General features: G+C 40.2%; 3 protein-coding genes across 4 annotated transcripts; 1 reads left to right on the top strand and 2 right to left on the bottom strand.

Moving 5' to 3' along the window:
- Window positions 1-13,168: 13,168 nt before the first annotated feature.
- Window positions 13,169-17,518, bottom strand: LOC134577501 (phospholipase A2 inhibitor gamma subunit B-like). Its single transcript, XM_063436265.1, has 4 exons — window positions 17,407-17,518; window positions 15,061-15,219; window positions 14,255-14,398; window positions 13,169-13,448 (listed from the first exon to the last, which is right to left on the bottom strand). The coding sequence occupies exons 2-4, from the start codon at window positions 15,122-15,124 to the stop codon at window positions 13,219-13,221; spliced, it is 438 nt and encodes a 145-aa protein (XP_063292335.1). The 5' UTR covers window positions 15,125-15,219; window positions 17,407-17,518; the 3' UTR covers window positions 13,169-13,218.
- Window positions 17,519-17,701: 183 nt separating this feature from the next.
- Window positions 17,702-49,811, bottom strand: LOC134576766 (phospholipase A2 inhibitor and Ly6/PLAUR domain-containing protein-like). Its single transcript, XM_063435472.1, has 7 exons — window positions 49,686-49,811; window positions 30,436-30,552; window positions 29,070-29,228; window positions 21,103-21,228; window positions 18,895-19,053; window positions 18,502-18,645; window positions 17,702-17,961 (listed from the first exon to the last, which is right to left on the bottom strand). Exons 1-7 carry the CDS (start codon window positions 49,732-49,734, stop codon window positions 17,702-17,704), a joined length of 1,014 nt encoding a protein of 337 aa, XP_063291542.1. The 5' UTR covers window positions 49,735-49,811.
- Window positions 49,812-55,546: 5,735 nt separating this feature from the next.
- LOC134577332 (phospholipase A2 inhibitor gamma subunit B-like) lies at window positions 55,547-69,750 on the top strand. 2 transcript variants are annotated; one of them, XM_063436037.1, is made up of 5 exons: window positions 55,547-55,641; window positions 56,229-56,348; window positions 59,490-59,639; window positions 67,046-67,192; window positions 69,399-69,750. In XM_063436037.1, the coding sequence occupies exons 1-5, from the start codon at window positions 55,590-55,592 to the stop codon at window positions 69,536-69,538; spliced, it is 609 nt and encodes a 202-aa protein (XP_063292107.1). In that variant the 5' UTR covers window positions 55,547-55,589; the 3' UTR covers window positions 69,539-69,750. The 2 variants fall into 2 exon arrangements, with proteins under 2 accessions (XP_063292107.1, XP_063292108.1); XM_063436038.1 differs by lacking the exon at window positions 56,229-56,348 and having other exon boundaries at window positions 55,551-55,641.
- Window positions 69,751-72,089: the final 2,339 nt, after the last annotated feature.

Genomic DNA, 72,089 nt, shown 5'->3' with positions numbered 1-72,089 from the left:
ACTGCATATACTCCCTCCAGACACCCTGTGTTACTGCAGATACTCCCTCCAGACACTCTGTGTTACTGCATATACTCCCTCCAGACACCTTGTGTTACTGCAGATACTCCCTCCAGACACTCTGTGTTACTGCAGATACTCCCTCCAGACACTCTGTGTTACTGCAGATACTCCCTCCAGACACCCTGAGTTACTGCAGATTCTCCCTCCAGACACCCTGTGTTACTGCAGATACTCCCTCCAGACACCCTGTGTTGCTGCAGATACTCCCTCCAGACACTCTGTATTACTGCAGATACTCCCTCCAGACACTCTGTGTTACTGCATATACTCCCTCCAGACACCTTGTGTTACTGCAGATACTCCCTCCAGACACTCTGTGTTACTGCAGATACTCCCTCCAGACACCCTGAGTTACTGCAGATACTCCCTCCAGACACCCGGTGTTACTGCATATACTCCCTCCAGACACCCTGAGTTACTGCAGATACTCCCTCCAGACACCCTGTGTTACTGCAGATACTCCCTCCAGACACCCTGTGTTGCTGCAGATACTCCCTCCAGACACTCTGTATTACTGCAGATACTCCTCCCAGACACTGACTCAGAGCAGAATAGGGACTGTTCCCCCTACATAGGGTCACTTGGCAGATATGGATTGACACCTATCCTAAGGATCCCTGATACACACTGACACAGAGCAGAATATGGACTGTTCCCCCTACATAGGGTCGCTTGGCAGATATGGATTGACACCTACCCTAAGGATACCTGATACACACTGACACAGAGCAGAATAGGGACTGTTCCTCCTACATAGGGTCACTTGGCAGATATGGATTGACACCTATCCTAAGGATCCCTGATACACACTGACACAGAGCAGAATAGGGACTGTTCCCCCTACATACGTGTCAATCCATATCTGCCAAGTAACCCTATGTAGGTGGAACAGTCCCTATTCTGCTCTGTGTCAGTGTGTATCAGGGATCCTTAGGATAGGTGTCAATCCATGTCTGCCAAGTGACCCTATGTAGGAGGAACAGTCCCTATTCTGCTCTGTGTCAGTGTGTATCAGGGATCCTTAGGATATGTGTCAATCCATATCTGCCAAGTGACCCTATGTAGGGGGAACAGTCCCTATTCTGCTCTGTGTCAGTGTGTATCAGGGATCCTTAAGATAGGTGTCAATCCATATCTGCCAAGTGACCCTATGTAGGGGGAACAGTCCCTATTCTGCTCTGTGTCAGTGTGTATCAGGGATCCTTAGGTTAGGTGTCAATCCATATCTGCCAAGTGACCCTATGTAGGGGGAACAGTCCCTATTCTGCTCTGTGTTAGTGTGTATCAGGGTCTCTGAGGACAGGTGTCAATCCATATGTCAAGGTGTCAATATGTCATATGTCAGGTGTCAATCCATATCCATTGTGATTTAGGAATGTTAGGTGAATAATGCCTTTTATGGATTAAAACCAGACTCCCCATCAACTGTGTAATTTTCCATGGGAGTTTTGCCATGGATCCCCCTCCGGCATGCCACAGTCCAGGTGTTAGTCCCCTTGAAACAACTTTTCCATCACTATTGTGTTGCCAGAAAGAGTCCCTGTGGGTTTTAAAATTCGCCTGCCCATTGAAGTCAATGGCGGTTCGCCGGTTCGCGAACATATGCGGAAGTTCGCGTTCGCGAACCGAAAATGTTATGTTCGTGACATTACTATTTAGAACACATGCTCAAAATTGCACAGCATATTAAATGTGTGGTCTTGCCAGTGATTTATAAAGAGGCAAAATTATATTTTCATCCCTATAAATATTTCCCCTATTTATACATGACAATATCTTACTGGCCTTAGCAACTGACGATTGACATTGCACATTGTTGCATAGTTTATTGTCGTTAACAATTCCCAAATCCTACTCGTGTGTTGTTATCCCTAATTCACTAGCACTTAGGGTGTAAGTTGCTTGTGCATTCTTTATCCCAAAGTGTATAACTTTGCATTTTTCTACATTACATTTATTCTGCTGGCTGTGCCAGGATTGAACTGGACTGTGACATCAGTTGCTAAATGGTACACACCCAATTCAATATACATTGCACACATGTGAATAATAGGTGTAGGGATTGTTTGAAGATGAATTGCTCAGTATGGATTTGTAGAGTTCATATATAACTGCTCCCTACCTCCACTATAGCTCACAGAGAGTTGAAATATCTTAGTATCCTGAGCTAAGTCCAGTGGTGCAAGGTGATTCGTTTACGTGATCTATTGAAAGCTGCTAAACAGGAGCATCCTGCTCTCAGTGATTACTGGCTCTCTGTGATTCAGGCACTATAATTACTTGTGAGTTGTAGTGGAGGTGGGAAGCAGCTCCCGGCAGACATCAGGTAAGATGGGTTTATACAGGTTTGACATATCATATAGAGGAGCACCAGGGCACTCTTGGCACTATAACTACTGGAGCGTGTTCTGTTGGTTATGGTGTCTAAGGTGTTCTTTTAATGTGCACATTTTTGCACTAATATAATGTTGTGTTTGTACCCATAGCTATAAACGTGTCTCTTATCTCCCCTCTGGTATTTTCTGTTTGTTAAAACAGATAAGAAAATAACACAAAAAAAGGTAGTTGTGGGCAGATATGACTTGTATATACATATAACTTTGAAATACAATATAAATACTTAAAGTATTTAAAGGTGATACAATGAACTCTAGTTAATATATAACTAGAGTTAATTAATGTGTGTTTTATGTATTTCCAACGTGAAATCAGTAATTTTTGAAAACAATATGGCTTTAGTATTAAAGGTTTTTGCAATCACAGTACATTAAATAGTTCAGCTATTTCCCAGAATTCCCTGATGCATATATTATTTTATCCAACTCCATAGTACTATTTTTCTAAATTTTTAAAAGATGAAAGACAGGGCGTCACATAATCACAAGATAACATGACTTTAACGCTTTGACATTGAAATGCTAGTGAGTTTGAAAGCAGCCAGATAGCATTACAACAACCTTGTATGATATCAGGGGAGACATATCAAAGTGGAATAAAAGTGTGAATCGCCAATGGAATGTGCCAGATGGTTCCACTGGCTTCCTTGGTTCCATTTTAATATTTTAGATCACTTTTTAGAACGGAACACTTTGATAAATCACCCTAGTATGTCCTAAAACAATCATTGCACACACAAAAAAAAAGGATACCAAAGAAAGACTTGGTGTTTAAACAAAAAGTTGCCTTTGCCGTTCCTATTATGCTTTGCCAGAGCAAAGCATGGTGGGAATGAGAGAGAAGCAGTTCCCCAAAAGAGATCTGCAGTAATAATAGTGGTGCATTAATAATTAAGTATCTAAGCACTAACAAAGTAAACGTCACATTTAAAGGTTTTACTAATATATTAACCAGTTGTGACTAGTGGAGGCTAAAGTAAATATGTATATAGAGAGAGGAAGCTGTATAACAGTGAAGTCAATTTAATGGGACAGTAATGCTGTTTAGAGATTTTGGAGACATGATAGATGTTATAATAAACAACAAGACATAATAATTGATTTTATAAGTGTCTCCAGAACCCTAAAATGGCAGTATGATCCCACTAGCACATGGTTCACCTTTATGTATCACCAATATATATTATTAGAGCTCTTTGGTGAGGTCATTCTACCGTACTTGCAATGCAGGTTAATATAGCTGCAATATCAGTGAACGTAGAAGATACTGATGAGCATTCTGATTGCTGTATCAAGCGTGTCTAGGTACACATTCTCGCATGCCAATCTTAGATTCTTATCAGGAGTTCTGTGCATCTCTGTGAGAGTTGTTCTGTGAGCATCGCTGATTCGATACAGACAATAGTAAATGTAATGTTGGTGTAACATTTTGCCAACACTGAAAACATACAACAACAGAGTCTAATAATTTAGGTCCCGTAGGATTACAATAGATACATAACCTAAATACCATAGAGCGATAAAAAGTTATTTGTGCTTGGCATGGAGAAGGGGGGCAACACCAACAGTTTTAAAAAAATATATATATATTTTTTTTATATAGTTCAACATAATTTAATTGAAAGCCATTATTTATGTTTTTGCAGGTGAATTCCTTCATTACTAGCATCATCCTACTTTAAATTAAGTCCTTTCTACTGGGCACTGTACTAACTAGGGTTAAGTCTATTAGAACTAGGATCCTGAAGTGTAACTGCCATTGTATACTCAATTTAGACTTTTATTCAAGAATGTTAATTTCATTTATACTCCATACTAGCAAATGTATAGGGTTTTGATTAATGCACTGTATAAATATAGTCCCTTCCCTACCTGTTTATTCAGCTCCGATTTGTCCATGCCAGCAACATAGATGTCTAAGCCAGGATTGAGTGACAGGGAAGAGCAGAAGAGTGGTTCTCCTGCTTTCCTGTTAAAGTACAACTGTTATGGTGTAGTAATACCCACTGACTTGAGAGAATGGTGGCACCGGAGTGAAGGTAAGTAAAACAATAAGGAAGCTAATAATTAATTATGTATCTTTATGTTCAATAATATATGTACTGCCTTGGGTGCTGTTATAACTAGTTAAAGGGACACTCCAGGCACCCAGACCACTTCTGCTCATTGGAGTGGTCTGGGTGCCAACTCCCACTACCCTTAACCCTGCAAGTGTAATTATTGCAGTTTTTCATAAACTGCAATATTTACATTGCAGGGTTAACTCCACCTCTAGTGGCTGTCTATTAGACAGCCACTAGAGGTCACTTCCTGTGTGAGGACCTCCAGCGTCGCTCAAAACCCCATAGGAAAGCATTGAAATTATTTTTCAATGCTTTCCTATGGGGAGACGTAATGCGCATGCGCGGCATTTCCGCGCATGCGCATTAGTTCTCCTCGGCCGGTGAGCGAGATTAGTCTCGCCCACCAGCCGACGTAATCACTAGGAGGAGCGTCGCGGAGGCGGAGACAGCGGCGAGGGACATCGCCGCTGTCCCAGGTAAGTGACTGAAGGGGTTTTTACCCCTTCAGTAACCGGGGATTGGTGGGTGGGAGGGAGAGGGACCCTCCAGTGCCAGAAAAACGGATCGTTTTTCTGGCACTGGAGTTTCCCTTTAACATTAATGTCTGAACTAAATTGAACTAAAACCTACCGAACAATTCAATTTTTTTTAGTTACTGTTATCTGCACTTGATTGGTCCATTAGAGCCATATCGGACTGAGATAACAAAATATGATTTGTGCTCTAGAATATATTTTTGTTCTGTGAACATATCAAAATGAACACAACTAAACTGTGTAAATTGTTCAGTGACGAGTAATGGGAGATTTTAAGAATTCATCTACTTTCCTTACAAAATATACTTACATTTACAATTTCCAAATCTAACCCTGCTACAAATATCAGGAAAAGAAAACTTTCTAATTATCTGCTGCTATACTATAATTAATTTAGTATTGCTAATGGTAGCATACAGCACATTATTTAACAATAAATAAATAACAGTAACAATATAGGGCACAACATCTGTATGATAAAAAAAAATGTTTTAAATCACATTGTAAATCAAATAAAAACACAACAGAAGCATATTATCTCAGTCCAAACAATGGAACAGTTTATTGTTGTTTTACTCAGATCAAATACAGAGTAGTAAGGGAAATAATAATTAAAACAATAAAACTGTATAAATGACAAACAAAACAATCAAATACACTATTTTATTGTAAATTTCTCAAAAATAACCCATTTTTATTTGGAAAAAAAAAAACCACGGCAGCAATGAAAATGGAGACATGCCTGAGTTATTGACATTTTCTATGTTCCAATCAGATTCTTCTTGCCAGTAAAAAACAGCTTAGAAATGAAATCCGGGGCCAAAGACACACTGAATTTATAGACTGAGTTCCAAGACTCTTTAAAATTTGTAGGATCTACTAACCCTTATTGGCTGAAGACTAGACCCAGTACAAGATGTTGTAAGAATCCAAAAGACAAGTTTACCTTGCTATCCAATATTAAAAGTTTGTCTAGTAATTGATTACTCCAACCCCTATGACCAGGATTGCTTTTAGAAGTGCTCATCTTGAAATGCTACTTATACACAATAATCTGCACTTTTGTTCCGAGGTCCAGTTGCAGCCCTGGCACATATGACTTAGGCAGTCCGGAACTCTGTTCTAGACTGCCTCATGTAAATTTTGTACAAAAACTAAATCTTCTCTCAGCACGCACTGCACGTTGGCTACACAATAATCACTTGTCAGCATGCCTACAATGTGAAGACTTCTCTCTGTCCCTCTTTTACATTACAATATTAAATTTAGCCCTCCTCTTGATATACATTTGAAACTTGAGATCTCCCCTCGTGCCACCTTCTCTTCATGTAACCCTCCCTCCCCAGGGATTAAAAAAGCTGAGTGGATTGTGGAGAACCTGCCCCAAAGTTAATTCACTGTCAGTTTTAATCTATTTTCAGAGGTTTTTAACTAAAAAAAAGGCACAGGAACCAAGTGACAAATGAACAATTGGAAAATATAAGCCCTGCAAAAATAATAATAAAAAAAAGGGCTTGATTAAACATTTAAACATGGAGTTGTCTTTCATCACATCCTGATAACTAAAAATTACACATACAAATAAAGTGTTCTGTGTGATAAGGCGCTTAAATAGAAATAGAGGTGCTCTCAAGTATAGCAGCTTCCACACATAAATAGGAACTCCCCAATCCTACTATAATTAGTACAAAAAGAAAACACTATTATACAACCAAATGACCAAATAGTAACAACTTACTCCCAAAAGTTTGGGGACATTGAGGTTATAGAGACTACTGTAGGGAAAAATAAAAGGTACATAGTTAAGTACAGTAATGTTCAATGGGAATATTAACTCCTCATGAAAAGCACTCACGTGGTTTAGAGCCTAATGAGGATTGGCTCTAATCACTTGCGCTCTTGTGTACTCTGGGTGACACACACCCTATGAATCCATATTCAGTGTTGACCTCAATAACATGGAGAGAAAAAATAGAGAGAAACAGGGAAACTTGACCTGGTGCGGAAATCTTCAATAAGATATGGTACAATAATAAAGATACAGGTTGCTGCTCACCTTATTGAGCGCCTGTAACCTGGCTCTAAGTGTACATGTGTATGAGTCTTTGTTTAGGGTGACACTGCCCTTCTTTTAACAAGATAGATGTTCCACCAGACAGTGTATTCCAAATAAAAAATAACATTTATTATATTCTCAATTGAGAAAGTCAAACGGAATCGGCGAAACGCGTTTTGGACGACTATACCAGCACTTTGTATGTACTAATTGATTTTCATTTTTGAATATAATAAATGTTATTTTTTATTTGGAATACACTGTCTGGTGCATATTATATATATATATATATGCACCAGATAGTAAATAATAAATATATATATATAATGTCCAAGTACTTGCACTCCTGTAATGATAAAGTAAAGCCCGGTGCTTGTCTAGCAAATAAAATAGAACAAAATAGTAGAAAATAGCACTCTAAGGACTTCAAAAAATATGGTGAAAAAAATAACTTCGCTTTTATTCAGCAACTGCCACAAAGTATCAACGTTTCAGTTCTTGTGCAGAACTTTCATCAGTTCTGCACAAGAACTGAAACGTTGATACTGTGTGGCAGTTGCTGAATAAAAGCTAAGTTATTTTTTTCACCATATTTTTTTAAGTCCTTGGAGTGCTATTTTCTACTATTTTGTTTTATATATATATATATATTATTTACTGTGGATAATGATTGTCAAGGGGTTTAAACATCCTCCTATAATTCTTTTTTGCGCTATAGTATTGCACTCACATCTACATGTTCTGGAAGATTTCAGCGTAGAGTAGCAATTTAACTAATGGCTAAATAAATAGATTCATAAATTCTACATCTATTCCATTTCCTTGGATTAGAGAACTTGGAGTATTGGAACCATTTGGTAAGAACCAGAATTGTGACTTGACATGTTTTCTTTACATTTTTTATACATTTGAATAATTCCTTTTTGAATATAGTTATTAATTTATTTGTCTTCTTTTTTGATTAGGATGTTACAGGGAAATCAGAATTGTAATAAATAGTTCAACACTTCCCCAGTGCAAGTGAAAACACACATAAATGTGAAAAAAAAAGTAAATTACCCATCAATATAAAAACAAGAGACCAAAATAGTGTGTTACGTTTAAACCACTTAAATTAAAGGACCACTATAGTGCCAGGAAAACAAACTTCTTTTCCTGGCACTATAGTATTAATAGCCCCCCCCCCCCCACCCTCATGGCCCCCCTCCCGCCGGGCTGAAGGGAGAGGACGGGGTTAAACACTTACCTTTCTCCAGCGCTGGGCTCCCTCGGCGCTGGGGACTCTCCTCCTCCTTCAGACGTCATCGGCTTGCCGCGTGTGCATTCAGTCAGTCCATAGGAAATCATTCTCAATGCTTTCCTATGGACGTTGGCGTCTTCTCACTGTGAAACTCACAGTGAGAAGTGCGGAAGTGCCTCTAGCGGCTGTCAATGAGACAGTCACTAGAGGCTGGATTAACCCATATGTAAACATAGCTGTTTCTCTGAAACTGCTATGTTTACAGCAGGCAGGGTTAACCCTAGATGGACCTGGCACCTAGACCACTTCATTGAGCTGAAGTGGTCTGGGTGCCTATTGTAGTCCTTTACGATAAATTCAAGGTTAAACTCACAAATCCAAATATGGAAAAAGGCTCATGAAATAGTATCCTTTTCTTCCAGTCTGTACTGTTGGATAATATCTTCATACATGTATGGAAAAAGAATTAAAAAAAATAGCCATAGTGCAACACTGTAAAGTAAAATAAATTCACTGCTTTATTAAGTTAAACTTATAAGATGTAAGAGTTAAAAAGGTCCATCATCATCACTTGTAGATCTTTTAGAAGGTGCATTGTGCAGCAAAAAAGAATTTGTCCAAGTGTGATAGACAGGGGATATAGTAAATAAAATACAATATAATAATGTAGCGCTTTAAAAGGTCCTACGCATTGCATCTTAATAAGACTTCCTTAAGAGGAATCCAAATACATGCAGGATACAATAAACACTACAACCCACTCCCTTATAAAACCCATAGAGTCTCTCATGCGACTTCTCTCTTCCAATCCTGAATTTAGGTGTCCAGCTGTTACAATTTTCCTACTTTGATTTTGTTCCAAGGATGATTTCGGCTCCATTTCCGGGTTTGTGGCACGTCGTGTAACGCACGTGCGTTCCACCGACGTCATTACCTGAACCTGATTTCCACCTTGTGGAACGCTCCTGCATTCCACCGATGGTTGCCGCCTATAATATAAATTAACTATTGTTCTTATTGCACAAATGAAATAAAATGATAATTTAATGTAGATTAGGAGAAAAAGAGCAATATCTAAGTATAATTAATAATTTATACATAACAAAAAAGTTGTTAAAATGTTTCCCATAATATGTGTTAATTTATATTATTTATTGAGTGCTTTCTATTTATACTTTGTATATACTCTTTCCCCATATACATTCCCTGGAGCCCTTAAGGACTATTTACAAAAGAAGTAACAGGAAAGAGGAGACAAGCTATGAGTGACCTTAGTGGATCAAAATATCATTAAAATGTAACTTTTAATAGTACGAAAAATATAAAAGATTTTTTTATATTTTTCGTACTATTAAAAGTTAAATTGTAATGATATTTTGATCCACTAAGGGCACTCATAGCTTGTCTACTCTTTCCTGTTACTACCTTGGTAGTCCATTGTGGGTTAACCCCATCTTTTGAGTGTCTTTCCTGTAGCTTCCACCTTTTTTTCTTTTCTTCTATTTACAAAAGAAGATTTCATCCTAATATTAAAGACTATATAGAGGAGTCCACCGCTCAAAATACAGAAATTTTCCTCGGACTGATGGGGGACGTCGGTGGAACGCATGTGTGTTCCACGATGTGACGCAAACCCGGCAATTGAGTCAAAATCATCCTTGGAACAAAATCAAAGCAGGAAAATTGATTGTAACACCTGGACACCTAAAGGTACCTGTGGCACTCACTCCCCCCCCCCCTGCTCACCCAGTCTCCACTCCTTCAAAAAATCATTAAAAACCCACTTCTTCATAAAAAGTGTATCAATTAAACTAGCTCCCGACTGATTCCTCTCTTGCAACTGTCATTAGTCTAATACTATCCTTACATTTTGTATCACATTACCCCACTCCTTCTAGCATGTAAGCTCATTGAGCAGGGCCCTCAACCCCTCTGTTCCTGTGTGTCCAACTTGTCTGGTTACAACTACATGTCTGTTCGTCCACCCATTGTAAAGCGCTGCGGAATTTGATGGCGCTATATAAATAATAGCATGATAAGTCACATGAGAGATTGTTTTAGTGTTTATTGTATGCTGCATGTATTTTGATGCCCCTGAGGAAGTCTTATTATTAAGACGAAACACGTAGGGCCATTTATAGTGCTACATTATTATATTGTATTTTATTTACTATATCCCCAGTCTATCACACTTGGACAAATTCATTTTTTGCTGCACGGTGCACCTTCTACAAGATCTACAAGTGGTGATGGGCCTTTTTAACTCTTGTAAGTTTAACTTAATAAAGCAGTGAATTAATTTTAATTTTACTTTACAGTGTTGCACTATGGCTATTTTTATTCCTTGTCCGTACATGTATGAAGATATTATCCAACAGTACAGACTGGAAGAAAAGGATACTATTCGATGAGCCTTTTTCCATATTTGGATTAACTTTTAATTTATCTTAGTTTAAGTGGTTTAAACATATCACACTATTTTGGTTTCTTGTTTTTATATTGCTGTAGATCTACCTGTATATTTTATACAGGGGAAATCAGAATGCCTGAATCCTGTGGCTTATCCGTGCATGCAGTTTTTTTTTCTTCTTTATCCTTACTTAAAATTATCTTTATGCCCAATTTACAAACAAAAGCTATAATTAAAAGTAATAATATAAAGAAGATATTAATTTCCCAAATGATCTACCTCTAATTTACTGGTGTTTAAACATTTCTTATTAAAATAAATATACCGTATATACTCGAGTATAAGCCGAGTTTTTCAGCCCATTTTTTGGGCTGAAAAACCCCAACTCGGCTTATACTCGAGTCACTGTCTGTATTATGGCAATTTGCATTGCCATAATACAGACCGGGGGAGAGGGGGGCTGGCAGAGCTGTAACTTACCTGTTCTGCAGCTCCTGTCAGCTCTCTCCTCCTCTGCGCCGTCCGTTCAGCACCTCGGTCAGCTCCCAGTGTAAGTCTCGCGAGAGCCGCGGCTCTCGCGAGACTTACACTGTGAGCTGACAGAGGGAGCTGCACGGACGGCGCGGAGGAGGAGAGAGCTGACAGGAGCTGCAGAACAGGTAAGTTACAGCTCTGCCAGCCCCCCTCTCCCCCCCACTGAACTGCCACTGGACCACCAGGGAAGGAGCCCCCCTCCCTGCCATATATCAAGCAGGGAGGGGGGACGAAAAAAAAATAAATATATAAATAAAATAAAAAATAATAATAATAAAAAAAAATTAATAACAAAAAAAAGGGGGATAAGGACCACTATGGGAGGGAGGGGGGGGGATAAGGACCACTATTGGAGGGAGGGGGGTATAAGGACCACTATGGGAGGGAGGGGGGGTATAAGGACCACTATGGGAGGGGGTGGGATAAGGACCACTATGGGAGGGAGGGGGGTATAAGGACCACTATGGGAGGGAGGGGGGGGGTATATGGACCACTATGGGAGGGATGGGGGGGGATAAGGAACACTATGGGAGGGAGAAGGGGGATAAGGACCACTATGAGAGGGAGGGGTGGGATAAGGACCACTATGGGAGGGGAGGGGGAAGTAAGGACCACTAGGGGAGGGGAGGGTAAGGACCACTAGGGGAGGGGAGGGTAAGGACCACTGGGGGGGGGGTGAAGGAACACGGGGGTGGGGAGGTAAGGACCACTGAGGGAGGAGGAGGGGAAGTCAGGACATATGGGGGGGGGGAGGGGGCGGCAAAAATTTTTTTGCCTACGGCGGCAAATATCCTTGCACCGGCCCTGCACACACTGCATTCACACACTGCATTCATACACACACACACTGCATTCATGCACACACACACTGCACTCATACACACACTGCACTCATACACACACGCTGCACTCATACACACACGCTGCACTCATACACACACACATACGCACACACTGCATTCATTATACACACACTGTAAATAAATATTCAATTAATATATTTTTTTTAGGATCTAATTTTATTTAGAAATTTACCAGTAGCTGCTGCATTTCCCACCCTAGTCTTATACTCGAGTCAATAAGTTTTCCCAGTTTTTTTGGATAAAATTAGGGGCCTCGGCTTATATTCGGGTCGGCTTATACTCGAGTATATACGGTAATCTGAATAGGATAACTATTAACATTTAAAATCTGTCTATGTTGAAGGGTTCAAGCATTTTCCATTTAAGTCTTTGTTTAATATGTGATTGCAATAAACACTTTAATTCTCATTTTTGGATATTGATAACTTGTATTTATACAGATATATTATGCGCTTTCCATTGACTTGGATAAATTGTACTGGGTGATGCTCTTCAGCACATTGCACTTTGTTATTGTTGTTCACATAACTATGGAAGCTGTCACTTTGTAAGTGCTTGATACGCCTCTTACTTGATCATGTGATTAATTAAGATGGTATAAATTAAGTATGGTTTGGGGAGGAGTTTACATTGCTTGAAAAAGACCCAACGGTTGTTGATTTGCCAATAAAGGGATATCATTTTTTTTTCCATAATAAGGAGTGCTTGGCAATCATCTCTTTTTTTGATATTTATCCAGGAAGGCAGAGCCAAAGTCATTGAACCCTTAAATAAAATCGAGTGCACTTTCATAAAATTGTTATTTGACACAGACACAAAGATGCAGGTGTGATCCATTTATGAATATTGTAAATCAGATCTAGTGCTATATTAAATATAATTAATTATTATGCATATTCTACTACAATAACAATGATAAAAAAAATGGTTAACATTAAAAAATAGAAGTTTTGTTCATATTTATCCTGGATTTGTCCTGTATCATTTTTAAACTAGTAGTTTTTTAAAATCTTTGTCTTCTTTCCAGTTTTATCATCGGTCAGAATAGTGCTACCATTTAATAGTAGATCTGTTGTATCAGAAAACCTATCAGTAGAACAAAAATGCTAACATGAGTCATTTTATTTCCATTGTTGTGATGACCGGTAATGTTAGTAGTCTTGACGCTACCGCATGATGTATATATTCCTGTCTCCCCACTAGTATTTGATGTAGAAATAGAAATATAGTTAGAACAGAAGTTTTCAGTTGAACAACCAAATGCAGAGAATTGCAAGCTTGTTTGCCCTGGAAGAAATACAAACAGTTAATTTTAGAGTAGCATTATGTTTAAGAACACAAACCCGTATTCTAAATTCTATAGCCGTAACGCTATATATGCAGACTTGTTTCAGGTCCCCCCTCCCCCATTTCTACTTAAAAACTAAAACATTTACTCCAGCACTGAGATTCCCTTGTAGGAGGGAGATGATAGCCAATCGAATGTTTCTTATAGAGGAGCACCGGAAATTGATGCACAAGCACAGCGAATGCCATGTGAGCATCCAAATTCCTTTTTCAATGCTTTCCTAGTAGATGTAACATCATGGTAGAAAGTTTTACACAGTCAGTGCCGTGGACGCACCTCTAGTGCCAGTTGAGCAAACCTGCAATGTTTTGCATTGCAGGGTTAAATGGACAGGGTCACTTCACCCATATCACTTTATTTTGATGAAGTGGTCCGGGTGCTATAGTATTCCTTTAAATTTATCACATCTTGATATTATACTAAACATATTACTGTTGTAAATGTACAGTCAGAATGTTATAGCAATGCATAAAAGAAAAAAAATCTGAATATTTGAATTTGTTGTTAATATACTGTATATATTTGTATTCTAGTTATGCTTGTGATTCCTCCATACACATCTGTATATGAGCAGTAGGAGGTCCCCTTGGGATGGTTGCTGTCAAAAATTCTTGAAAAACCTTTTGCACTAAAGGGAAGTTGGCAGTTTGTATGTGCACCCTGTGGCAGCTGTCTGGCTTAAATGAGAAAAAGAATGTATGTAGCAATGATTGACCGCTTATGATTTTCAGAAATTACACATTACCTCCAGTAGTTTTTTTCACTGAATATGAAATACATTCATTCTCCTCTCCTGTGCATTGGGTGATGCCCTCTGGGTGGCATGTCAGCGTTTGTGAAAAACAAGCAGGGCACATTTTCCCATTTGGAACTGAAGTGTTTGTTAAAACTTAAAAATAAAGAAGAACATCAAAATAAAAGAAAAATAAAGTTATTACTGTTGCTTACATCGATCAAACTTTTTGTATGACAGCAGTGACATTTTATTTCCCAAATGAAACCTATTTTTTTTTTTTTTTTTAAAAGCTGAAAAATCTAAAGTTCAGAACTAAGTTAGACCTCGATTTAATATTCGAGAAAAAGCTTTATCAAATGTTCTAATATTTTTGGATTAACCTTTAACATGATTGGATATTGAAAAAAATATTGTATTATTTTTATTTTTTTATATATATATAGATATATATTTTTTTAAATGATATATTGTTGGGTATTACATTTTTTTAAAGGTTTATCCAAAAATATTAAGTCATTTGTAAAGCTTATCCAAAATTATTAAACTGAGGCCTTAGTATTGGAAGTATTTTCATTATTTTATCTGTTTTGATATAAACATAGGTTGACAAACAGTTTACTAGAAGAGAGATTATAGTAATTCTGAATGGAAAGCTAGGGCATATGGTCAATCCTATATATTTCCATGGTATTGCTTATCAGTCCTCCTGAATCATACCCTATCACCATGGTGGTCAGTCAACATATGGTTTCAATTACAAATTCATTTCTTCTATGCTGATTATTAAGTGTGCCTTGTTTTTTCTGAAGACTTACTTTTAGGTTGGTTAGGGGTACAATTGTCACCCTGGCAGCAGCTGATGGCAATTTCTTCCAACATAAACTGGTTGCTTAATCTCTTCCAGCTCTGAGCACATTCTGATGAGTATCCACATCCTCGTACTACCACGTTTGTTGCCACTCCATATTTTAGAACTGAAATCATTAAAATCATCCAAAAATAAGTACCTTTACACATTGACTGACAATCACTTTATTTATATTTTAGTGGAATGGTGCATAAACAATACTAAAGCGGCACTGTCACGCCAAAATATCTCCTATCATTTCCTCTTCCTCTCAGATTCGGTTCTCCTTTTCTTCTGATCTAGTTTTCTTTAAAACACAAGATATGTAGGGACTACATTGTAGTATATATTTTTTCCTAAATTTGACTCTTTGATCAAAAGACAAACTTCAAAAGACAAGTCAGCTTCATTTCCTGAGTCAGAGAAAGCTCTCCCACAATACTCACACTCCTCCGTGAGCTCGCAATGTTTCATTTGCCATTTTCGAACCCTGTCATTTAGACTAGAGCGCTGGTGAATTGACCACATTTTGTCCTAACAGAATGTGAACAGTTTGTCCTTTCACTTTAGGATAAAGTTTGGGCATTTATTCATGACATTACAGGCGGGTGGGGTCTTAAATGACACAATGGGGGGTAATTTTGTACTTGGGACCCCCACCTGCCTGTAATGAAAAAAAAAAGGGGGGGGGACACACATTGTCTCACCCCAGCCTCCACCTATTAGCGGTGGATGGGGCTCCTAAGTGATAATGGGGGAAGTTACGGTCTACCCCCCCATCCACCACTTATTAACAATGGGTGGGGCCCTAAAGGACTAAAGGGGGGACCTATTGCCCTTCCAGTCCACACACATTAGTGGCAGGTGAAGACCCTAAGTGATAAAGGGGGCTCCCATCCCAACCCCCACGCATCTGTTGTCCCCCACCCATTGGCGTTGGATTGGGGGCTAATAGTAAATATAAAGCCTTCCTACTCCTCTCAGCCCAACAATAGTGAACAGGCTAGTGGCGGAGCAATAAACTAAATACCTGAAAATGTTAAAAAAAAAAAAAAGGATACTTACAATTAGAAGTCTTTTTTCTAAAATCTTTAAGCCCCCAAAAAGGGTCAAATAAAAATCCATAAAGCCTGTCAAACTAATAAAGTCAAAAAAATACCCGCTCACAATAGAAAAAAAACACCCCACCCAAAATAAAATAATCCATCTTCACCCAGTGAGGGCTCCATGCAGACTGAGCTCTGCAGGACGGGGAAAGGCTTCAGAGACATCTATAATATTAATAGACACTGCCTCCCCCACCAACACCCACTCCCTGGTGTGGAATCACTAATTTCACCCTAACACAGTGGGGGAACTAAAGTAGAGAGGTGCAAGACATACTTACACAAACATACACACTGACAGACATACCGATACATACACCGACAAACATACTGACATATTTTCACTGACAGGCACATTGATAGACAGACATAAGGAGACACACAGACAGACATACAGAGACACACAGACACAAACCCTGTCAGACGAGCTGACACACATACATTGGCAGACATAATGACACACATATACTGAAACACACACACAGACATACTGACACACACAGAAACGTCCACTGACAGACATACTGACAAACACACACAATTTAAACTTTTAGACCTACCTCCCATATCCAACGTTGAGGGGGGTCTTCCCTGGTGTCCAGAGTGGTGGATGAGGCTGTTGTGAGTTAGGGACTGGCTCTCCCGGCCCAGCTCCACAAGAGGTGGAGTTAACCCTCAGAGGTAATTATTTCAGTTTCTCAAAGACTGCAATAATTACCACTGTAGGGTTAAGGGACATGGGGCATTGTACCCAGACTACTTCAATGAGATAAAGTGGTTGGTATCAATGTCCCTTTAATGCACTTGAGAATGAAATAGATATATTGTTGCTTTATGTACTATTTTGTTCTATGTTATTCCTGTAGACAATTCTAGAAATGTGGTTCTTCGATTAGACTAACTGTCTCAAAATTGTTCCATAGTCCAGTTAGATTCCAATTAGTATATATGAGATTGCTTACAATCAACAGGTATTTATTTCAGGAGTCTGACAGGGCAAGGGGACAGCTTCCTTAAAGAGCTTTCAAAAAGGTCAGTGAGATACTTTTTAAAATCCAAATTTCTGAAATTGTATTTTAATAACTACTTTAAGATATGTTTTTTCTACTTTTAGATAAACATTTTAGTTTCATGATTATGTACGTAATGTACTTGTTTTCATAACATAGTAAATCCGTCACTCTTAGAACTCTATCTATTGAACATACATTTGGTCTTTGTGTAGATGGATGCACAGCTGTCGGAGTATGATGGGCAGCTGATTGTAGGTCCATTGCAAGTATCACCACTTGTGTTGGTACAGCTTACACAGGAGAATGAATGTCCTACAGCAGAAGAATAAGAGGATTATGGAAAGCATAATTCCTAAAATATTTACACTTTAATTATCTGTGAGGACATTTTAAGAGTCAGTCCACAAAGCTATGTGGTGCCAAGTTACAGTATAAAGTGTCCATGATATTTATTTAAAAAAAAAAAAAGGTAACATACTAATACTACAGTTTACTTTTTCTCAATATTTCTATTATCTGATTCAGTATGTTTGGTCATGTCAAGCTTACCGGTGGTGCTAACAGTTTTTTTCAGTTTGTGGTCTTGGCTAACTGTTGTGCTACCAATGACTGAACTTGTAGTGTCATTCTTGCATGAAATACTCGTTATTGTCCTCTCTCCAGTGCTACTCGCTGTAGCATTGCCACTGTAATTTGTACACAAGTTTTCGGTTGCGCAACCAGACATAGAAATCATTGATGTCATGTGCTCTGGGAAAAAAGTAAAAAAAAAATAGATATATTTTTTATCATATATATGGACAAAACTCAGAGGATTGTGTATAATGAAAGACATATTTCCAAACAAGTGTTGGAATGTTCTTTGGTATTTTAAAAATGTAATTTTATTGTGTATTATGGACCAACATATTGTAGTTAATTTGAGGTAATGATGCACATGTAGGGGTAATACAATATAATATTACGTTAAAGGAACGCCACAGGCACACTCTACTTGTAATGGTGCTAGGAGTTTCCTGGGGCTCCATGCTTGCTAATGGTTTTACCCCTTACCTGGGGCTTGCCAGGTCTAAACACTCACATTTAAACCAATAAGCTGATGCTTTTAGCCAGTGAGCTTTTGATGCATGGCAGGGTCTTACATTTCTCCATAGAAGCAATAAATAAGTCAAGTCAAACCAAGACTGAAAACATAACCATAGGGTTTAACGCCTTACACAGGAAAGCTTCAAGGCACCATAACGACTACAGTGGGGCCATTACATTTACCGTTATGTGAATGTTTGTTACCTCCAGAGAAGGAGCGGCTCAAAAATGAAACACATTTATTCTCATCTCCCATGCACTGGGTGGTGTCCTCTGGTTCACATTTGGACGTTAGTGAAAAACAGTTTGGACATGTTAGTCCATTTGGAGCTAAAATCTTTGTTGAAACTAAAACAAAGCAAAAGGATGAAATAAGTCATTACAAGGATTAAATGCCCTGAAAAGTTGTCAATTTTAGTATGCCATGATGAGGTTTATATGCTTTATCTAGAAGAGGGCATCATGCTAGACTAGTAATTGTTTAGAATGCCCACTTAAATTGGCTGTTTAGATTGAAGTGAAGTGTTTCAAATTATACAATATCTGATGTATTGGCTTGTTAATTACAATGTGTGCACACTCCTTTTAAATACATACATTTTGGTTGGCTGGGGGTACAATTGTCACCCTGGCAGCAGTTGATAAAAATGTCTTCTGACATAAACTGGTTACTTAAACTCTTCCAGCTCTGGGAACATTCCAGTGAGTACCCACATCCTCTTACTACCACGTTTGTTGTCACTTCATATTTTAGAACTGGAATGAGAAATACATTTTAATATCATCCAAAAGTTCACAAAAACAGGCAGTACATGTACACATCGACTGACAATCCTACAATGGATATTTCAGTGGAATGGCACGAAAGCAATGGGGCTCAACATGTCTCACCTGCAGGTCCTCAGTAAAATTTTGTCAAAACATTGTTCAGCTGCACAGCCAGTTGATGGATTAAAGAGATGATATGAATTAATGCCATGAATGAATGAATGCCCATAGAAAAATCGAACTCTTTACCAAGTGAAACATAAAACTCTTTAATATGTAGCCCTATCTTTTTCATGGGACCAAAAGTAATTGGACAATTGATTCAAAAGCTGTTATAAGGACAGGTGTGGGCTATTCCTCTGTTATTTCTTCATCAATTAAGCAGGTTTGGAATAGATTGTGGGTGTGGCATTTGCATTTAGAAGCTGTTCCTGTGAACCCACAACATTCGGTCAAAGGAACTCTCAATGCAAGTAAAGCAGGCCATCCTTGCACTGTAAAATAATCCATCATTGAGATAGCAGAAACATTAGGAGTGGCCAAATCAACAGTTTAGTACATTCAGAGAATTAACTGGTGAGCTCTACTACACACAAAGGCCTGGATATCCATGGAAAACAGTGGTAGATGATTGTAGGATCCTCTCCATGGTAAAGAAAAGCCCTTTCACAAAATCCAGCCAAGTGCCGGGCACTCTCCCGGAGGTAGGAATATCAGTATCCAGGTCTACCATAATGAGAAGACTTCACGAGAGCAAACACAGAGGGTTCACCACAAGGTGCAAACCATTCATAAGCCTCAAGAATAGAAAGGCCAGATTGACAAAAAACAATATCTTAAGTGTATAGGGATATATTGTCTGCTCAGATTCTGTCAAATTCAGCCATGGCCTGCAAAGGATTCTAGCGAAACTATTAACATTTTATTTATGAATGTTTAATTTTTCCGATTGCATTTAATAAGGAGACTGTGTATAAAATGTTTACTTGTCACACTTACTGGGGAGGGGGCGGGGGGTTGATTCTTTCTGCCAAGGCTAACATTTCACTTGTCAATAGCTAGTGGGAAATTGTGGTTTCTTTATTTTATTCGTGCCTAGGTTAGATAAGCAGGAGTGCACTGCCAGAACAGCGGGTGCAAGCATATCATTTGACATTAAAACAAAAACTGGGTGCTTTAAATAGGATGTAAGGTGTTAAAAATTGCTTCACACTCTGGTGTAATTCCCAAATACTACCGACAGAAAATAGTGTGCAATAATGAGTGGAGCAAAGAGTAACATCAAATAAAAAGAGGAAGAGGAAATAGAAAAATTAGAGATAAAGTAGAATCCAATACAGACTTTAAATTGGTATGCAGGTTACTCCAAGCGATGTAGTTATATGCAGGAAAGACAAAAAATATATACAATGATAGTGCAGATTGTTAACACTAACAGGAGACTGTATTTCTTTTCAGCAGAACTTATTGTCACTTGTGCAATGTTTCTGTAATGAAATACTTTATATATATATATATGCAAAAATGACATGGGTTTATTGTCTGCTACATGCAGTAAAAAGTAACATCAATACACTACAAATTTTAAAAATAATATAGACACTAAAATAACAAAAGGGAAAGGAAAGGGTGGTTGGCCCCTTACTTAATCCGGTGGTGAGTTCAAACCGCTTATGCTGTAACTCACAGTTTTCGCTTTGAACAATAGGGTGGCAGGCACGCCACCCGGGAAACAATCTGCAGCGTGCCTGCCACCCTATTGTTCAAAGCGAAAACTGTGAGTATCTTGATAGTACTTGATAGTATCCTGTTTTCCTAGAACTGATTGACATTGATAATTTTCTTTTATTCCTTAACTTTAATAATACATTTTCCTAATCATTATGTTATATTAGGGAAATGAGGTCATAATTCTGTAGAAAAATAAAAACATAATTTCACCAGATTAAGTATTTCTAACTTTTCTCCTCTTGATTTGACAACATGTTGTTTTAAATACTGATCATAACATTTTCTATTTTAAAATCTGAACATTACCTTTGGTCCTGGTGTAGATAGATGCACAGCTGTCAGCTTCAGATGGGCAGATAATAGATGGTCCAATGCACGTATCACCAGTCGTGTTTCTACAACTGATACATGAGAGAGAATTTTGAGCAGCACCTGAATGAGACAGTTAGAATTTGGCAATGATTAATCCTAAAACGTACAACTTTATCCAAATATTTCCCAAACCTGGTGAACTGAGTAGGAAAAGCAAATGTATATGATACAGTATGATTTACGATTGTTATATTTTACAGGCAAGACAGAAGATTTTTTTATTTTTTTTTTATTTGCATTTTATAATGTCAACAGTACATACATAATATCACATAGTATGAGTGAATAACATTGCAGTATAATGCTTCGCAACATTCCTTTTGCGATTCATACATCATATTTATATGTTGACACGATTTTATATTACAACATGAACAATAACTAAAAGGGGATGGGATAAGGGGGGTAGGAGGGTCAGAGGAAAGAGGGGTAATGAGGGAAGGATATTATGATCGTGGTTATTGCGGATCTAGAGCAGTTATATAACTTGTGTGGAGGATTACAGGGCTTATCCTTTCCCCTGTAGGTGGGGTTTACATTACGATGTCCCTTAACTTCCCTGCAGAGGTATCCGCCCTTTCAGTACCTCCTATTCTGGTCTTATTAGGTAGCACAAATCTCCTCTTTTTTACTTATTGTGTACACTTCCCATGTTTCCCAGGCATTCACTATTGCTTGATTTGGTGGTGCGTTTTTACGCGCCATTATTTCATATTGTTTTGTCATTTGTAATGCTGCAAGGCTTTGAGTCGCAGATGGTGATTTCGTGTTTCGCCATTGCCTGCTAATTGTCTGTAGGGCTGCCACTATAATGTGATATATGAGATATAATTGGGATTTTGTGATGTCTGTGGGGAAGAGCTGTAATAAATATACCTCAGGTGTTAGGGGTAGGCAGATGCCTGTACTGTCTTGTATGATTTTATGTATGTCTTTCCAATATGTGTCTAATTTTGGACATGACCACCATATATGTAGCATGGATCCTTTGTGCGTCATGCATCGCCAGCAGGTGTCTGGGATACCTGGATTCCCCTTGTTGAGTCTGGTTGGAACCATGTACCATCTATACATAATTTTGCGTGTTATTTCTGCATGGGAGGCACACAAGGAGAGATTCCTATGTCCCCTGAGTATTCGGGCCCATTGATCTCGAGTGATAGGTGTCTTTAGTTCCCGGTCCCATGCTTTTATGAATGTATGTTCATGAGAGTCACTCATGGAGTTATAGATTGTGTATATTAAGGATATTAGTTTTTTCCTTGGTTTTAGGTTGAGACAGATGGATTCTATCTCTGTTAGTTGCAGACCTGATTTTGGATGGTATGAACATATTGTTTGTGCCTTGTACCATGACGCTAATTGCATGTAAGAAAAAAGAGCTATGGAGGGCAGCCCGAAGTTTTTTTGGAGCTCTAGAAATGGTCTCAGTGCTGAGCCTTGGCTTATTTGGTAGAGAGTAGTGACGCCATGGTTGTGCCACATCTGAACCGGGAATCCCGGTATTGCTATGGATAGTATCGCTAGTGGTGTCACTAGGGATGTGTTCCCTTTTAATATATATGCCTCCCCGAATTTATCCCAAATTTGTAGCGTGAGTTTGGTGGATGGGAGCATAGTCTTATACCTAGGTCTGAGCTTTCTGGACATCCAAGCTAACGTAGATACTTTGAAGTTATTGGTGTAATATGCTTCTATATGGACCCATTGCGGGGGATTTGGCGTACCAGTGGCCGCCACCAGCGAACTTAATATGGCCGCTTTGTAGTAATTAGTTACATTCGGTAGCCCCATGCCCCCTTTCCCCAATGGCTGATGTAGGGTGTTCTTCGCTATCCTAGGTTTAGCCTTATTCCATATGAACAAGGATATCATTCTTTGTACTTCATCTAGATAATGTTTTGGTAGTGCCAGCGGGATGTTTCGAAAAAGGTATTGCAGTCGTGGGAGAAGAAGCATCTTTACAGTGGCTATTCTGCCCATCCACGAGATATACTTCCCCCTCCAACTGTGTATCTGATTTTTCAGTTCCGTCAAAAGTGGCACATAGTTGGCCCTATAGATTCCCGTTATTGTTTTAGTTAGAGCTATCCCTAAGAATTTAATCTTATCTTTGCACCAGTCGAATTTAAATTTCTCTTTGAGGTCCTTCAACTGAGGTGGGGGTATATCGATGCTCATCACCTGTGTTTTATTAATGTTCAATTTATAGTACGAGCATTGCCCATATTGATGTATCAAATTTTGTAAAGCCGTTAGGGAAGTGTGTGGGCTTTGTAGGGTTAGGAGGATGTCATCCGCAAATAGTGTTATCTTATATTCTTCATTGTTTACTTTAATTCCTTGTATCAGGGGGTCATCCCTGATTAGGTGAGTGAGCGGTTCTAGGGCGAGTATATATAATATTGGTGACAGGGGGCAACCCTGCCTAGACCCATTTGAAATTTCAAAAGTATCCGAGAAAAAGCCCCCATTTACCACTTTTGCAGAGGGGCAGGAGTATAATGCTTCCACCAATGATTTGAACCGTGGGGGGAATCCAAATCTCCCTAGGACCGCGCGGAGGAAGGGCCAGTGAAGCCGGTCGAAAGCCTTTTCTGCGTCTAACGACACAACCACACTCGGCTCACCCCCTCCCCGCAATCCACCCAACAGGTCCAGCACCTTTCTTACTCCATCCGCCCCCTGTCTACCCCTCACAAATCCCACCTGGTCTGCATGTACCAGGGTGGGAACTATCGGCGCCAGTCTGTTAGCAAAAACTTTGGCCAAGATTTTTGTGTCTGTATCTAGGAGCGAGATTGGGCGCAAGTTTTGACACTTATTTGGGGGTTTCCCTGGTTTGGGAAGTGTAGCCACATGCGCCACCAGCATCTCCCTTGGCATGACCCCTGTAGTGGTGATGTTATTGTATAATGTCGTCAGGTGTGGTGCCAATATAGTAGCGAATGTCTTATAATAAAAATTCGTAAAGCCGTCCGGGCCTGGAGATTTGCCAGACGGTAGTGATTTGATAGTGTTTAGTATTTCTTGGGTCGTTATAGGTGTTTGTAGTTGTTCTATTTGTATCTGAGTAAGTTCTGGTAATCGTGTGCGATCCAGAAGTGTTTGGATTGCTATGTCTGTGGGCTGATGGGTCTGATCGTCCCGTTTGAGATTGTACAGCTTATAGTAAAATTTTGCCATCTCATTGTTAATGTCTTGGGGATTATATATTTTTGTTCCTTTATTTGTTTGTATATATGGTATTTTAGATTGGGATTGTTTTCTCCTTAATAATGTCGCTAAAAGCTTCCCTGCTTTATTGCCCTGGGAGTATTGCCTCATTTTTAAACGTTGCATAGCGTAAGAAGATTTGGCTATGTGCATGTCATTTAACCTCTTAGTGGCTGACTCGATTAGAGAGAGATGGGCAGGGTCAGGATGTACTGTGTGTGCTGCTGTGGCATCCCTGATTGTTCTTAATAGCTTTATATATTCCACAGTGGATTTCCCCTTTAAATGTGCTGCCCTGCTAATCAGTAGACCCCGTATGGCTGCCTTGTGTGCCTGCCATAAAGAGCTAGGGGATAAATCTGGTGTATCATTGGTATGAAAGTAGTTTTCTAACTCCTGTGAGATGTGCGTCTGGAATGTGGAGTCATTCAGTAGGGAGTCATTTAGGCGCCACGGCGCCCGTCCTCTATGTGGGAAGGAGCTTTGTATCTCGATTGTGACTGGAGCGTGGTCAGACCACACAATGTCCCCGATTCGACATTTGTTTGTCCTCGCCATCAATGTTCCTGATACTAGAATATTGTCTATTCTTGAGAATGATTTATGTACTTGTGAATAGTACGTAAACTCTCTGTCCTTAGGGTGTAGTGTGCGCCAAGCATCATACAGATTGTGTTCTATTAATAGACTATTTAGGGCTTTACTTTGTGTTTTAGTCGCTAAGTGTCGCGGGGAGATGCCAGGGAGCGACGTGTCCACCTGCGAGTTTAATACATGATTGAGGTCACCACATACAATGACATCGCCCGTGGTCGTGGTGGGTAATTTATTCAAGACTTTCTGTAAAAATTGTTTTTGGTTTTTATTTGGGCAATACACCCCCACCAGGATATATTCACTGTTGTTAATTATACAGTGAAGTGCTATGTATCTCCCCTGCGTATCCTTTTGTATGCGCAATAATTCAAATGTTAGTGAGTGATGGATTAGGAAAGTCACCCCCTTGGATTTGGAAGTATTTGTTGTGTGGAACTGAGTCGGGAAGTCTCTACGGCCAAAGTTGGGGACTCTGTTTGTTACGAAATGAGTCTCTTGGACACATAGGATATCAATCTTATCTTTTTTCGCTTCCTCTATTAGTATGCGTCTTTTATGCGGGTGATTCAGCCCTCTTGCATTATGGGAGCGTATTGTGATAGACATGGGTGCGGGCTAAATTTTTTAATTGGAATCCTTGTTTCTTATAATGGGAGTTGAGCTGTAGCATAATGTACTGGTAAATTATATAGAGGGCAAACAGATCATTGTCTAGACCTCTTTGTTGTGAGTAAGGAGGGGGAAGGGAAAAACATAACCGGGAAATTTGAACTTGGGGATAGTGATCGTGAATACAATTCCCTCCTTTGAGGGCGTGGTGTGGATAGTCCACACCTCGGGGTCGGGGAATCCTCAGTTCTCCCGTGTTGTGGCTGTCGAACTCTATGAGATACTGTTAACTTCAATTAAAGGCTAAAAAAAAATAATCTAAACGTTCGTATGCGTAATCTATTACAGTGTACTGACATATGTTACCCGGGGCCAAGTATCTATGCTGTGGAGTTTCATTCCCTCGTTCCTGTGCGGTCACCGTCTCCCGCACTCGCATCATTCCCACCTATTGAGGGCGCTCGACCTCTGCCCGGCCCACGACCAGTATGCACGGCACAATCACCGTGCATAGGGGTGGTGCTAGCCTGCTTCGTCAGTCGCGCGCTTCTCAATCCGCCATTTTTTGGCTTTCTCGGATTCCGTTCCCCCTTCACTCTACATTTACATAAGTACACATTACCCAGACATACACATTATATACATCATTTTTCCTATCTACGTCCTCTCCCGTGCCTCTAATAGGCACATGTTTGTGCTGCATGAAACCTGAACCTTATCGACAATGACTATTTCCTTGTGGAGTCTCCACTATGACAATTAAACAATTAAGCATTTTGGGTGCGCATCAATATTACATGCATTCCAGTTATTTTGCAGTCTCTTTTGATAGTCCACATGTATTATGTATTACTGTATTCAGGCTGTGAAAGTACTTTGCGGTCCATATATTGGTCAACCGCTTCCGTGGTGTGATATTCTAAGTGTAAGATAGGTGTTACTACATGAAGGTTTATAAACAACTTAAGCATGAATGCGGAGTTTGTATAGTGTGATGCGGCATGATAAGCTATTTTGTGGTGCATGAGTAATACTTGTGGTCCCTGCTAATGGGTTTCTAGGTGAGTCTTTTGCGAACTGTGCTCCATTCCCTTGTTATTTTCTTTGCTAGATGCGGTGCCGACTCTGTCGAGTTGAAAGGTATGTCCCATTCTTCCAAAAGTTTGAGGCCTTCCTCCGGAGTGTGGACGGCTTTGTATGCACCTCCGCGCTGGATCAGCATCTTAGTCGGATAACCCCACCTGTATTTGGTTCCATGCTGCCTCAGTGCTTCTGCGACTTGGTGGAATGCCCGCCGTTTTTTCAGCGTTGCCGCGGATAAATCGTTGAATAATTTCACTGTGGGAAAATCTTCGTGCGGACGATTCTTATTTCTACTCGCCATGAGAACCAGCTCTTTAACGTGGAAGAAATGGGCCCGGAGCAGCACATCTCGTGGTGTAGAGTCAGGTAAGTAGGCCGGCTTGGGGACTCTATGTATCCTGTCGATCAGCATCATGTCTGTTGGGATGTCTGGTGCATAGGCCCTCATCAGGCCTCTCGCGTAAGCTTGGAGGTCTGCTTGTTGTACCGACTCCGGTACTCCTCTCAGTCGGATATTATTCCGTCTCGCTCTGTCTTCCGCATCTGCCATTTGTGTCTCCAGATGCTCTATTTTCTCCTCCAGGTGCTGGACGTGGTCCGCCATGTTATTATGTGCAGATGCAAATTCCCCCATTTTATCCTCCATTTTGGATGTGCGAGCTCCCAATTCGTGCATCTCCTTCCTCATAGCCTCTGCTGTTTGCTGCCATGAGGTGATTAGTTTATTTGACAGTGTGTCTAAGGCATGCTCCAGGAAGCTTTTGGTGATATGTTCCGCTTGTCCGCCCTCAGCCGCGGAAGGCTCGTGTCAGAGTCTCCTCCGCCATCTTGGGCCTCTGGCCGCGAGGTCTGTGGCGGCGTCTGGCTTTTGTTGCCAAAGAAATTCATTTTATCGGTTTTCGCCGCTAATTTTTTCGTCCTATGCGTGGACATTCTCGTTTGTGTTGTGTAGGGCGTTCAGTTGTGTCGTTGAAGACGCTTATTTGTGCCTTTAAATGCTTATTTAGTAGAGTTCAGTGCCGGAGCAAGTCCTTATGCGGCCATCTTGCTCGGTGGTCAGCCACGCCCCCCATCCAAGACAGAAGATTTTGAGAAAAAGCCTCATGACTTCTCTGATGCTGCATCAACCCTCCAGAGCAGACTTCCACTTATGCTGTCACTGTTTCTCCTAGTCTTCCTCCTTTAACCCCTTAAAGACCAAATTTCGGGAATAAAAGGGAATCATGACATGTCACGCATGCCATGTGTCCTTAAGGGGTTAAACACTCCCTAAAAATAAATGGCTTCATGGCACTTTAAATATATAAATTTAATTCCACCCTTCCATCCCTGCCTCCTGTTTCTCAACCCTCCTATCCATCTGGCTTGTACTTTCCCATGGGAAGAGGTTCCTCAACTCCTCAGGAGGAGGAGTTGAGGAACATCTTACTTACATATCAAAAGTATTTAATAAAATAAAATGAACTGGGCTATCTAACTACTGTAGATATCATCTGAATATTTATGGAGTTCTAATGACCAGCAGTAAGCAATATATGCAAAACAATATACAAATAGATAAAATCTCACAGACAGATGTACAGAGAGAGGGGATGAGAAAAACTATGTAATGTATAAATTATATGTTAACATTTTTAACATATAACCTTATGAGATGCTTCTCTTTTTGTTTTTCTCACCCCCCTCTCTCTGTACATCTGTGTGTGTGTGATATTTTATATCTTTGTATAGTGTTTTGTATATATTGCTGGTCATTAGAACTCCGTAGAAATTCAGAGGATATCTACAGCAGTAGTTAGCTAATAAACCATTGGAAAGTGAAATGTAGTTCTGTATTGCTGTCGTGTAGTCTTTGTGACTTAGAGGATCTTGCATAAAGTCTAGGAGATTTATTTCATACAGGTTAGATACTGGGCATAAACCTTTAGTCATGTTAAACATGTATAGAGTTTTGAGATACCAAATATTAAATAATTAGATTAATGTTATTTAAAAGTTACTAAAATGCTCCTCTAATGAAAAGTGCAAATTTTAGCCCGGACACAAAGTAAAGGTAAGTTTGACAATAGTAGATAAATCTAAAAGGTCAAACATTTTGTTCATCCCCCACCCCCCAATTATTAGAACGTAGCATAAAAGTTGTCCTGCCTACGTTGCTCTAAAGTTTGGGAGTAAAGCCTGTAAACATCAATCTACCTATAGAGGTATAAGTAGACCGAGAGACTGAAAAAGGCAATAGCAGAGACATATATTTCTTTTGATGGTGAAAACCAGAGATGGAACAAAGAGGGCAGAAGCGTGGCTTTATGGGCTAAATGTGGTTTTCTATAGCTTTTATAAGTGGTCCATAACATCATGCTAATTAGTATGTTTGCCCTTTCTCCCAAAATACATACCTTTGGGTTGGCTAGGGGTACAATTGTCACCCTGGCAGCAGCTGGTAAAAATTTCTTCAAACATAATCTGGGTGGTGACATTCCTTGTGGGCTGCGCACATTCCTCCGAGTACCCACATCCCCTTACTAAGGAGTTTACGGTGATTCCATATTTTAGAACTAAAAAAAAAAAAAAAAAAAAATTAAACTTGTCTTGAGAGGAATTGTTGTGTACCTTATTGGATTCATTTTTCCAGCAAATATTTATTAAAAAAAAAATGTTTTTATTTACAGACTTAATGAATACTCTGTATCGTTTACATGGTAGTTGACATGATCATCAGTTAATGTATTGATTATCAACTTAAACACAACCTTGTACTTAAAGCTTAATGTAGTGGTTTTGGTGTTTATAGACTGTCCCTGCATGATTTTTAATGTAAACATTGCCATTTCAAAGAAAAATTCAAGTTTACATTGGTGCCTAGTAACACTTCTCGTGGCAGACGGCCACTAGAGGTGCTTCCTACTGCAGCACTGTTGCTCAGCATCTCCATGCTCTGCTGCACGTTCCCCATAGAGATGCATTTATTTAATGTGTCTCTATGAGGAAGTGCTGATTGGTGTAGCACAGCGTTTTGGCGCACAATAGCCTTCCAATGCTTTTCTGTCATCAACATTGATGATCCCAACCATTGAGGTGGAGATAGGCGCAGCTATCTGCAGAGAGACCTATGCAGTGTGGGAGCAAATGTGAGTAAAATCACCTTTTTTAATGAGATCACGGGAGGAGGGGGCAATAAACATAAAAAAGGCACTTCAGAAATATAATGTCAGGAATACGTTTGCATTCCTAATACTATAGTTTACCTTTTAATAAAATTTGATTAAAGAAGGTTACTTAAACCACTTGAGAATGAAATAAAAATATTGTTGCTTTATGAACTGTTTTGTTCTATTTTATCTTTGTTAACAATTCTATAAGTGTGGTTCTTCCATGAGTCTCTTGTCCAAAATTGTGCCATAGTCCAGTTAAATTCCAACTAGCATATATGAGATTGCTTACAATCAACAGGGATTCATTTCAGGAGTCTGACTGGGCAAGGTGACAGCTTCCTTAACCCCTTAAGGACCAAACCCCTGGAATAAAAGGGAATCATGACATGTCACACATGTCATGTGTCCTTAAGGGGTTAAAGAGCTCTCAAAAAGGTCAGTGAGATACAATTTCAGAAATGTAGATTTTAAAAAGTATTTTCATAACTATTTTAATATGTTTTTTTCTATTTTTAGCTAAACATTTTTGTTTAATGATTGCGTCGATAGCTTACTTGTTTTCAGAACATAGTAAATCTGTCACCCTTAGAACTCTATCTATTCAACATACGTTTGGTCTTTGTGTAGATTGATGAACAGCTGTCAGAGTATGATGGGCAGATGATTGTAGATCCATTGCAAGTATCACCACTTGTGTTGGTACAGCTTATACAGGAAAAGGAATGTCCTACAACAGAATAATAGAATGATTTTACCAGGCATAATTAGCAAGATATTTACACTTAAATCCTGTGTGAGCCATTTTCAAGAGGTAGTCTTCAAAGTTATAGGATGGCAAGGTTAGTCATCACTGTTCTAGCCATATAAAGTGTCCAAGATATTTATTTAAAATAATTGGTAGCGTGTAAATACTACAGGTTATTTTTTTCTCAATATTATCTGCTTCAGTATTTATTCTAGAATGTCTATCTATGTATCAATCTAATGTACATTTTACAAGAGGTATATTTTTGAAGATAATATATATATATATATATATATATATATATATATATATATAAAAAACAAGGGGTTGGTTGCACTCACCGGAACATGCTTAAATTAGGTGCTGCTGGGGGCTAATACATACAGTAAAAAATGAAAATCCAGCGCACTCCCTATCTACTAAACAGCAACTTTGGTGTTGATTTTGTAAGTTTTATTAAAAACACCTAATCTAGGCAACAAATAATGGGGATTTAGTTACATAATATGATCATACATTGCATAAGCCTGCCACAACGTCAATGTACCCCGTCTTTGGCAGGTCCTACTGTAACTGCCAACTGTCTGCTAAATGAGCTACTCACTTGGGGAACCCCTCTATATCTTGTACCTCCTCGGGACAACTACCACGCAGACATTTGTTGCCGAAAATGGCTGAGAAACCTGTGGTAGCTGCTGCATCCATCCAAATGCCAGGGGAGTGTATAGATACCTGTGGGAGAAACATGCTTCTCCCGTTCCGGTTCGAGAGAAACATGTCATCATGGAAAGTGGGTAGTAGGATTAAGATTCTGGAGATGAATGCTCTACCCTGTGTGATGATTCTCATTGCGAAGTTTAGTAAGCCTAACAGAGATTGTAATTCTTTCCGGTTACATGAACCGGTATGTCTGTAATCATTGATGTCGTGAAGGATGCTCATGATTTTTCCCTAAAGGAAGACTGGCTTCCATGACCACCAAATTTAGTCGTATCCTTAAGAAATTAATAACGGTGTTGGGACCCTCTGTTTTCTTAGGTGAGACCAGTACCCCTAGCGAATTGAAAACCTGACTGCTTTAACAAAACTACATGAGGAGGAGGAATTGCTTTCAATGAATAAGAAATTGTCTAGATAATGGATGACGGTATGGTACCTACACGTATTCAGGAGGCGCCAACACAGGGTTTTTGCAAAAGTGTCAAAAATTCTTGGGCTTCTCTTCGACCCGAACGTGAGCCTAGTGAAAAAACAATATAGGCCTCTCCATTTGATGCCATGCAAGTGCCGCAATGATGGATGTATGGGTAATAATTTAAAGGTATTGAAAATGTTGGTTTTGCTAAGCCATGCCCCAGTGCCAGCCGCCATGATAGCATCTATGGCATTGTCAATTGTGGTGTATTGCAGTGAGAACTCCTCTGAAGGTATCAGTGAGTTAAGGCTTGGGACTACCAAGGAGTGTGGTGTCGAGAGATGTATATAATCAGTCTCTGCTTAGCCGAATTTTTCCCAGTGACCAGGCCAATAGGATTAGTCCTTAGGTTGGAAAAAAGCAGCACTTTGAGAGGCCCTAATATAAACGCCTGATCCAGTTCTTGTTGTAATAACACCTCTACTGACTCGATGTTAGTCATAGCTGACTGTAGGTTATTACACTCCAAAATTCCAGCTGGCAAGTGAATAAGGCCCGTGTGGTAACCCTGAGTGAAAACGATTATCAAAAACTCAACCAGGTGCTGTGAACGGTGAGTGGATAGCAGATGAGACAGAACACCAACATTAACTGAGGTCAAATAAATATTTGTATGCATTTTATTTTGGCACATGGCTTTCGCATAAGCCCCGAAACAGTGAGAGCAAACATGCAACAGATTACAGGCACTATAACCACATGAAACATCATTAAAATGTTTGCACATTTGTGACTTACCTAGGGATACAATTGGTGGCCCAGTTTATCCTTGCCCTGCTTCTCGACCCCAGTAGTACCTGGGATGGCCGTGTTAGAGGTGGGGTCAGGTGAAATGGGACAGAAGTTAGCCGAATGTGCGGTTGATGCGCAAATTGCACAAGCTGGGGTTCTTAGCCCAGCTAAGTGTCTAAGGAATAGCTCTGTGGGTGTCCAGTTGGCTCTAATCTGACCTGACATTGTACTGGGCCAGAGCTGCAGTAGCAGCGGCTTGAGAGGCACTGTCTAAGCGTTGGCGCGAGGAGTTTCGTGGCCACCAAAACATTGTGGTGGAGTGTTGACCTCTCAGTGACTGTTAAACAGAAGATATACAGGGCATGACAAGTGAGGCCCTAACTTTGATTTGGCTGGTGGGTGTATTACCTCCTATGTAGATGATGAGAGTTGGCTTCGCAGGACCACTGAGACTAAGGCAAAGAGTGCCCGAATCGAATTACCTAATGGCCACCTAATTACCTATCAGCCAGTAAACCTAATCGTTAAATAGGCTAATGGAGCAGGAGTCTTGTACCTGGTGTTCTTGAAGGATCCCAACAATATATATATATTGTTATGCAGAAGGAACAAGCGGATATGACGTATAATACCATAAGCTACCCACCTATAAATTAGGTTGAGGCTTTAAACGAGCCAAGTGTATCTCTAACAGGTACCTTGTAATCTGCAAAACATAACATAAGATATGAGACCGTGGATTGACGAGAGCCAAAGCAGATACCATCCTTTGGGACCTGGTTGCAACAAATCATCCGGTTAGGCATGATGCCCCCTGATTACGATAGTAACGGTGTAATGGACCGCAACCAAAACATTATATATATATATATATATTTGTGGTCAAGGCATAAAGCCGTAGAGTTAGTAACTTAAAACAATAAGATATGAAAAGTCAGTTGTGGTGTGCCATAACTGACGATGTAGTAGGCCTGAAATAAAAGAGGGCCTACCTCAAGAATTGATTTAAAGGAGGAGAGGTGGGTTGGACAAATCTCAAGACCTGAGCCGGTAGCAGGTGAAGGGCTGGAGCTCCTTAAGAAGGGGACCCAAGCCCCTCCCACAACTTCAGGCCCTGCCTTCCATTTGTGGTCAAGGCATAAAGCCGTAGAGTTAATAACTTAAAACAATAAGATATGAAAAGTCAGTTGTGGTGTGCCATAACTGACGATGTAGTAGGCCTGAAATAAAAGAGGGCAAAAAGATGAAACCAGTTTATTCAGCCTACAATACTTTATAAGATTATCACACAATCATATTCTTGTATGCTAGGCGTACTTCCTGAACTGGCTGGGGGATGTATCGTGTATAAGCTGTGGACTTCCAGCGGCCCATGATCTTAATGATATGTGCAGGGATATTCTTTCTTGAAGCGGTAGTCGCGGCTCCTATGCAAAAGGAATGACCAGAATATTTGGCCGGGTTTAGCCCCAAACGTACTAACAATGTTCTTACGTAAAGCATGAACTTACTGATGGTCAGTGTTTTACCGTACAAGGCTAGTAGTGGTTGATGTGGTGTCATTGGTATGGATGGAAGGTACTGGTCGAAGACTACCACGGGACACCATTTATTGTCAGTAGGGTAGCAGGGTATAGTGACCGTCTGTCCCTTCATACTAGTTTTCGTATGGTGTAGGAGCAGTGAATAGTGGTCGTGTGTTTTGACTAGGTCAGCTCTTGAGAGGAAGTTTGGGGTGTTATAATTAGTAGTGGTAAATTATTTTGGCCGAAGGAACCCATAGAATGCCAAGTATATGGCTGTTTTGATGACCTGATTTGTGCGAGTCTCAAACGGTGAAGTGTCTAAAAGATTTGATAGTGACTGGAATAGAATGTCATGTATGGGTAATGGGTAATCTGGAAGGTGTAGGTGCCGGGGTGGAGTCCTTGATACCCTTCAGTACAGACTTTACTTGATAAGAGGAGAGGAACTGTTGTTTATCAGGCCATGTAGTGAGGATGTGGTGTTGAATACCCGTGATGTATAATTTAATAGTGTTAAAGGATAGTTTTAAGTGAAGGTGGCAAAAAGAAATAAACGCAATCATAGTACTCATGGCAAATTTGTCAGCAATTTTGTGTTCCATCACAAATTTATTAAACAACAGAAAAGCCCTATCATAAACCTTTTTAGTGTTTACAGAAAGTCCTAATTGTGAGAGATGATATCCGTGAGCGAGTAATCTGTTTAGTCCAATATCATCTCCTGCCACTGTGGTACTGGATTGGGTATTAAGGCCGCTGTGGGTAGAGCCGCCCGGAACTCCTGAAAACGAGATCGGGATAAATGGTCAGCGGCAACATTTAGAATCTCAGGAACATGTACGCAATTCGGGAAAAAACTGGATTTCGCCGCTTGCCATGTGAGGTTCCTAACAAACCACATGATGGTCAGGGAAGCGGAATATGGCATGTTGCCATGTTGTCAGAGAAGCACCGCACCGACTTCCCTGACCAGATAGCTCCCCATTTCACCGCTGCTGCAACAATGGGATAAAGTTCAAACAAAGCAGACGTTTCCTTGAACTCTGGTATCTCCGCAATTTCCTTTGGCCAGTTGCCCCACATCCATTCATTGCCAAAAATTGCAGTGAAACTGGAAGTGGCTGCAGCATCTGTCCAAATAGAGACAGACTCATCCGATAACACTGGTATGAACAAGCTCTTCCCATTCCAGTGTTGTAAAAACTCCCTCCACATGCGTAAGTCAGCGGTGGCATGCACATCTAACCTTATACGGGAGGAGTCGGTCTGAAACCTAGGGAATAGACTGAGTAGTCGGGATATAAAAGCCCGTCCTTGAGGAATAATTTTCATTGCAAAATTAAGAGAACCTAACAGGGATTGCAACTCTTTTTTGCTGCAGGACTGTTCGGTTAAGTAAAAGTCAATGGCAGCCAGTATGCGATCAATCTTTTCCCTGGGGAGGCTAGCCTGCATGTGTACTGAATCCAGCACAACCCCCTGGAAATTGATGACCGTGTCGGGACCTTCTGTCTTAGCCGGTGAAATCGGGACTCCTAGCTGTGTAAAAAGCCGTGTTGTAGCCTGGAGGCTACTGGGAGGTAAGAGGTTGCTTTCTATGAAAAGAAAGTCATCCAGATAATGAATAATGGTGGGGCATCTACAGGTGTTAAGTAATATCCATGGCGTGGAGTTTGCCCCGCTGTGACAATAACCAGAAAAAGACAGAATGGGAGTGACAGGTGAGGCCCTCTCTATGCAACCGTGCGAGGCGGCTAACTATGATTTGGCCCGAGGGGATGTCGTACCTCCGTTTGAGGATGGGTGTTGGCCTCGTGGGACCACTAACGTAAGGCGTAGAAGGCCAAGAAGAACGTACCTAGAGGCTCCTATGCTTCAGTGCCAGTGTATAACTAGCTTATGAAAATAGACGGGGAAGGGATTCGTGTGGAATCGAGGCAAAGGGACGTACCTGTTTGAGCTGAGTATTTAGCCGGGTAAGGTAATATAGGTGAACTGTAGGTCCTACAAGATTAAATAGTGAGTTTACAATTAAAATAAATTTAATAACTATTAAGTGGGTTATCGATATGTACCTTAAACTCCCTCCTGTACCCAAGATACCTACCAGGTAGATATATCCCAAATTGGAACCTGGAACCAAACCCCAAAAGGTTGCGTGGATGGCCTAGCCTATAAATGTAGAAGTAACACGTAAGAATACCGGTTATGCAAAACCTCACGTGGCTAGTTGAAACATGAAATTGACATGTGAAACTGTACGAGTTGTAAGAATTTAATGTGTCACATAACAATAAAAAAAAAATGCCTCATCTTGATTACTTGTGGTATGTAGAACACGGAATGCCTTATGCCAGACCTGCAAGTAATTTGGCTGAATGCAAGTGTAGAGTCATTATAGCTGCTATATATATAAAAAAAATGATATATATGTAACACACCATGTTAATTCCCCAACAAACGTAATAATATAGAATGACCACAAGGGGCCGATATAACACAGCTAAAGTGCACAGAGAAATAACTAATGCAGTTTAAATGAATGAATAATGAGTGTCTTGTCTCAAATAATCCCAATTTATATAGCCAGTTTATAAGTACGTAACAATAGCGCAATGAATTAAACAAAATCCTGAATTGAAACGGATTTGCCCAGCGTATGTGCAAGAATTCCCGCCAAAATATTCGAAAATGTGACGTAACGGAAAGCCCCGTAATTGGATAGTGGTATCCCAAGATGACGTGGCTCGACCGCGACCGCCGCCCGACGGCAGCCGTGACTTACGGTTTGCTGAAAAACGACACCAGCCGCCGGTTGCTTATGACGATAAGCCGAAATGCGGGGACGCCGGGGAGACCGGAAATATCTTGCAAGATGAAACGGAGCAACAGGACCAGGTAAGTGAATCCTCGGTGTTCAGCTTGTGGCAGAGGGGATTTGCACGGACCGGAAGTTCGGTTATGCAAATCTCAAGACCTGAGCCGGTAGCAGGTGAAGGGCTGGAGCTCCTTAAGAAGGGGACCCAAGCCCCTCCCACAACGTCAGGCCCTGCCTTCCATATATATATATATATATATATATATATATATATATATATAGGGAAAGTAACATAGAATACAAATATAACACTGAAAATAATTAAGGAACCAACTATTAACAGCCCCTGCTGGGAAGTAAAGTAGCATTCCTTAAACTACCTTAAAGGGACACTATAGTCACCTGAACAACTTTAGCTTAATGAAGCAGTTTTGGTGTATAGAACATGCCCCTGCATCCTCACTGCTCAATCCTCTGCCATTTAGGAGTTAAATCCCTTTGTTTATGAACCCTAGTCACACCTCCCTGCATGTGACTTGCACAGCCTTCCATAAACACTTCCTGTAAAGAGAGTCCTATTTAGGCTTTCTTTATTGCAAGTTCTGTTTAATTAAGATTTTCTTATCCCCTGCTATGTTAATAGCTTGCTAGACCCTGCAAGAGCCTCCTGTATGTGATTAAAGTTCAATTTAGAGATTGAAATACAATTATTTTAGGTAAATTACATCTGTTTGAAAGTGAAACCAGTTTTTGTTTTTTTTCATGCAGGCTCTGTCAATCATAGCCAGGGGAGGTGTGGCTAGGGCTGCATAAACAGAAACAAAGTGATTTAACTCCTATATGACAGTGAATTGAGCAGTGAAATTGCAGGGGAATGATCTATACACTAAAACTGCTTTATTTAGCTAAAGTAATTTAGGTGACTATAGTGTTCCTTTAAACTTGCCATCTAAAAGAAAATAGCCTTAGGGAATATTATCTAACAGCCAATTATAAATAACATGTTCCCTTATTTAACATACCAGTGTCTCTATACCCCTTGAATAGTAAGCACATAGATACCCAATGCCATATTAGTTGGCGACCACTAGAGGGCCACAAGCCAAACTGCCCAAACCTTTTGTGTGGACCGGGAACCATGGCAACGTGTTGAGAGTAATCTGTCATGCGTTTGTGAGAAAAGGTGCAAACCTATTTGAATCGTGTTAACCTAGGCGAGATTTGAGTCTCAAAAAGAACCAAACCCCCCCAGAACCCTCTACAATAATAATAAGTGAAGGACATGAACGTTCTATATGGCAATAGAGCCTTCACGTCCATCTACCCACCATGACATGTGCGTCTGCAGCCGTTCGACTAACGACCCATTTGTATGAAATGAGCCGAACAGGGGAGGCAGCGTTAGATGGTAGGAACCAGGAGACCACCGCGCAGAACGTTGAAAATGAATGAAACAGGGGAAAGAAAATATTCAAACCATGAGGATGCCAATGGTGGGTGCTGGCGCGACTGGACTAACATAATTTTTTTAATGACAAGCTTTCGAGAGAGCCTTTCTCAAGTCTAAAGCATTTCTGAGCAAGATGACACATATAATTCAAAGGTGAGTTGTGATACAGAGGTTAAAGCATCATGAGTGCAGATAAGACACAGGTTTAATAGAAAATAGGCACCATTCTTGCAGAGAGTCGTAAATATCTTGTGTGAAGATCACAGAGTGAGGGGGGAGAGAGAAAAAAAACAAGCAAACAGTGCAGAAGATGGTGTTAGAAGGGTGGAGTGAAAAAATAAATAAATAATTACTTATATTAAGAATGCATGATTTCACTTCCAAGAGTTACAGGATATGCATGAAGGCCTATATCCAGCATGCACAGACCCACACTCACACACATGTGCATATACATATACACAAGTAGTGTATATGTACAAGTATACACAAGTACATACACACTATACACAAGTACATACAACAATATGCATATAAATACAACCAAATGCTCAAATATATGTACATGCACACCTACACATACAGCCACACACAAACACCAATACATGTACCTATATATATACATATACCATATATATATATACATATAAATGTGAATAGGTGTATGTGTATGTGTACACAACAAGAGTTGGGGTGAGGAAAAAAGTGTGGATGAAAACCCCTTCCACTTGAAGTAAGTGGTTTGTTAATACATTGCTACACAAATACACACACCAGTCAATCCATAAGACTTGCTTTTCCTACAGAAATCTCCCTTTAACTGTGGGAGTTGTGTTGCAAAGCTGTTGTATACAGCAGACACATATTTCAAGGAATCCAAGTAGAAAGTGAAATTATGAGTCAAAAATGTGGTTCTTTGATCAGTTCATTTGCATACACCTACCCAGAATCCCTTGCAGTAGTGAGAGTACTGTTAAAGGGAGATTTATGTGGGAAAATCAAGTCTTATGGCTTGACTGGTGTGTGTATTTGTGTAGCAATGTATTGAATATATCTATCTATCTATCGCTATATCTATCTATCTATAGATAGATATATATATATATATATATATATATATATATATATATATATATATCTATAGATAGATAGATAGATCATTCTAGCATTCCCTCAATATGTAATGTTAAATACTTGTGTTTTTCTATGTACTCAATTATTTTTCAATAAGTATATTTTACAATAATGTATATCTGTTTGTTTTCTTAGTTGTTACTTACTTTACAATGTGTAAATCTCTACAAGTTAAATGTGCCCATAATAGGATTGAAGAAAACCTGTCATAATAAATTTGTATTTTGTTATTAATAAGCCCAGATATAGTCTCTACTCTGAATTCAATCTCTGAACAATCCCAACATGCAAAACTAGGTTAGTCAAAGAAATCAGTCTAGTAGAATAACTCAGGTCCTTAGAGGTGGTTTGATGCACAATGGCAGAAACAGAATAGATGAGGACATATCTAGCTCAATGGATTGTAGAGGGTCAAAAATACAAGTGGGCGAATACAGATATCAACAAACCTAAAGTCAATAACCAAGAGAACCATAAATGTAAGAAATGCATTCTCAGGTAGCTGGAGACCACAACAGGGCACAGGTCTAGGTTTCATTAGGAGAAGATAAGGGTCAATCGGCCCTTATCATTAGAGTGGTGTCAGAACTTATGCAAATACTGTTGTGGAAATACTGCATCATTTTGAACATAATAGAGATTTAAGATGGGCTGATCCACGTTAATCCTAATGCCAAAATGACACATGGCATCATATTGTGTTCTTTCCTAGATGGAGCCCGTAACACAACCAATATCATAGAATAAAACAGGATGTCTTATGGAATTTTCTGGTCAAAGTCTTTGAACATGCAAAAAACTGTGTTTAAGGATATCAGTATAGCGAACAAACATCAACAAGCACCTTTCATTACTTTGTGTAACATCAGAGAATAAAAATGTACATTATGTTACTAGGAAATTTACGATCAAAAGTAATTTCACTAAATATTACTTTACCATCCTAGACTTCACTTTTCTAATCTAGGGATTAATTCCCCACTGTCTCTGACCTAACTAGTACCATCTAAGAATTTAACTTTATTGTATAAAACACAATAATGCAAATAAACTAATATTGTATTTTATGCATTAAAGTGGAAATTACTTACATGCTGTTTTGTGGATGTGGCTGATGAGGGTCTGGCTCACTGTTTCTAGGGGAATTGCAGAAAAAGGATTATTAAGTGGATTAAGTGGATGCAATTTTTTTAATATTTTTTTTTATTTTGTTTTATTTATTTACACATTGTTCATTGTTTCCATAATTGAAACAAATGTATTTCACCCAAGACACTGATTTGACTTGAGTCAGGAAACAAGAGAAAAACATGTAGACAATATTGAAAGAAATAATGCATTGGAAAACCATTATGGAAACCATACCAAAACAGTTCAGATTAGTTTTGTTAATAGGCAGGTTAAATATTAAACACTCTATGCCACTGTTTATTGTTCACAACTTCACACCTAGAATATTTACTCATGTTGCCTGATAGATTACACAATCTGTTTACAATTTTGGGTGTCGAATGCTGTAACATATCTTATCACTGAAGACTTACCTTTCCAAACATTTCTGTTTCTTAAGACAATCCAGAGTGGGTAGATTTAATTTATTAAATGTGTTAAACTGTAGTTTGATGTTATAATTTATGGTTTTACTTGTCAAACATTTAGCCATTTCACTTCAGAAAAAAAAATCTGAAATTTTATTAAAGACACGGAGGCTCCTATTATTGCATATCTCTTTCTTTATTTCCTCAGCAGCAAAGATAGAGGAATATAAATATTATCAAAAATGAAAGAAAAAACTGTACAGGCATAACGAGTAGCCAATCACATAACAGAGGAAGTAGCTATATAAGTCCTGTGTCTCCCACAATCCCCCTCTTTCTTTGCTGCTTCCTCAGACAGCTAAGTATTTTACTTGAGCTCTCCTACTCATTGCATTTTGTTTACTTGTGATTCATGTTTTGCTTATGCTTTGTTTCATTATTGTCGTTATTATTTATTGTTGATTACTATCTAGTACCTACATCGTTGGTGTATTTGGGGGTTTCCCCTAGGGGCTTTGCCCGCCGCCGCGGGCTGTTTTCCCCTCCTACCGCCCCTGTTGCCGCTTCTCGGCGCTATCTCAGCCGCGTGGCCCTTTCTCTGTGAACGCGACTGAGTGTGCTCGTTTTCCCCTCTCGCGGGCTGCCCACGCGGGTAGGTGCACGCGCCCCTTCCCCCGCCTGGAGCCGGTCCACGGGCACACCCTGACACGTGCGGCGGCCATTTTGGGTGATCATTCGTTTCACCCTGCTGTGCCGTGCGGTCGGTCCCTTTGCTACGGGTCCCCTTGCTACACCAACGATCAGGTTTAGCCTTTTTTCTGTTCTGCTGGGTTAATCAACCCATTTCTAGTATTCAGTTTGCTTCTCTTACCTCATTATGCAGGATAGCAAGGATGGGCCTACTGTCCCCTCCGGGGATTTTCCATTAGATAATCCTGAGGGCGCTATGGCCTCTCAGGAGCTCCAGGCCTTGTTGGAAGCTACTATGGCTTCCTCCCTTGAAAAGGCTATTGCCTCCGCTATGGGGACTGTCTCATCCTCTTTTGCCCAGTCACTTCAGTCTGTGCTCTTGCCTTCTATGGCTGCCCCTAACCCCCCGGGTGTGGGGTCCCCTTCCCCTGCCCTAACTGTGCCGGGTGCCCGTAAGGCGAAGGCAAAGGCTAGACATATCGGGTCCCACTCCTCGATGCAGGCTTTGCCTGTCATGATTGACACGCCTCTGGCGGTCGCAGATAGCGCGCATCCCACGCGCACAAGAGCCCCTGGCCGGGCTAAAAAGGCTAGATTGTGGAAACGGGCTAGAGCCCTGGATGATGGGTCGGATACCGACCGGAGTGTGGACAATGATTCCGATGTTATGGAATATGACTCCTATGGGGAGGACGAGTCTGGCGTGGATCAACCCCTTACGGGTGTAACCCCTTCTGGGTCCTCTGCCGTTCCCCGTAGAAAAGTGCCAGACCCCGCTGGGGATAATGAACAAGGGCTTTTAGACCCACAGGGGAACCCCCTGTTTGACCCGGACGACCTGCGTCACCCGCGGTCTGCCGAATGGGTCCCTCCGGACCATATCGCCCAGTATGTGGCTAAGAGGATCCGCACGCCTCTGTCAAAGGAGGGCCGCAATAAATTGCGTGCCGAATGCCCACGACCTTCCCTCCCTGGCGCTGCCTGTAAGACCCCTGACGTGGACCCTCAAATTGCCCAATTCCTTAATAAATCTGGGTGGAAGCCTAAAAAGGGTCTTGATCACTCACTGAAAGGGTGCCAGGATAAAATTCTGGATACGCTGGGCCCCCTGTCTAAGCTGTACGAGCTCCTTGAGGCAGCCCGTAATGGCGACTCGGTTCTAGATATGGATGTGGCCATCGGGTGGGTCCAGCGAGCTATATGCCTTGTGGGAAATGCCAACACGGCTATGTCTTCCGAGAGACGCAAGGCTATTCTTTTGAAAATAGACCCTAAGCTGGCTGCTATGACCGTAGCTGAACCTGACTCAGCCGATGAGGGGATGTTGTTCGGCACATCCTTTGTGAAGGACATGGGGTCCTATGTAAAAACCTTTACGGCTATTGACAAGGCGCAAGCTAATATGAAGCGCGTCTTCGCGCCCAAGGTTTTCGGTGGGGCCGGGCGTAGCAGGAACCGTCCTCCCGGCCGTGGTTTCCGAGGCTCATTCCGTGCCAACAGAGGTTCCTTTTTCCCCTCTCGAGGGTTCCAAGACCCGAAAACGCCTCCTTTCTTCCCGGCTAGAGGGAGATCGTGGGGCTCTAGATACCCCCGTGGTGGGTCGTCGGGCAGACGCCCTTATGGTGAGTACCCCTTCTTCCCTTCTCGATCAGGTTCGGGTGGCGGGGAGGCTAGCCTTATTTTACCCAAGGTGGGCAGTTATTACCTCAGATGCTTGGGTTCTGCAATGCGTAAAGGGTTACCAACTAGATTTTGTTTCCCTGCCTGTCCAAACGTATACCCCCAGGGAATTGTCCCTCCCACAGGAGCAGGACGCGATGATCTCTGCGGAAGTCGCGGAGATGTTCTCAAAGGGCGCCATCGAGGAATTGCCGTTCGCCACTCCAGGCTTTACGAGCAATCTCTTCCTTGTACCCAAGAAAGGGGGCGGTGTCCGCCCAGTGATAAACCTTCGCCCTCCTACGCTACCAACATTTCCAGATGGAAGGCATCCATTGTCTCAGAGACCTTCTGAGACAGTCGGATTGGATGGCCAAATTGGACCTGAAGGATGCGTACTTCACGGTTCCAATAGCGATAGAATCCAGGGACTACTTGCACTTCACCTGGCACGGACGGCGTTGGCGTTTTACATGCCTTCCGTTCGGCCTCTCCTCGGCTCCTTGGTGTTTCACCAAGGTTATGAAGCCGGTGGTGTCGTTCCTCCGTACCCGAGGGGTTCGACTAATTATTTACCTGGACGACATCCTAATCATGTCCCAGTCGTTGGAATGCCTGAAGTTGCATTTAAATTGGACGATCAACCTCTTACAGAACCTAGGTTTGCTGGTAAACTGGGACAAGTCGGTCCTGACACCCGCCCAGTCTATGGAGTTTTTGGGGTTCCAGGTGGATTCCGTACGGCAGTTCCTGTACTTGCCAGAATCCAAGATAAAAGCCATCCAGAAGGAGCTCCGTCGAGCTCTTCGCGCTTCGGACTTGTCAGTCCGGCAGTTGGCGAGGATCATCGGCCTGCTGGCCTCCTCCATTCAGGCTATATTCCCAGGCCCCTTACATTACCGGGCTCTCCAGCGGCTCAAGGGGTCACACCTACGTTCGGGTCGATCGTACGAATCCCGACTTTGTCTGGACGAGGAGTCCAGAGACGAGCTGGTATGGTGGTTGGCACACATGGAAGCCTGGAACGGAAAAGCAATTTTCGGTTCCGTTCCGGACGTGGTCATAGAATCAGATGCCAGCTTGCACGGCTGGGGGGCTCGTTGTGGCGACATTTCCACGGGGGGCAGATGGTCCGACGCAGAGAAGTCGTTACACATCAACTGCCTAGAACTTCTGGCGGGGGCCTTTGCGATTCGCAGCCTTACCCCTGGAAGGGCGAACTGTTGTGTTCTCCTCAAATTGGACAACGTATCGGCAGTCCGATACATAAATCACTTGGGCGGAACCAAGTCCAAAATGTTGGCTCTGCTGGCGAAGGACTTTTGGCAATTCTGCCTTCTAAACAACGTTTCGGTGACGGCGGAACATATTCCGGGTCTGGACAATTCAGGTGCGGATTGGAACTCCAGACATTTGAGAGACTCGGGAGACTGGCGTTTGCACGCCTCGGTCTTCCAAAGCTTAAACAGGCTGTGGGGTCGGTTCGAGATGGACCTGTTCGCATCTCGGCTGAACACTCAGTTGCCGAAGTTCTACAGTTGGAGACCGGACCCGGCGGCAGTGGCGACGGATGCCTTTCTTCAAGAATGGCCTCCAGGCCACCTGTATGCCTTTCCCCCATTCAACATGATCGCTCGTACGATCTCGAAGCTGGTTCGTCACGACTGTTGTCTGGCCCTGATCACCCCTCTGTGGAGATCACGTCCGTGGTTCCCTCGTTTGATGGAGTTGTCCATAGACTTCCCTCGTCTGTTACCGAACTTCCAGGACCTTCTTCTGGATCCGGATGGGAACTCGCACGAATTGGTGCTCCAGCACCAGTTGCCCCTAGTAGCATGGTTCCTTTCAGGGGACGCTGGCTTGTCCCTGACGTTCCACAGTCGACTCTCTTGCTACTCGATAACGCCTGGGCTCCGGGCACGCGATCAGCTTACCGAGCTGCATGGAAGTCTTGGTCTGATTGGTGCATGGAACGGGCAGTGGATCCCATATCTGCCCCTCTCCATTTGATCCTGGGGTTTCTTACAGCCCTGTTCGACTCAGGCAAGGCGTACAGGACTATCAATGTTTTTCGATCGGCCATATCGGCCGGTCATGGTGGTTTGGAAGGTGTACCCATCGGCAAACATCCTTTTGTATGCCGTCTTCTCAAGGGTATTCGCTTCGTCCGTCCGCCTAGGTCGCGGTTTTCGACATTTTGGGACGTCAACATTGTGTTGCGGTTCCTGTCGGATTGGTACCCTAACCAGGACTTGACTCTTAAACAACTATCCTCCAAGATGGTTATGCTGTTTTGCCTGGTCTCTTGTAAGAGAGTCTCCGATGTTAGGGCTCTTGACTGGGGTGCCTTTGAGTTTACGCCGGATGGCGTTACTTTCACCATATCTAGGAGAACTAAGTCGGCGTCCAAATCCTTCGTATATCCTAGATTCCCGTTGTGTCCGGCGCTCTGCCCGGTGGATTGTTTGAAGGCCTATCTAGAGGCTACACGTACGGTGCGCTCATCTGAACGCCATCCCCTATTCATTTCGTTTAAGGCTCCTCATCGCCCAGTATCGACTCCGACGCTGGCGCGTTGGATTCGTTGGCTTTTATCCCTAGCGGGTATAGACACGTCTGTCTTTACGCCTCATTCTGTAAGGGGTGCTATGGCTTCGAAGGCATCCACTGTTGGTTGCCGCCTGGAGGACATCATGCGCGCAGCGGACTGGTCCCGGGAGTCGACCTTCAGAGACTTCTATTTCAGACCAATTGAACACGTCGCATCTCAGGTGATAGCACAGCTTTGAACTTGCATAATAGGAGCCTCCGTGTCTTTAATAAAATTTTCAGATTTTACTAGTAACATGACGTAAAGTCATGATTTTATTAAAGACACGGAGGCGAGTATTATTCCCTCCCACCCTCCCGGTGTGGATTTGGGATTGGAGATGCTTCGATGCAATACAAGTACGTGGGCAATTGGGTCTGTTTTGAGTTCATGTTTTTGTACTGTGTAGTTTTATCATGCTTAGATGATTTGACAGTTTTATATTGATTTCTAATCATGTATATATTCTATTTCAGAATCATGTTTCATGTAGATCCCTCACGTTTATGTTTGGTAAGTCTACAGTTTTGAGTTTGGAAATTACCATATTTTTCTATCTTTTTTAGCTTGAAGTTCTCGTTTTGTTTCCCGTTTCCTGTTTGGATCAAGTGGGACATCGTTTATCTTACCTGGTCTTCGGTTGCGCAAGAAAGAGGGGGATTGTGGGAGACACAGGACTTATATAGCTACTTCCTCTGTTATGTGATTGGCTACTCGTTATGCCTGTACAGTTTTTTCTTTCATTTTTGATAATATTTATATTCCTCTATCTTTGCTGCTGAGGAAATAAAGAAAGAGATATGCAATAATACTCGCCTCCGTGTCTTTAATAAAATCATGACTTTACGTCATGTTACTAGTAAAATCTGGGAATTATCTGTAAAAACAGTTAATATTTTGTCAATCTGCAATGTTCTTTCAGGCTTATCTTAAAAGAGTCAGCCAATGCCACTGTTTACTGTTACTAGAGCAATGTTAACTTTTTCAATGTTAACCAGTTTGCACCAGTTTTTGCACCTGACTGAAGCCATTTAAATGCATACATATAGAGACACTTTATAGTACATTTTGAATAAATGCATTAATATGCTTCAATACATTAAATATACTCCCATTGTAATGACCTTCTTAAAGAGTAAATGACCAGGCTTCAATACTTCTTTTTTTCTGGTTTTCTACAACCAGGAATTCTCTCAGCCAATCAGGATTCATGATCATGATAAAAAAAAAAAATATTTTCCTTTGGCCCTTGTGAGACCACATTCCATAAGTGTTTCATATTTACAGTATCTATTTAAATGTGTGAAACACTTAAATGGTTCTATTTGTCCTCTTAGAACTAGTTTATATTTCCCTTAAAACTTGTGCAGCTTAATCACTTGAGTAAGAAAGAAAATGTTTATGGTGTTTATGAAACAATTTCAGCTGCTGTTTACCTATAGGATTTTCATTACTACCTCTTGAAAGTGGTAGATGAAAGGATCCATCTAGTTATTCTATATTATATTATTATCTGTATTATTACTTTTAATTGTCTGCTATATGGCGTTCGGTTCAGTTCGGCACTTCCGAAATTCGAGACTTCGGCAAATTTGGTACTTTGGCAATTCAGAACTTCGCCAATTCGGAACTTCAGTAATTTGGACCCTAACCCTACTCCTAATCCTAACCTCTAACCATAACCCTAAACCCTAACCCTAAACCCTAACCCACTTCAGAACTTCTGCAATTTGGAACTTCAGCAATTTGGTTTGGTTCGGCAATTCAGCAATTTGTAAATTCAGCAATTTGAATTTCATACATTCGTAAGCATCTGAATGTCCGAATTGCATGAAATACGTCCAAATTTACATTTGGAACGAAACAAATTGCATATGTCTATATATCACCTCAACAACAGATCTATGAAGATGACGCTCTGGAAAATAATGCTATAATGTCAGAATTTAACAAAAAAAATAATTCATAATATTATATATATTTTTTTGTACTTTCTTAACCAGCCTTTGTCTTTTGTCTAACATTTTTATAAAATTCCCTAGAGTATCTGGATATAGTATGCAGTAGACTGTAGATTTTCTTCTGTTGTACTATAATTAGATCAGACCCTCAAGAAAAAAGAAGGCATATGTTGATAACAAAAAAGAACATGTATGTAAAATTAACAATCTTGGAGGATGGGATATATACATGTTCTGATCAAGATAATAAGTACATTGTATAAAAACTGTGAAATTGATCAACTGACCAATGGGTGCTGAGAGCTTGAATGAGCTCAAGATAAAATTAAATACCCTCAGAACGTCTTAAATTTAGATAATCATCTTAAAGCCCAGGAAATGCAGCAATCACATGAGTAATTTTTGGTCAGAGTGGAGGTCACGATAATGTAGTCCTATGGCACACTCTCCTGCTCTGTCCCATCCCAGAGTTCACGAAGTAAGAGGAGGTACGACATGGTGATTATCTTTTATGCCTGGCTACTACTGCATCACTTTATCTAAACAATTCTAAACACTATGGATTAATTACTATGAAAGTACAGCGCACAATGTCAAATTATAGACAATAACACAAATAACTTTCTAGGACATATAATGGAAATGTAAAACTTAAAAGTAAAAAGTTAACTTGAGGATGTTAATATAAAACCTACCACATCACAAAAAAAAACTTATATAGGAAATTGAATAAATTAATACAAAATACTAATGGGAAAAAAATGAATAATAATAATACCATAAATAAAACTGAGATTATCAGGACTCTCAAGGAAAATGTTATCACCCATTTCTTGTGCATCATAGTCATAGGAGCCAATCATAATAATAACAAAAAATGTAAAAAAAATAAATTAAAATATTTCAAACACAATTAAAATCACCCTTGAATAGCAAATCCGTGTCCATGTCCAAGATCCGCTTCCTATTAAGTCTATAGGAGAATTACTGAGTATGCTTTTTCAAGATATCACAGATACAGACATATTGAGTTAACACACACACTGCACCCCCACACTGTCACCCTCCTACACACTTCCCCCTCACTGTCACCTGATGCCATCTTTTCCACCAGATCAAAAAGAAATGTGATTCATCAGGTCAGACAACCTTCTTCTATTGCTCCATGGTCCAGTTCTGATGCACACATCCCCATTGAAGGCACTTTTGGTGGTGGACAGTGGTCTTTATGGGCATGCTAATCGGTCTGTGGCTAAGCAGCTACGTATGGAGTAACTTGCGATGCACTGTATATTCGTACACTTTTCCATCATGGCTATCATTATGTTTTTCAGCAATTTGAGCTACAGTAGCTCTTCTTTGAGATCGGACCAGACCATGTGCATCAATGAGCCTTAGGCACCCATGACCTTTATGCCGGTTCACTGGTTGTACTTCCTTACAACATGTTTGGTAGGTACTAACCACTGCATAGCATGAACACCCCACAAGACCTGCAGTTTTTAAATTGCTCTGCCCCAGTCATCAAGACATCATTATTTAGCCCTTGTCAAAGTCACTCAGATCTTTTCACTTGCTTATTTTTCCTGCATCCAACACATGAAATTCAAGAACTGTTCACTTGCTGCCTATATATATCCCACCCCTTGACAGGTGCCATAGTAACTATATAATCAGTGTTATTCACTTCACCTGTCAGCGGTGTTGATGTTGTAGTTGATCAGTGTATTAGCTGTATGGTCTCTAAATTAAATAATAACCAGGAATGCATTTCAGTCTTAAGACTGTTGAGATGATAGTAAAAACAGTGAATTATTCATACCTGCTGATATTACTGACAGGATGCAAATCAGGCCGAATAAGAACTGCATTGCCGTAGAACAGATCGATGCTGGTCCAGTAAAATAAAGCAGAAATCCAGTTAAAATAGATGTTACATGCCTTAGTTGTAAGGTGTAGCCAAAATATTTCATAGTCAAAGAAAAAAAGTGGGTTGGAACGAACTGTAGGAAATTAGTGATAGCCAATGCAAAAGCACTTATAAGATAACATTGGCGATATCTTGTGGATGTGTAAATATTGCAGTCAGTGACTAATAACTAATATTTCCAGTGACACATAATACGGAACAGAATATGATATGCCGCTACGGAAACAAACTGACATTATAATAGTTGGAAAGATCAACTTGATTAGTAAAACACTAGAGAGAGAGACTGCAGTGTTAAGTTGGACAAAGTAAGAAAGGGAGAGTTTAAAGAAAATTCATCATGGAGAAAAGTGTCAGCTTTGTAGTGAATTGCCTGCCATGTGTCTTATCCACATACAGAAATACATAAAGTGTGTGAGGGCTCTTTTACAAAAATACTGATCATTACAATAAAAATAAATGTTATTTTGATATATATCAAATATATAAACTCATATGTAATCTTAGTTTCTATTCTACAGTTTCACAGTTCATACATGTACATATGTTAACATATTGTCTGCAGAATAAAGGGAGGGAGGCCTCTCCTCTTCGTTATGGGTGGTTCTCAGGTTCACAAAATGATTTAATAAATGGTAAAACGCCTGTTTCTCTGCACAAAGCATTTGGGAAGCAAATGATAGGCAAAACATCTCACCTCCACTTATGGTAGGATCTCTGCATCTCTCCTGGTAAAAAAAAAAAAAAAAGGATTTTGGGGACCCAATTGTTTTATTTATTTATAATTAATTAGTGGAACGTTTCATAATTCATCAGTGACCCTTTTCGAATAATAATTTGTCAGACACAACATTTAAAGTTAGATCTTTACCCAAGATTATTTTCCATTATTATAGATATGTTAAGGCATATCTCTCTCTAATAGTCAGATATAAATAATGGGAATGACCCTCACACATTGTCTTTAGTTCTATACGTATGTATGTTTTGCTATTGTTTCTATTTTTGATTTTATTTTCCTTTTTGTGTTTCTGTTTTGTTTCATTAATTGTATTGGGTCATCTGTGATCTAAGTTATTCCCCTTTGCTTCACTGATTAGAATTGCAATTTGCTTTACATGACTCCTTTAGGGCTGCTAATAGCTTCTGTCTGGCTACTGATACCTGACATTAATAACTTTGTTGGCCAAATGGATGAGAAGCAGGATGGGTTTTGATTGAGAAAGATCATTGTTAAGTGAATAGATGCGTTTTTATAGTCGAGGGTGAGTGACTGACTAGGATGGTTGACTAGCAGGAAGAGAGGCTGGACTGGAGGATAGCATAGGGAAAGTCATTGCACCTCCCTTCTAGATACTTACTAAGCCACTCTCCTACAAAGTTACCTTCTGCATTTTCATCTTAAAACTGTTGAGATGATAGTAAAAACAGGGAATTATTCATACCTTCTGATATTACTGACAGGATGCAAAACAGGCCAAATAAGAATACGAGAAGGTAACCTTGTGGGAGAGAGGCTTAGTAAGTATCTAGAATGGAGGCGCAATGACTACATGGGCAACTAGAAGTAAAGCTGCATGTGTAATGGGGTAACTAAGAGAGGATGGTTGACTGTGCTAGTATCTTGGAGGAAGAGTGTGTGAGTGGTTAAATATACAGAAAGATGGATTTGTCTTCTGTAGGTAAACAGCTTGGTGCTTTACCAACCAGGAGATAATATGATTTGATTTGAAGATAGAAAATCAGTGTTGTTGATTAGGACAACTAGAAAAGAGATTAAAGAACACTGTACTGCTTATAACGCCAGGAGAACCCTCGCTCAGTTTCCGGGTAATTTTGCCAAGGAAACCTGGTCCTATCGGGCTCCTGGTCACCTTTAAGACTGGCAGTGATGTGCATCTGGCTTTTGCAGAGCTGCTGGTTATTCAGTGGCTGAGAGTGTTAGTTGACCACTCTCATGAGACCACTTTCATACATATATACATACAATATATACATATGTATACATATGTACACATATGTATACACACAGAACTGACATTAGCCAGCCCTCGCCTCTAATTCCAAACTGGCTACTGATGTCTTAATGATGCTACTGGACGTGGAGTTACACCCCCGGCATCAGAGGGGTAAGTCTTTGTTTGTGCAGTGTTTCATAGCGATACACTGCACATACAGACTCCAGGAACCATGACCACTTGAAATCACTGAAGTGGCCACGGTGGTTGGAGTGACCCTTTAATGAAAGGCAGTGTTGTGACATCTTTAGTTACTGAAGCACTGTGCTGTTGGTTTATTTGCTGAGAAAGTGAGATATTCAAATTAATGTAGAGGTTTTCCACATGTACTTGCTTGACATATGTCATTTTTGTGACTGTGTGGCTTTCAATTTGCCACTCTGCCTTCCAAAGACCCATCAGCACTCTAATATTCTAACTAGAGTAGCAAAACTTTTCAACATCTGCTTGACATGCAAGTCGTGTGGCAGCTTATTAGGAGAGTTATTCTCCACAAGTCTCTTTCTATGGCTATGTTGTCTCAATGGATCTGTGTCCCTGGCCCGGGTGAACTGTTTTATAATCTCCATAATGAAGGCAGCATTTCTCTGGGAATCAGCAGTTCTGTATTTAATGTTTTTTGAGAGCATTCCCCATGTCATCTTAATGATATCAGCAAACAGGTAAAAATGTACAAGAAATTTCGCATTTGTAAGAAAGAACTAAATGTTGCACAAGGCTCATACATCTGCATAGTTTATTTTTTGTGGTAACATGTCACTACAAAAGTATGCAATAAAGGCACAGCGCATTATGATTCTCTCCTGAAAGGTAAATATTGCTGAAATGGTAAACACTGTAATTATTTATTAATAAATCTCCAACATGAATACTCTGAAATTGGTGTCACGAGTTGCATTTTAACTAAAATAAAACAGCATTTACTAGATTTAATTATTTTTGAAAAGTTAAATGAAGTCCATGAAGCTAACCTGTGGTTCTTAGTAAAGAGTATTTTAAAACTCAAAGTATAAACTGTAGCTGAAATTAAATCTGGACACAAAGAAAATGTTGCATACCATAAATTAGAGTTTCACAATATCTGTCTGCCTGAATGTCTGCCTGCCTCCTTCCCGTTCATCTACACTTCTGTGCGTGTGTCCTTCTGTCTCTCTGGTCTCACACTGGCAGGATAATGTAATAATATACAGGTTTGTAGAAATAATTCTCCCCATTCAGCAAATCCATATATTTGCAAATGTGTAACTTATTTTACTCTATTTAACATGAAGATCATATGAAGGATGCTCCCTGCCTCCAGTATTCCTACAGATAGCAGGGAGTTCCTGCTTAAGAGCTCCCATTAGCTCACCTGAGCTAAGCACTGCAGTGCAAGGATCCTATATAAGAACTCAAACCATTCTAAAAGAGTTTGACTGCGTATAATGGGGGGGGGGGGGGGGGGCGCCAGGGCAGTTTTGGCACCATAACTACTATAGCACACTGGTGCATTTCATTAAGGACTGGCTCAAAGTGAAAAATCTACTATGGGAATTAAATATATATATATATTGATCCTTTATTCTATATTAAGACAGAATGCAAAGCAAAAAGCACGTGGTGTAAAAGAAAAAACAACTATACACTTTTTTGTGCAATTGCCCTGAATCATTGACATAGAATATATAGAACTTTTTCTAATTAGTGTGAAGCAACTACTTTTCAGAAATAAGAACAAACAACTGTGATAAAGTGAAGGCAGATAGGCCTATAACATTTAGCCCCAGGGGGAGTATGTGTAGTTTGTGTTGTAGGCAAGACAAACCAACGTTTAGTTATGGGCCCCTGGGGTGGAGCATTTGGAGAGCAGGGTGAGCCAATGCTCCACTCCTCAGTTTATACACAACTGGGAGAAATAAGGTCCAGGCCAGAGTTTTTTGGAACTGTCTCCAACCCACTGCTCAGCTGCAGATAATCAGCTGTAGCAGTGGGAATGAACCCCTCCCTACTAGGCAGGTTAATGGGGATTGCTGGCTTCCTCCCTGTAAGCAGGTAGGAGAGACACTGTTCTCTCCTGTGAGAGAGTTAAGGCTGGCTTGGACAACTGGGAGTGCAGAAAGGAAAGCAGTTAAGGCTGGCTTAGAGCACTGGGAGTGCAGAAAGGAAAGCAGCAGGCTAGCTGAGAGCACTGGAGTGCAGAAAAGAGAGCAGAGTGTTGATAGCTAATAATGTTGGTGCAACCCAACGATATGTTTTTGTTAGTTTAACCCTGATAGAGAGGGATTTTAAAAGTGAGTCAGTGCTCAGACGAGCTAGGTTTTTGATTAAAGGGGAAACCTGTTATATTTATGTTTTAGTTGTGGGCTGTGTGGACTTGCCAATAAAATTGCCTGGATTATATGAAAACCAAAGGACTGTGCCTGTTGTTTACCCTAGAGGACCGTGCTATCCAAACAAGGATCACACAACGTATATGTATATATAGTATATAAATAGATTGGAAGAAATACGAGACAAGCGGGATATAATAGAAACATTTATATAATCTCCTCAGGATATATCCTCAGGTCCTTAAGGGTCACAAAATGATTTAAATAATGTTAAAACCCCTATTCCTTTGCACAAATGTATGGAAAGAAAATGATAGGCAAAACATCTCACCTCCACTAACGTTAGGACCGCTGCATCTCTCCTAGTTAAAAGGGATTTTGGGGAGCTCATTGTTTTATTTATGTATTATTTATAATTAAGAAGTCAAAGTTTACTCAATGATGACGTATAGGGGGCGGACCGGAAATCGCATATGTTCGCCCAACGCGAACACGCTATTGTTTCCAGCTAAAGTAGTAGAGGTTAACACAGTGAATGAGTTTAAGCATGCGTCTGATATTCATAAGGCTATCCTAGCTAAGATAAGGCCAGGGACTAATGAAAGTATTTAGAAAATTGGGCAGACTAGATGGGCCAAACTGTTCTTATCTTCCATTACATTCTGTGTTCCTATGGGGGCTGCGAGTGCCTTAGGAACTTGGAATTTTGGTCTAACCAACTGGAGACAATTTGACCAAGACCTGGCGAATGGTGCCTGAGGCTTAATCACAACATAACCACTATTACAATTATTTATATAGCGCCAACATATTCTGCAGTGCTGTACAATAGGTAAACAAAACAAACACTAAGTTCTAATTAAACTTGATTGACATACTGGAATGGTATGTGAAGAGGGCTTTTCACCAAACTCGGTTACAATCTAAAATATCATCTAGAATTACTACAAGAACAGGTCGCAGTTTTGGTTCCCCTTGGTTCCCTATCAACATCATTTACCAGACTTTAAGACCCAAATGTATTGCTTTGTGTGGGATATCTCACTGGATACCAGTGTATATTTAACCCCTTAAGGACCAAACTTCTGGAATAAAAGGGAATCATGACATGTCACACATGTCATGTGTCCTTAAGGGGTTAAAGAAGTAGAGGGGGGTGGGGGGGGGGGGAAGAAGTAATTATATTTTTAAATATTTACATTTAATATATTGCTCACATCCTGCAAGAAACTGGCAGACATCCAACCAAGCAACATTATATTAAAGCAAACAAAATACAATTAGAGGACGTTTTCTCATAGTTTGCCCTCCCGCTGCAGTGCATGCCAGAATAAATTGGCAGATTCTAAATATTACGTTATAGGGAAGATTTAATGCAGACAATCTCCAGGTGCCCCTCTCTCAGATATAAAACTGGTGACCTAGACTGAGATTCATTTTGTGAAGTTAAAGAGAAACTCTCGGTCATCATGGCAAATCATGTCGTGCTTTTTGGCTTCCTCTTTGCCTTTTTGGCTACAGGTCAGTTAAGCCATTTATTTTATGCCTACATTATTTTACTTAAACCTTATCTCGAACCGCTCTCGTACCTGAGATAAATAATATGCTGTCTATGAAAATTTGAATATATCTTTCTTAATAGACAAGCCAACATTTAGAGAACCAGGCTTCCTGGAGTTGCGCCATTAATTAAGTATATAATTGACATTTAAAAAAAAAAAATATCTACAGACTTTCTTACATTTTTTCATGCCTTTCTTATAGCTATTATATGTGACCTGTTACCTTGTTACACTCGACAAAGGAAGTAAATCCCAGAAGCTTTTCATCCAAAATAATGTTGGTCAATAAAAGTATGAAAACATACTGCTAAGGTCAATAATTGTAATAAGCATCTACTGTCTGTAGACTTTGCAGGCAGACAAAAGCGACGGACATAAATAATACTTACATAAATGTCTGGATGTTTGTTGTTCAGCCTTGTCTTCTAGTGATTATATTATATTATGCTATTTTTTATTTCCCAGTTTACGTATATGGATTTTTAGCTTTGTTTATTTTAATTTCATTGTGTTTTGGTAATAATTTAATTCCGTATCTTTGTTCAGGAAACTCTTTAACATGCATGCAATGTAGTACCGTATCAGAAACTTCGTGCAGTGGTGCACCTCAAGTATGTAACAATAATGAAGCTTCTTGCATTGATAAATTGGAGATTACCAAAGTGGGTGAGTACGATGGTTATTCTGTCTCATGTAGAACTGTGCCGATACATTATGGTATTATGAGTTTAAATTGTAATATAAGATACAAGAAAAAAAATGATTTAAAAAAAATCTAAATCAAATGAAAAGACATTAAACTTTATTTAGAGCTTGCATGTATAGGAGGCTGACTGGACTACAGCGGATACTGGCCAGGACTCCTTTGATTTAAATCTCTTTGCCAACCTACCTATTAGGCTTATTATAAGTACTGTAAATTGGTGCCACTTACAGGAGAGGTTTCTGCCTAATGGGAACAGCCCAGACTAATAAGAGAAGAGGCTGGGAGACTCAGAATCTCTTCCGGGTGTAGACAGAGTATCCCATGAGCCCTGGTTATTATTATTATTAAATAATAACAAAAAAAATATTATGCTGCTCTTCTCTCATATCCCATATTTGCACAGACTACATCACCTTCTTTACACACACACACACACACACACACCATACTATTCACACTGGATTCCCTTTAAACACACACATACATCGCATTCCCTAAACCAGGGGTAGTCAACCCTTTAATACCTGCCACCCACACTTTGTTGCCGAACTTGCCGCCCACTGGTGCCACAGTAACTCGATTTTTTAATGCAAGGGCTAATTTTTTTTTTAGAAAGGAGTTTTAAAAAAAAAAAACCATGTACTTAAATGTATCTATTTTTTTCATTTTTCGTTTTCTTTTTTTCTATGTGTGTGTGAGGTACTGTGTGTGAGGTGCTGTGTGTGTGAATGGTGCTGTGTGTGTGAGGGGTGATGTGTGTTAGGCAGTGGCGTACACACAACCCATGGGGCCCCGGTGCAAAAACTGATCCGTGCCCCCCCCCCCCCCAGCGCTTATTCTGCGCGGGCCGGTGCCGCAAAACATGGCAGCAGGCACCTGGTCGCAGGGGTTGCAGGGCTGTGACCCCTGCGACCACGGTATGTACGCCAGTGCATGCAGATACACATACACTTAAAGGACCACTACAGACAGCCAGATCACATCAGATCAATGAAGTGGTCTGGGTGCCAGGTCCCTCTAGTTTTAACCCTGCAGCTGAAAACATAGCAGTTTCAGATAAACTGATTGACAGCCGCTAGAGGAGCTTCTCAGATTCTCACTGTGAAAATCACAGTGAGAAGACGCTGAACGTCCGTAGGAAAGCATTGAGTATTGCTTTCCTATGGGTGGTTTGAATGCACGTGCTGCTCTTGCCGCGGATGCGCATTCGGAGCTGAGAGGCAGATTGGGGCGGAGAGATCCCCAGCGCCAAGGGAGTCCAGCGCTGGAGAAAGGTAAGTGCTGAAGACTCACACACACACACTCTCACGAACAGACGCATACATACTAACAGACACACACACACACACACTCTCACGAACAGATGCATACACACTAGCTAACAGACACACACATTTACTGACAGGCACACACTCAGTGACAGACACATACACATTCACTTACAAAACACACACTCACTAACAGACACCAAACAGACTCACTAACAGACACACACAGTAACACACTAACACACACTCTAACACACACACTCTAACACACACACACTAACACACACACACACGCTCACTCTAATACTAACACACACATACACACACACACTCACTCTAACACTAACACACACACACACTCTAACGCTAACACACACACTCACTCTAACACTAACACACGCACACACTCTAACACACACACACACACACACACTCTAACACACACACACACACTCTAAAACAAACACACACTAACACACACTCTAACACACACACTAACACACACACACTTTTTAAAAATGTAGTCATTTAGTCCCCCCAGCCTCCCTACCTTTGGGAGTGCTGAGGGGATTCCCTGGGGTCCAATGGTGTCACCCGGAAGGCATTCGGAGCTGAGAGGCAGATCGGGGCGGAGCAAATGGAGAAAACATACGAATACAGAAGAGAATGTCGAAATAAAGTCCATTTTTTTCACAGGTGCATAGGGTATATCTTGTGTGTAGGTGGGTGAAATGTACAAATCCAGCTTCATGTTTCCCCCTCCCTTCTTACCTTTGTCAGGGAGGGGGCATATAATGCTGCAAGCGCTGGTGGTCCAGTGGTGGCACTTTTACTTTAGCCTGCAGCTCCTGTGAGCACAGCACTGTATGGGAGCGTTGTCATGGTAATGCGTGGCAACACTCCAACCAGCCTGTTCGCCTTCCAGGTCCTTCCCTCTCTCTGCTGGAACTAGGTGCCAGCGCAGCTCATCGGCGAGGGAGATCACCGGCCCGAGAGGGCTCACAGCAAGGCTGGCTCTGCATGAGCCGACAGGGAAAATGGAAGGATCTCCCCTGTCGGCCCGCGCATCTCGGCCTGCCCATCTCGGCCCACCGGGCATTTTACGCAGAACCCACCACCACCCACTTGAAATCCCAAATCGCCCACTAGTGGGCGGTAGGGAGCAGATTGACGACCCCTGCCCTAAACAAACAAACACATTACCTCTCCTACAAACACACTCTACATTCCATACACACACACTACAATCCCTACACACACACACTACAGTCACTATACATACACACATCCTCTATACCCATCCATACTATGTCCCTATATTCATAAGCTGATGTTGCTGTAATTAAAACACTTGCTAATTTTGTTTTCAAAATGTCTAGTTGAACTATATGGTTGTGTCTATTATTATGCAATGCCCTATATCCCCCAAAAAATAAGGTAAACTGCTGTGCCCCTTTTGCTTTTCCTTATGTAAATTTTGTTTACACAAAAAAAAAAAAATATATTAATATATATATATATAAAAGAAAATATTTTGTTTTGGCAAAATAAATATCTACCTTGACCTTGAATCAAAGATTATCACCAAGAAGTTTGAATATTTGGCCATTAGGACATCACTTACATCATTAACTTTGGAACCGATCTCTAAAAGTACCTTACTCAGGTTGATGCAAAATCAATTGGTCTGGTAACTCAAGATACCTGTAAAGACATTTTGTATTGATGGTTTGGTTTTAGGTATTATGGAATTTGTATTGGAAGTCCCCACTTCTCTATTTTCTGGTAATTTTCTAATCATTTGATCCCTTGTCTTTTGTGTGTTCTATCTAGGAAATCAAACCCTTACTGGTTTCAGTCGATCTTGTAACGATGACCCCAATATCTGTGACAAAGATTTTCAAATGGTCGGCGGAATTCAAAACACATTCATAACAACAAAATGCTGTAACACGGACAACTGCAACAAGCATGAAATCCAAGGTAATCAATTAAATATATACAGGTAAGGTCAATATGTAAAGCGAGAAGGTAAACATATAGAGAGAAGATTAATATGTAGAGAGAAGGTCACTATATTGAAGAATGTGTAAACACTTGTATCACAAGATTACAGCCCTGAAAGGTCGTTCCTGCATAAAGACGCCATTTTGTGGAGTTACAGAAAAGTGGACAGCAGTGTCCAGTGTATTTGCATGGATAATTCAGGTGCCATCCCATTGTTGGTGTATGTGACTCCATTGACAACCATAGCTTGTTTTAACATAATTAAAAATGTTCTACCCCTTTTCTCCATTGTTCTTATCTATAATTGTGCTTCTGTTTAGCAAATGTTGTGAAATGAAGTTTGAGAAATGTTATGTTTGATGTTTCCATTGAACTTTCTTGAGGTTGAGGAAAATGCATTTATTTTTTGTGGACAATACTCCAAAACATGACATCATCTGCAAAAAAAGATTAGCATTTATTATTATTATTATTATTATTATTATTATTATTATTATTATTATGCCATTTATATAGCGCCATCAAATTCCGCAGCACTTTACAATGAATGGACGAGCAGACATGTAGTTGTAGTTGGAGAGATCAAAAGAGGACAGGTAGATTTGCGTGCCATCTGCATAGAAATGATATTGGAAGCCAAAAGGAGCTAATGAGTTTACCAAGGGAGGCAGTATAGATAGAGAACAGTAGGGGACCAAGGACTGAACCTTGGGGACACCAACAGAGAGGAGTTGGGAAGAAGAAGCCGAGCCAGAGAAAAACACTGAAAGAGCGCTGGGAGAGGTAGGAGGAGCACCAGGAGAGAGCAATATCTTGTAGATCGATATTGCGGAGGATGAGAAGAAGCTGTTGATGATCAACAGTGTCAAAAGCTGCAGACAGGTCAAGGAGAATTAGGATAGAGTAGTGACCACGAGATTTTGCAGCGAGTAGATCATTGGATACTTTGGTCAGTGCCGTTTCCACAGAGTGCTTTTCTGTATGGTACATAGAGAATAGATGGTATATCAGTAAATTGATGGCAAATTTCTTGCATTTTGACATTTGACTAATGACATTAAAAGGGCACTAAGGGCATTATAACAATATATGAAACAGGTATGGATAAGCGCTCAATTTCGGTCACAGGCTAGCAGCAATCCACCAACAAGGGGTTCACTCACCCTTGTGAAATAATGGGAAAAATCTAAATACGGAAGGTGATCAGCGCTTAAAGTAAATATACATACAGTATCGATGCGGTTTTTAGTAAATAAATCTATGGATAAACAGAGAAATACAGTGTTTCCACATTATTCATAACTTTAAAAGTATGCATCACATTTACATTTTCAGAATCAGCATACTCCAAATACGAACATATGTCAAAATCATCCACATTGGTCCATTGGTTCAAAAGATAGATCGAAGTCCTTTGTGACCAAAGAAAGCATGGCTTTTCTGCCCAAAACCAGTTCCACATAGTCTTCTATCCTGGAGATAATTGGGAAGTAATGCAATTATCTCCAAGGACAGAGGCAAAACTCCATTGAACACATGGCAGTAAAATACAGTAAAATACAATAAAATACACAAGGTTACATTTATTACATAAGATACAGACATGCAACATATCCCCAGATAGCTTAGATCTGAGCGCACATTATTACTGAATGGGTCTCAGACCACACACATACAGTTTAATTGCCATGGAGCCAAAGTATTTTATTACACGAATAGGCTCCATGGCATAGCTATCTGGGTTAAATTAGTTCATTCAGTAAATCCGAGAATCTACCGAACGCCAGAGCAGAAATACATGAAAAGACCTTTCTGCATAGGAAAATAAAGTATTTAAATGCCGGTCCATAGTCAAAAGGCAGCAGGCAGGCAACCAGGCTCCTCCAATGCACAGTGGCGAGATTGGTGTCGTCACACTCTGCTACAATGTAAAGTAGTAAGTGTACAGCCTGTATAACAGTGTAAATTTGCTGTCCCCTCAAAATAACTCAACCCACAGCCATTAATGTCTAAACCGTTGGCAGCAAAAGTGAGTACACCCCTAAGTGGAAATGTCCAAATTGGGCCCAACGTGTCAATATTTGTGTGACCACCATTATTTTCCAGCACTGCCTTAAACCTCATGGACATGGAGTTCACCAGAGCTTCACAGGTTGCCACTGGAGTCCTCTTCCACTCCTCCATGACAACATCACGGAGCTTTAGAGACCTTGTGCTCCCCCACCTTCAGTTTGAGGATGCCCCACAGATGCCCAATAGGGTTCAGGTCTGGTGACATGCTTGGCCAGTCCATCACCTTTACCTTCAGCTTCTTTAGAAAGGCAGTGCTCATCTTGGAGGTGTGTTTGGGGTCGTTATCATGTTGCAATACTGCCCTGCTTCAGGATCTCACAGTATGTGTTGGCATTCATGGTTCCCTCAATGAACTGTAGCTTCCAAGTGCCTGGAGCACTCATGCAGGCCCAGACCATGACACTCCCACCACCATGCTTGACTGTAGGCAAGACACACTTGTCTTTGTACTCCTCACCTGGTTGCCGCTACACATACTTGACACCATCTGAATCAAATAAGTTTATCTTGGTCTCATCGGACCACAGGACATGGTTCCAGTAATCCATGTCCTAAGTCTGCTTGTCTTCAGCAAACTGTTTGCGGACTTTCTTGTGCATCATCTTTAGAAGAGGCTTCCTTCTGGGGTGACAGCCATGCAGACCAATTTGATGCAGTGTGCGGCATATGGTCTGAGCACTGACAGGCTGATCCCCCACCCCTTCAACCTCTGCAGCACTCATACATCTCTTTCCCACAGACAACTTCTGGAGATGACGCTGAGCATGTACACTCAATGTCTATGGTGCACCATGTTCTAAATGGAACCTGTCCTGTGAAACAGCTGTATGGTTTTGCCCACCATGCTGCAACTCAGTGTCAGGGTCTTGTCAATCTTCTTATAGCATATGCCATCTTTATGTAGAGCAACAATTCTTTTTTTTTTCAGATCCTCAGAGAGTTTTTTGCCATGTTGAACTTCCAGTGACCAGTATGAGAGAGTATGAGAGCGATAACACCAAATTTAACACACCTGCTCCCCATTCACACCTGTAACACTAATGAGTCACATGACACCACGGAGGTAAAATGGCTAATTGGGCCCAATTTGGACACTTTTGTTGCCAACGGTTTAGACATTAATGGCTGTGTGTTGAGTTATTTTGAGGGGACAGCAAACTTACACTGTTATACAGGCTGTACACTTACTACTTTGCATTGTAGCAGAGTGTCATTTCTTCAGTGTTGTCACATGAAAAGATATAATAAAATATTTACAAAAATGTGAGGTTTGTACTCACTTTTGTGAGATACTGTAAGACAAGAGACACATAATGGTGCAGTACAATTGGTAATTATGAAAGGAGTTCAAAAGGGCAAATTGCACACTCACTTTTTAGAACTGTCTCAGCTCTAAGAAGAAGGCCTGGACGGAATAATGTCCGTCTATTGATTTAAGTGAAGGGTCTTTAGGGCTTGGATTCAGGGTTTTGTAGGCATCATGCAAAAAACACAAGAGAAATACCAATGGTATAGTATGTGCAGGTAAAGTGTATACTAGAGGAAAATATCCTACTTACATTACCCAGAGCAATGTTCTGCTCTGGTGTGAAAAGCGTGAGGTGGAGCAATCCCCACCTAAGGATATACGAAGGAACCAGAAAGATTGTGAGGCAGATATGTAGGTAGCCAAACATAATAGCCTAGATATAGCACACAAACAGTTATTGTGAGTAAATGTGTAAATATCAAATGTATGTTTTTTTTATTATTCTCAGATAATTCAGACTTGATCAGGAGTCCAACATGGCTGCCAGACCACATAACATATAGGCTCTATTTAGGTGATGACAAATAGAGATTTCTCATATCACTATTTTTAAAGCGCTTTTTTGACAAACAGTTTTGATTTTGCAGTTATTTGAATAATACAGTTTAATATTTGGGAAATTATAAAAATAACTGCCAAACCACATGCGGCCAATTGTAAGAGCAGGGAGCTAAAATTCAAAATTGCTGCAAACATTTGTACCCGTATGTAACAGATGCCCTGTTCCTGGATATTATTTTTAGTTTTGCCTGGTTCGATATACGAACCCAAGCGAACAGTTTTTTGCCCCAGCTGGTTTCATATATTGAATATTGTACCGAACCATTCTATTGACCTTACTCTAACCGCAACTCTGAATGTTCTAAGTGGTTCACTAGGTGGCCGTCGATTTGTATGCATGAACACATGGCGGTGGCCATCTTGTTTTGTCAAACGCGTCCAGCGGTGTTTGGTCGTTGAGTGTATGGAACTATTTTTGGACACTCAACGGCCCGAACACCATTGAGACTTCCAGGATCACTTAGTTTAGTTCCAAATCATCCAAAGGAGGCGGCATTCTGTGAAACCCAACTTAGAGCAACAGGTTTTTGGATATGTTGCTCACCCAGATCAGAGCTATCAGAAGGTTCATGTGTGTTTTGGGGGTATTTTCAGAATTATCTATGGAGATAATTGAGTTGATACAGTAATTGACTGTGTGGGAGTGCCTTATATTGTAACTCTGTCGTTATTGGTTTGTAAGTTTGTGTCACAGTTCTGAACAAGGTCCATGTGGGTGTACCCCTTACATGGTGACTTGCATAAAAGGCCAGTGTGGTTACCAGTTCACTTAACCCTCGTCTCGTGAATGTAGAGAACAGCTATACTGCTATAACCACTAGCTCTTATAAGAGCTCTACATCTACAACTGTATTTCAAGAATGAGTGGGACACTGACTGACTGATCCACCTAACTATCATATACAGCAAGGACATCGGAATTCTGTTCAGACTAGATTAGTGCAGGCGGAATAATAGCAAAAAGAGGGAAAATGATCAGGACAGAAGGAGCTGAAGTTCCACATGGCCAAATAGAAGATGTAGAGAACAGCTACAAGTATCAGTGGGTACCACAAATGCATGGCAACCATGAGGAAGAGACAAGAAGGAAAGCAACATACAAGTACCTCCAAATAGACAGACAGGTCCTGAAGTCCCAGCTCAATGGCAAGAACACCCACATCCAAGCCATCAACACATATGCCCTACCGGTCATAAAGTACCCAGCTGGAATAATAACCTGACCAAGAGAAGAACTTGTCACCATGGATGTCAAGACCAGAAAACTACTCACTACAAATTATTATTATTATCGCCATTTATATAGCGCCAATAGATTCCGTAGCACTTTACAATATTATGAGAGGGGGATTTAACTATAAATAGGACAATTACAAAAAACTTACGGGAACAATGAGGATTCCACCTGAATTCCAGCACCCAGGGACTTTACACCTGCCAGAAAGAGGGAGGTCTGGGCCTGATGAGTGTCAAGGATGAAACTCAGAGCATCCACAAGTACATCATGACGATGTCTCCAAAAGATGAACTGCTAAGGGAATGCCTGAGACTTTAACAGATAGAGGAAACAGAAAAAAAAAAAGGAGGATCCTTGGCAAGACAACCCTCTCCATGGGCTGTACCACCAGCAGATAGTGGATGTGGCTCATAGGACAAAATCCTACCAGTATTTGGAAAAGGCAGCTCTGAGGCACTAATCCTAGCAGCACAGGAACAGGGACTCAGCACCAGATCAATAGAAGCAGGAGTCTACCACACCAGGTAAGACCCAAAGTTCAGACTGTTCAAAGAAGCCTCTGAGACAATCCAGCACCTAGTAGCCGGATGCAAGATGTTAGCAGGAACAGCATACGCATAGAGACACAACCAAGTTGCTGGGATTGTGTACCGAAACATCTGCACAGAATATGGATTGGACCTGCCTAAGTCCAGATGGGAGATACAACAAAGGGTAATCGAGAATGACATGGCTAAGATCCAGACAGACAAGCAAGTGCTGCCAACCAACCCGACATATAGGTGGTACACAAGGAGCAGAAGACTGCAGTCGTGGTGGATATGGCAATACCCAGTGACTAACATTAGGAAGAATGAACATGAGAAGGTGGAGAAATACCAAGGACTGAAAGAAGAACTAGAAAGGCTGTGGAAAGTGAAGGCAGTAGTAGTCCCAGTTGTGATAGGTACACTCGTGGCTGTGACACCCCAAATTGGAGGAGTGGCTTCAACAGATTCCAGGTGCGACATCTGAGATTGCTGTCCAGAAGAGTGCAGTTCTAGGAACAGCTAAGATACTGCTCAGAACCCTTAAACTCCCAGGCCTCTGGTAGAGGACCCAAGAATGAGGAATAAACATACTACCCAGGAGGGGTGGGAAAAAAATAAAATAAATATATATATCTCAAGTTGTAACATAAATGCAAAATTACACAATTCTAGAGCACACTGAGAGATCTTAATTTTTAAATAGATTTGCTGTGATTACGTATTGTAGAACACCGAGCTGTGGACATTTGTGACAAATGCATGTTTTAAGAAACTGTGCCAAAGAAAAAGATATTTAAAGATTTGTTTCCCCAAAATTTTTTCTCAAAATTTCAATGTGGCCACTCAAACATGTGAAAAATCATTATTTCTTTACTTAAATAGCATCCTGAGTACAATATATCTTTACACAGCAAGTTGCATATGTATAGCATATAATGCAAAAACTATCTATAGCAGACGTGGTTTTGAAATTATTTTAATACTGTGAAAAAATGGTCTCAAAAAACACAATGGCCACCAGACCATGAGACCTAGGTGGGTAAGCACAAAAACATGGACACAGCAAATGTGACAATATTGCAGATATCACATGTATAACAAAATTGTTGCATGGTTCAGTAATAAAATAAATCCGAATGTACATAATTCTAGGTCACCTTGAAGATAACTGGCTCACAGCAGACATCTTGATTTTAATAATGAACAATTTTGGTAGAGAACCTAGTTATGGACTTGTGTGTCAAATTTCACATGGTTCTGACAAACTGTTTCAGAGAAGATGATGTTTGATTATGATTTAACTATTGAACCATGTGACCGAGTAATCTCTCTTAAACAGTGTGGATCTAGCTCACGACGATATTTGCGCGTTTGCAGAATAAATGGTTCTGGAGAAAGTTATTTTTTTAAAAATTAGAAAAATTAAGAGCAATTTAGATCTTTACCACTTTGCCAAGTTTTGCAAGTTTTTGACTTTGACTGAGTTTTTAGTGATTTTTTTTAAAAAGTGTCGTAGAAATAATAATAATAATAAAAATAATCGTAACAAAAACAGTTTTCCAACAGTTTTGTAGTTTGGCCATCTTATATATATATAGTTGTGTTACAATATATTCTGAATATTAAATCACTGATATTTGAAATAATTTTGTAATTCTTTTTTTTTTTTCAGTTTCCGAGCATAATAACACAGTTAACGGAGGTCTCTGTGAAGTGTGTTATGGTTTGGATTCCTACGAGTGCAATATTAATGGTTACATACAGTGCAGAGGAGATCTAACAGAGTGCGTTGATATTGCAGTAACTTTGGAGAAAATAGGTAACAATTTGTAATATTGATTAGGATGAAATGCTTTGCGGAAAGCTATTATTTTGTTGATTTTTTTTTTTTTTTAAATGATTTAATATTTTGATAAATGTTTACATATAATTTAATATCTTGTTTGTCATATTGTATTGATATATTTTATATATGTATAATTTTCTTGATATTTTAATATTTTGAAAACATAACATAAACGGGGAGGCAGTTATTAGTCTGTCTTCCAATGTAGAGGAGTTCCTAGGACCCCAGCTCAGTATGTATTAATTTTTTTTTATTGTTTGACTATCGTTTAATTTTTCCACCATGGATTTTTTTTTTTTATCTTACAAATGTTTTTTGCAGTTGTAGTTGCTGTTTCTCATTCTGTGCAGGATCAGACTGAAAGGTTTGATTGCAATAGAAGGTTGCTGTTTCAACTATTGCTTATAAAGGCTGGACCAAATTGAAATCCACTTTGAGCTTACCTGTAGTGCTAAATGATGCAATGTGGAGACCTTAGATCATTCATTATATGTACGCATATACAACAAGTAAGAAAATCACTTCAAGTTAAAACTGAAACAAAAATAGTGGCAGAAATTATTTCACATGAGAGGTTTATAATAGTGCGACAGAATGATCAAACTATAGATTTTTATGAATTTTATTTCTCACCAGTGATTAATAAATTATTTAAAGGAACACTATAGGGACAAGAATACAAACGCTATTTAGCTGTGCATGAGGACATTCAGCAGGAATCAAATCCCCATAGGAAAGCATTGAAACAATGCTTTCCTATAGGGAATCCTGATGGCAGGGCGGCACTTGGCAGAGCCTGACCCAGAGCTGAGGGATATTGGCACTGGGACTTTAACCCCTTCAGTGCCACATGGAGTGGGCACTGTAGGAATCCATAGTGCCAAGAAAACAGCCTTATTATCCAGGCACTATAGTATCCCTTTAAAAAAGGTAAAAACCTTACCTTTAGTCCTCTCTATGCGGATATGCTGATTGAACAGTGTGGCGTTTGGCTCTGCCCCGGATCAGCTTCTTGGCTGACATCAGAATACGATCTCTTTCAATGGAAAAACGTTGGATTGGCTCGGATTGTCAATTCTGATGATCTCAGCTAAGAAGGTTGGCGGAGCCAAACACTGCACCTGCCAATCAGTAGGGGGCAGAGTCAAACACTGCACCTGCCAATCAGCATCTCCTCATAGAGAGGCATTGGATCAATGTATCTCTATAGGGAAAGTTCAGCACCTCCATGCAGAGCCTGGAGACGCTGAACGTCAGAGCTGTACAAACAGGAAGCACCTCTAGTGGCTGTCTGAGTGACTGCCACTGGAGGTGTCCCTAGGCAACAATGTAAACATTGGAAAGGTAGGAAAAAAGTTAGAGCAACTACATACTGTCATTGTTATTTAATAGTCTGACAGTATTATTTCATAGCAAACAGACAAAAGTGGAAACCACCCAGAATACGTATAATTGATAAAATAAAAAGGGACAACCTGATGTAGGTCAAATGTCCTTAGTTTGAATCTGTGTGAAAATTAAAATGACTTTCATAGCGTAAAAAAGTATATATAAATGGTGATATAAGTGAGATTAGAAATGCACTCACAAACAAACGAAAATTCAGGCCTTTCACCCTCTCAGGGGTTATGTGATGAGTTTAGATATCCTCCAACACGATAAACATGTAGAACATTAGTCTCGTAGAAATCACATCAAAGAAAAATCTGATGTTTTCAGAATCTGCACTGACTAATGAGCTGCATGCATAAATTTTCCATTGTGCAGAAAAGTGATGAATTTTTTATTATCACAAAAATCCTTACAAGCCTCAGACAGAAACACGAGTCACCAAACCCCCCCAACGTTTTGGCACCAACTGGCTGCCTTTATCAAGGGTATTTTATCAATTATACGTATTCTGGGTGGTTTCCACTTTTGTCTGTTTGCTATATATTTCCATAGGTGGTTGTGAAGTTCACCTGGAGCTATCCACAGTATACGTGTATTTCTCTAGTGTATATACTTTGTTTTTTTGTTTCAGTATTATTTCATAGTCTGATAAAATAAACATTTGAAATGCATGCCTTAAAATAGGAAAAATACAGAGAAGACCCAAAAAAATTAAACTATTAGGCTGCTTATATTGTTGGGGACGCTGGATTTCAGTTTCAGTTTCATTTTTTTTTTTTTTTTTCAGATTCATCTACATTTAAATTTTCACTAAAGGGATGTGCCACACCTCATGCATGTACACTTGGACCCAAAATGATAGCTGCAGCTAAAATAGTGGAAGAAAAGCGGTTGTCATGCTCCCCTGCTAAAAGGATTGTTCAGTGATGACACAAAAATAATCTAGAAAAAATATGTATCATGCAGTGAAAAATGCAACATTGTGATTATAGCACAATACGGATTAATCTATAATCAAAGTGTAGGGTTTAAACATAGATAAATTGTCAAAACTTATTTTGAAAACATTATTACTAATCTTCACAAATTTACACTTCTTTCCCTGTAAGGAATTTAAGAATAATGGGCTTTTGAAGAAACTTTTAAAAAAGAAATAGCAAAATAATAAAATCAGTATATTTTTTTGATTGGAGGTGGAAATCATAATCTCAGGTATAAGTTATCACTTAATAATTACCACTTGCTTGAGTTCACCAATTATTAAAGGAACACCCCAAGCACAATAGCCACTATATTGCATTGAAGTGGTTATGGTGCCAGGTGTGACCTGGCACCCTTCTAGAGTATGTTGTCAAATCATATGCTATCGATTTGACAATTTACCTGGGTTCCGCTGGGCCCCAGTCACCATCTCCATGAGATCCGGTAGCTCTCTGCACAGATCTAGTGTAAGGTTTAGAACAATCGGCTGATACTCTCAGCCAATGAGATGGCCTAACACAATCTAATGGAAGCTCAATTCCAGCTCTCAATGAAGGAAGGGACTTTGTGGACCCAATGTAAAATACAGATCATTAGCAAAAGGTTTGACTTCTTACATTGGGGGGGTGGTCACCATAACTACTGCAGCTGACTGAGAATCTCTATGTCTCTCATAATTTGTTGTAGACAAAAGGTAGCAAGGTTAATTTCATCCTTGATCTCAACTCCAGCCACTAGCTAACTATATTCAACTATCTCTGCACAATAATGAGTTCGGTGCGCGCCATCTCATCCTTTCGTGTGGGATGATAGATATTAATATACTGGAAAAAGAAAATGGATGAAATGGAAATTTCTGTTTTGAAAAAAATTTCACGTGTACACACTAACAGAGTTATAACCTAATGTAATAAGTGTTAGACAATCCAAGTGGATTTTATATTTTAGTTCAACATAATTAAATTGGAAGCAGATGATGACATGAAGACATTTTCTCATTCAGGTATTTTGGTTAAAAATTATAAATTAACATTTAACTCCATTTAAATTGTCAACATTCACACTTTAATAACTACTTTTTTGTCCTCCTCAGCACATACAAATTTGGGTAGCTGGTGTGGAGTGTAGAACATTTCAGCAATGTTAAATGATGGAAGAAAAACCATTATAGTTGTTGGATATTTTATAAATAAGGATCTAACCCACAGCTTAAAGGAACACTGCAGACACTTTAACAACATCTTATTGAAGTTGTTATAGTGTCTACAGTGCTGTCCTATCCCGATTTTTTTTTAATAAACTCATTAGAGGTGGAAGCATGGCTTCAAACCACACCTCCAAGACCTCCGGATATGAGAGCTCTGAAATTTACTTTCCGGCTCTCATACTGTAACATACAGTGATGTCACGTGCGCGCAGTTAACACTCTAACATTAACCCTTAAAGCAGCACTGTCATGCCGAACTTACCATTCTCCTATTGATTCCACTTCTCTCAGGATCAGTTCTTCTTTTCTTCCTATCTAATCTAGTTTTCATTAAAACAGAAGACAAAGTAGGGACTATTTTGTCTTATGTATTTTTCCTATGCTTGCCCAGCTTTGACCCAGGGGAGAAGCTAAGTCCACTCCATTTCCTGTGGTCAAAGCAATTTTCCCACAATTCTCACCTCTCCTCCTGCTGCTTCATTCGCCATTCGAACACCGGCGAAACTACCGAATTTCGTCCTAACAAGACGTTAAGATGCAATTCGGTGCTTTTTTATTCGGTTCGAAATGTAATTTGAATGAATGAAATTCTGAATCTATCTGTGCTGCGAGTAGATAGCTACCTAATTCCCATAGCAGGAAGAGAGGTGAGAATTGTGGGAAAATTGCTTTGACCACAGGAAGTGGAGCAGACTTAACTCCTCCCCTGGGTCAAAATGTATGAAAAATACATAAGACAAAATAGTCCTTACTTTGTCTTCTGTTTCAAAGAAAACTACATTAGATAGGAAGAAAAGAAGAATAGATCATGCGAGAAGGAGAGAAGATTAATCAATAGGATAAAGGTAAGTTCAGCATGACAGTGCCGATTTAATAGTGTTCTTAATAATATGATCAACAGCAATTCAACTCTGTGAACTTTACAGCAACTTAGAGAATAAGCTTGAGTTTATTGTTTGCTTCTCCCCTAATTGCTAAACAATGTGAGTGTATACGTTGCATACAATAATATTAATGAGACTGCAAAATAAAATAAAATGATTATTATACAATGTCTTAAAGATTATTAAATAATGTGAAACCCTTCTATTGACTTTCCAAAACATTTAATAGAGAGTTTATTAATTAAGAATACAGTGTGTTCACAAACTCATCAAATAATGCATAAAATCAGTAATAAAACCCAGTCAAAATAGTTATGGATACATATAAGTGGTGATTTCAAGCAGCAGAAACATAAGTGGGAAATGGCAATGCATATAGAGTAGCAGCACATAAGTCATGTATATT

This window comes from Pelobates fuscus, chromosome 11 (genome assembly GCF_036172605.1).
Source record: "Pelobates fuscus isolate aPelFus1 chromosome 11, aPelFus1.pri, whole genome shotgun sequence".
Taxonomy (NCBI): domain Eukaryota; kingdom Metazoa; phylum Chordata; class Amphibia; order Anura; family Pelobatidae; genus Pelobates; species Pelobates fuscus.
This window is presented reverse-complemented; position numbering and strand designations above follow the sequence as displayed.

Bases quoted from the DNA above. Each gene is read 5' to 3' on its own strand.
- LOC134576766 (XM_063435472.1), bottom strand. From the start codon at position 49,734: ATGCAGTTCTTATTCGGCCTGATTTGCATCCTGTCAGTAATATCAGCA. The intron at 19,054-21,102 runs GTAATGTTCAGA...TTCTCATTCCAG, and splicing joins TATCTACACCAGGACCAAAG to TTCTAAAATATGAAGTGACA. The intron at 18,646-18,894 runs GTATGTATTTAA...GCTTTGTTTTAG, and splicing joins TACCCCCAGCCAACCAAAAT to TTTCAACAAAGATTTTAGCT.
- LOC134577501 (XM_063436265.1), bottom strand. From the start codon at position 15,124: ATGTTGGAAGAAATTGCCATCAGCTGCTGCCAGGGTGACAATTGTACC. The intron at 14,399-15,060 runs GTAAGTCTTCAG...TTTATTTTTAAG, and splicing joins TACCCCTAACCAACCTAAAA to TTTTAACAAACACTTCAGTT. The intron at 13,449-14,254 runs GTAATGTGTAAT...TATTTCTTCCAG, and splicing joins AGTGAAAAAAACTACTGGAG to GGCAAACAAGCTTGCAATTC.
- LOC134577332 (XM_063436037.1), top strand. From the start codon at position 55,590: ATGGCAAATCATGTCGTGCTTTTTGGCTTCCTCTTTGCCTTTTTGGCT. The intron at 59,640-67,045 runs GTAATCAATTAA...TTTTTTTTTCAG, and splicing joins CAACAAGCATGAAATCCAAG to TTTCCGAGCATAATAACACA. The intron at 67,193-69,398 runs GTAACAATTTGT...TTTTTTTTTCAG, and splicing joins AGTAACTTTGGAGAAAATAG to ATTCATCTACATTTAAATTT.